Here is a 72,089-nt window from a genome sequence, read left to right on the forward strand (position 1 = left end):
GACTGCATGTTACCTGGTCAACAGATCACCTTCATCAGCGTTGGAGGATAAGATTCCACAAGAGGTATGGACTAGTAAGAAACCCTCTATTTCACATCTGAGGGTATTTGGATGTGATGCATATGTACATGTTCCAAAGGAGAAAAGAACAAAGTTGGATAGTAAATCTGAAAAGTGCATATTTATTGGGTATAAGGATGGTTTAAAGGGTTATAAACTTTGGAACCCAATAACAAGGAAGGTTGTGTACAGCTGAGATGTGGTGTTCAGAGAGGTGAAATATGTTATTAAACATGAAGTCCATCCAAAGGAACCTGAGAAGATAGAGTTTGAACTAAAGGAGGAAGAATCAGACTCTACAGCAGAAGAGGAATTAGAAGATGAAGAGCCACAAACTTCGGGTGTGAGAAGATCAGTTCGAGAAAGAAGGCAGCCAGAAAGGTATAGTCCATCTAATTTCTATTCAAAATTTTCTTCATCTATTACTGATGATGATCCCAGAACTGTGAAGGAAGCAGTAGATTCAGAGGATGGAAAACTCTGGAAAGAGGCCATGGTTGATGAAATGGCATCTTTGCACAAAAATGAGGCTTGGGATCTGGTGGAGTTGTCAGCTGGAAGGAAACCCATTGGCAACAAATGGGTGTTCAAGAAGAAGACAAATGCAAAAGGAAAGGTGGAGAAATACAAAGCTCGGTTGGTAGAAAAAGGTTATTCCCAGTTGTCGGGAATTGATTTTGGTGATATTTTTTCTCCCATTGCCAAGGTAGCTTCTATTAGATTACTTTTATCTGTTGCTGCTGCTTTTGATTTTGAGGTAGAACATATGGATGTGAAGATAAAAATTTTTCATGGGGATCTGGAAGAAGAGATCTACATGAAGCAACCTGAAGGCTTTGCGGTGAAGGGTAAGAAAGAACTGGTATGCAAGTTAAAGAAGTCTTTGTATGGGTTAAAACAATCACCAAGGATGTGGTATCAGAAATTTGATACATTTGTACGGGGACTTGGCTTCACCAGAAGCAAAGCAAATCACTGTGTGTATTTTAAATTAATTGGTGACCGTGTTATTTATCTGGTCTTGTATGTGGATGATATGTTGCTGGTTGGAAATGACAAAGAAATTATCTAGGATTTGAAAACCCAATTGTCATCCAAATTCGACATGAAAGATCTTGGTGCTGCAAACTATATTTTGGGCATGGAAATTAAAAGAGATCGAGCAAAGAGGAAGCTCTGGTTAAACCAGAGGAAGTATGTCGAGACAATACTGCAGAGATTTAATATGCAGGATTGTAAACCAGTGAAGGTTCCTATTCCTGTAGGTGTAAATTTATCTATTGAACAGTGTCCCAAGAAACAAGAAGAGGAAGAGAACATGTCCTATGTTCCATATGCAAGTGCAGTCGGTAGCTTGATGTATGCGATGGTCTGTACTTGACTAGACATTGCACATGCAGTAGGAGTATTGAGCAAGTTTATGTCAAAACTAGGGAAGGAGCATTGGATAGCAGTGAAGCAAGTCTTCAAGTATTTGCGTGGCACTAGTGATTATGGTTTGTGCTACCAAGGAAGACCAAGATTGGACAGAGTGTTGGATATTCGTGGCTTTGTTGATGCAGACTGGGCTAGAGATCTGGATCAGAGAAGATCTACAAGTGGGTATGTGTTTAACCTATTTGGAGGTGCAGTCAGTTGGATGAGTAAGAAACAATCTGTAGTGGCACTATCAACTACAGAGGTAGAATACATGGCAGCCACTCATGCAAGCAAGGAAGCCATTTGGTTGTAGAGATTGTGTTCAAGTATGGGGTTAGTATAGGGAGCTATAAGGATAGACCGTGACAGCCAAAGTGCAATTTTCTTGGCAAAGAACCATGCTTATCATTCAAAGACAAAGCACATTGATGTTTAGTATCACTTTGTGAGGGATATGATAGAAGACAAAAAGGTGTTGCTGGTAAAGGTGGACACTTTGAAGAATACTGCAGATGCATTGATAAAATATGTGAGCTATGAGAAGTTCTCTTGGTGTAGAGAAACAATGGGCATTGCAAGGCTGGATAAATGACTAAGCTCTCCTGTGGCCCCTTGTCGAAAGAAAACAACAAGTGGGAGAATGTTGGGTTGTGTTATATTATTTCCACGACTAGCTACCCTAGTTAACCAAGGGGTTAGAGGGGGGGCAGAGCCCCCCCTTTGTTGCGCCAATTGCGCAATGGGGGTTTAAGGGGGGTGGCTAGCCCCCCTCTACGAGGTCGCCCCGGGGATTTTTTTTTTGACCCTATATTAGGTGCACGGATCTACCTATGGTTTTGTGCATGGTTTTTCGCACATGGTTTTGGGCGCGATGGTTTTCAGTCCTTGGTATTGGATGCTTCGACATGTATATATATGTATTGTAACATTGAAAGGAACATAATGAAAAATCAATCTGGTAGTCCTGGTTTTGGGATGCAGGGGAAAATCTCTATGTATATTTGTTTTATGTGTTATGCTCTCGCTATTGTTTATTTTCTGTGTTTTAGAATTCATATGCAGGTAATTTATGTACGGGGTTGAAATCTACAGCCAATACAGGCACTTACAGTTGACCCAACCTCCACTTCATAGAACAAGGCATCCTAGTAGTAAAGGAAGAAGCAACGGGGTCGGTTGAGTAGCACAGGAGGCCATACCGTGAACAAATTACAGCCTGAGGCAGAGGCAATCACAGGAGGGAAACAAAGACTTTCATTTACTTTTTTGTCTGGTTATTTACTTATTTTTTTCCTGTAACATTCCTTCCTTCCAAGGAGGCATTTAATTCTGTAATATTTTTGGGCCACAGAGACATTCATGACTGATACATCTAGTCGACTTGACAGCTGAAACTAGACCACATATATTTTTGTTGTAATGTATGTTCTTGCTACCCTATCGAGATAAATAGGGTAAAGTAAGACTTAGAAAAGGTTCAGAAATTCTATAGAAAACACTGCATGCTATTTTCAGACTGTATCTCTTTGTAATACATATTTTTTTTTTAGAATATTAAGGAAACAATGGTGATTCCCCCTTCAAGTATTATAGTTGATCCGAATTGGATCCATGAAAAGTATCAAAGTTCTATGACTGTATCAAATCAGGATAGACTTCAAAAACTTGTGAACAAAGAGCTATCAGGAAGACCTCTGATAGTGGCAGTTTGTAGCCAGCAAGGAACAACGAGGACCTCGGCCAAAGTGCGCTGACCGAGGCCCATGGAGACCATGCAGGACGCAAACTAGTAGTAAGGAAGTCCGGATCAGAAAACAGAGGCCATTTCTAATGCGCATCGCTGGGAAAAACCCCTTGAAATGAAAAGGCCCCGAGCACTCGGTCACAAGGGAAGCCGAAAACCGTGGGAAAAGCGCTAAACCGAAAGGCGGGTCCTGCGCTCCAAAATCGATGGAATATAAGAGGCGTGTTGGGCGGTAAGTGGAATTGTCAGGAGAACGAGCGATTCCACACATTGCACGATGTGTGTCCAGCGGATGAGAGAGAAAATCGCTCTCATCATGGGCTAACATCTGAGCAAGTCAATTGTGTGATAAAAGCACACACCGTAGGATCTAGGGGCTCCAGATCTAATGGCGGAGATTGCGCCCGATGGAAAATCGGATTTGGAGGGAGAATTAAGCTGCGGCATATAAAAGTTTGAAGTCCGATTTGACCGCTGAGTTGGCGGATGAATCATTTCAGGGCGTAACCGAAATACTGAACTGTTTGAGGAAGAGCTGGCGCAGTTTGTGAGAGGACAAGTGGCCACTTCCTTGTGAGAAGTTACACAGTGGCAATGACGCAGAGGCAGGGAGCTCCAAGTGAACAGCAGTAGGCAATCTGAAGAGACAGAAGAGGAAGCGAACCGTCAAAGGATGGATTGGCTTTAAGCCATGAATGAATAGACAAAGACAGGAGAGCGAGAGAACGAGAAAGAAAACAATGAAGAAGAAAGCAAGACAGAAGAGACAGAAGCAGAGAACAGAGAGCCGAGCTGACCTAAGGCAGCATCGAGTAGATAGAAGGCTTGAGAGGTTCAAGCAATCCCTGAGAGGATATCTGTCGGGAACTGAGTACCAAATTGGACTCACCCCATCAAGACCAGTTGAGGTTGAGACTTAGTAAGGAAGAGTTTGTGCACTCTAGTGGCTTGGGGAATCCAAGAACCACCCTACTAAGCATTATCTGTTTCAGGAGACTCAAATTGAGCTCCTCATTGTAAAAACTCTGTTTTAAAGACACAATAAAAGAAGGCCACCACTGAAAGCTGGACCGGAGACGTAGCCTAGGAGGATTGGGTGAACTCCTTATTAATTTGTTGTGTCCTTGCATTTGCTTACTGTGTTTCTCTTACTGTTTTCCATTTTCCAATGTCTGTGTATTTTGCAATCTGATCGATCCATTGCCTAAGATAACATAGACACACACCAGCACATGAGTCTGTAATACCTTCATTCATTAATTAATTAACTGAGATCACTCATGAGTGATTTTTAGATCAATAGTACATGTTCTCTTGGTCAAACTCATTTTTATGTTCATGCTTCTTCCCTGAATTCATGTAATTATAGTTGATAGAAATATTTCAAGCTCCCTCACAAATTCATTAGTATTTACATGTTAATGCAAATGCCTGTAACTGTTTCACAGATTCATTTGTCTCAACATTCTTCATGAATATGCCTGTGTGTACTATTGAAATTATATCTTTAATATGAAACACATGAATCATAACTTTCAGCTCCTCCTTCATCCATTATTTCTGCTTGTAACTCAAATAAGTATAGAAATTCTTAATGCCTCAAGCTCTATGTGTTAAGTGCAGAACATTTGAAGCCTTATTCTCTATGTGATGAGTTTCTCCTTCTCTTTGTCCTCTCTCATCGGATCTGAAAAATCTTATTAAGCTGTAAGACCTTGAAACACTCGACCTCTGTTATTTTTATGCTTATTTCTTAGATTTGAACCCGTGAAGAAGTACCAAAAATCCATGTATTATTTCTTTGGATAAATGTACCTATCCATCTCCTATATATATAGGTATCTATAGAACATAAGTGATGTCTCCAGTTTCCTATAAATCATTTGAGACACCAATCTAGATGTGCCCAGGCACTGGTCTTGTAAGCAATCCAAGGTTGTCTATGGGAGCTGCAACTAGAGGGAAGAGAGAGAGAGAGAAAGAGAGAGAGACAGAGACAAAGACTGAGAGAGACTGAGAGATGAGGGGGAGATATAGAGGGAGGCAAGAGAGAAATGGACATAGAGGAAGGAAGAGAGCGAGGATGTGAGTGAGAGGAGAGAGGAAGGGAGAGAAAGAGTGAGGTAAGAAGAAAGAAACAGAGAGAGAAAGGTGGAGAGAGAGAGGGAGAGAGGAGAGTAGGAGGGAAGAGAGATAGAAAAGGGGAGATAGGAAGAGAAGGAGGGGAGAGAGAGAGAGGGAGGAAGAGATAGATAATTATGGAGAAAGAGTGTGTATGTTTTGGGGGTGATATAGAGAGACAAAAGAGAGAGAGAGAGAGGGAGAGATGCACACACACACACATATATATATAGAAGGTGAGGAGAGGGAAGAAGAGAGAGAAAGAGAGAGGGAGAGATAAATAGATATGGGGAGAGAAAACATGTGTGTTTGTGTGGGTGGGGGGTTGAGATAGAGGGAGATATAGATATAGAAAGAAGGAGGTAAGAAGAAAGACATGGAGAGAGAAAGGTGGAGAGAGAGAGGGAGTGATAAGGGAGATGGAGAGAGAGGGAGATAGGAGAGCAAGAGGAAAGAGAGATGGAAGGGGGAGAGAGAGAGAGAAGGGAAGATAGAGAGATAGAGAGAAGAATAGGGAGAGAGAGAGATATATAGATGGAAGGTGAAGAGAGGGAAGAAGAGAGAGATAGAGAGAGGGAGAGATAGATAGATATGGAGAGAGAAAGCATGTGCGTTTGGGGGTGGGGGGGTGTGTGCTTCCAATTATCTTTATCACTGCCCTCTCCAACTTTATATTGTTTTCCAAGCATTCCATGCATTCTTTAGTAATTCTAAGTGTAGTGAGCTTTCATATGCAAGGAAGATGACAACTTTGGATTACTCTTTCAACTACATCCCATAGAATATGACATTCATTAAAAGACTCTTCAATATTCTTCTATAATTTTGTAGACGTTGATTTCTAATTTGCTAAACCTAGAACGCTACATTCAATATCATTATTGTTCAACCTTGTAATATCTATAGGTGCTTGTATTTCTTCTTGTTTCCATCTTCTGATTTTTTCTAGGACCATTCATACTCCTTCCCATTGTACTCTTTAATCTTTCACTTTATTTAAAAAGGCCAAAAATTGTGAATAATAAATCTGTAAATCCTACAATATTTTGTACAATAGCTTTTGATCCACATTTAACTCATCCTACACTTTCATTGCACATGCATTGTACTCAATGAGATTGGTTGTTTCTACTTTGTGATATTTATCTTAGTTCTCTAACATTTTTATTTTCCTTTTAGATTCTTCCAACTCTTCAACCACATAGATTACATTTGATTCAGTTGCCTAGAAGCGAATGATACCTATCAAAACTATTACTATCGAATTTGAGTATGTGCCTTTAATAAAATGGGTCTTGTAGTAACAAGTAATTCTTCATTCGTTGAAATCTCGAGTCTCTCATGAGTCCACCTTATTACCCATCTCTTCTTCCTATAAAAAACAAATGAATCAAGGATAACCATTTGTTCTATGTTTTCCTATGAACCCTGGCATGTGTTTAGCTCCCGCAAAGGAATGTGACCTCCTATTATTGTCTAGATCGTAAGCATTTTTGTTACCTCTAGAGGCACTAACTCTCACATATTTGATATTCCTTCGTAAGTCTAATTTGTCACATTTCTTTGGTCCTCAACTCTCTTTTTGTGCTCTTCTTCATATCTTCTAATAGCCTTTGCAATTGTTATTTCCTTATTCTTTACTGTTTTACCTTCAATTTAATATTTTCTTGTAACCAATATATATACACCAAAAATTGATAGTATCAAACATAAGAGAATTAAAGATATAATAATGAATGAGTGAGGGCATATACACAACTAGGAGTGGATTACATTTGTGAACCTGATGTATCCATGGAGGTATTGGCCCCCTAACAAAATGGTTGATTGGTTGGGGGATGAGTATGTGTGTTTGCTAGGCCTTCCCCATCATTCTCAGTGCAACGTGTTACGTGGGTGCGTGAATGTGATACACAAACAATGAATAATAATAAATTAATAAATAGTCAAATGCATCATATTTGGAATAGTTCCTATGAATTTAAAATCTCCTATCCTCTTGTGCATTATTAATATTAGTTGTAATCTCTAGTTTGTGTCATCATGTAATTCCTAACGTACACTAATAGATTTATGTCAATGTAAATGTCCATAAAGATAGTGGCCCTCCTACAAACATGATGGCTGCTTGGTTGATAGATGGACATGCATGCTTGCTCAACCTCTCCCTCCTCCAATGTGGAATGTGTGTCGCCCTTTCCTTTGTGGGTGGGGGGTTTTTCACTTATGTGTGTGTGATCATAAAACATGAATAAAAATCAATCAAACATGCCATGTTTCACACTTTGATACAATGTGTTTCATGTCTTGAAATAGTTTAAAATTATTAATAAATTTGAGGTCTAGATAAATCTACACTTGAGAATATAAAAGTACTACAACCTACATAATGTAGTATAATTGATTTGACCATTGTAAATTTGATTTTTCTTTATGGAAGGCATCATTGGTGCTATTTCACAAGACAATGAAAATTTTTCTTTGCTTCAATGGAGTCATGAATTTAGGGGTTGAGATTGCATAATTTGAGTGACAAATATATTCAAGTAAATAGAAAAACACTACAACCTACACAACTTTGCCTAAACAATTTAATCCTTTTTAATTGGTGCTATTTCAGAACACTATGACAAATTTTGTTTGTTCAAATGGAATCATAAAGTTAGGAGTTGAGATTGCATAATTTGGTTGAAAATTCTAGTTTCATAAAGAGAAAAACATTATAACCTACACAAAATTTTCGAAAAAATTTAATCATTTTCTATTCAAAGTTTCTTCATAAAAAATATTACCAATATTTTCATCAAAAATTCTTTACAAATGACATTATTAACATTTTTCATGTTCTTTTAGCACTTTATTTTTTTATTGCCAACCTAGATCCATCTAACTTCAAATCTATCATGCGCCGAGAGGGATCAAATCCCTCGAGGTGCAAACCTTCTTTTTGGAGTGAAGAATTTGAGGAAATGTTTGCACCTCGATGGATTTGATCCCTCTCTGCGCATGATAGATCCAGAGTTAGATGGATCTAGGCTGGTTCCAGTTGAGGGCAACAATGACACATTTTTAGATTATCATTATTATGTATTAGTTTGAGATAAACTTCATACTTTGAAATTTACATTATGTTTTCTTTGTTTGACATGTCTACATCATTCTCTTCTTTAATTTTGTTTTTGTTGCTTGCCTTGAATGGTTTGTACGTCTGCGCTTGGCTGCTTTGAGTGGTTTGTGTGTTTATGTGTTTGGATTTGAATGGTAATGTTTGTGAATGTTACAATTGTTGTGATATATTTCCATATGTGTATGTAATTGTCTGTCAGTAATTAGTTGGTTATGAAGAAGGGAGACAATCTTGTCAGTAATTTGCAAGAGGATTGATACTACATATTTATTCCATTTAATTTTAGGTATCACAACTTTTGACAATGTATTACTAAATATATCTTGAAGAGTAGTTTTAATAATTTACTGCATCAAGATTACTCTTGAAATAATTTGTTTCATTGCTAATGTTTGAAATAATTTATTTCCTTCAAAATAATTTGATGATTTTTTTACTCTATAGTTTTTTTTTGCAAAAGTCAAGAAATAATGTAATTTTGGATTTTATTTAATGAGTGGCCAAATTTACAAATTATTTACATTATTTGTTAGTTTTTCCATATTTTCATATCGATTATATGAAAAAGATAGTCGAGATCATAAACCATTCAATTCTTTAACTCAAACTATTGTAGTAAACATCATACCATGTCTCTCTCGTTCTCCAATATTAATATGTTGAATTACTATAACACAAAAATCAATGAACATTGTCAATCATTTTTTTGTGCTTACACTGAAATCAAATGCATATTGTTAATCCAATCACTTTAAGTTAATGTACCATCATACATTGAGTTACAACAAATCAAAAATCATCATCTACACTGAAATCAATGCATCTAATGCACACAATCAAATAAGATTAGAAAACATCTACACTGAAATCAATGCATCTAGTGCAGACAATCAAATAAGATTAGAAATCAACATCTATACTAAAATCAATGCATCTAGTGCAAGCAATCAAATAATATTAGAAATCAACATCTGCACTAAAATCAATGCATCTAGTGCAAACAATCAAATATGATTATAAATGAACATCTACACTAAAATTAATGCATCTAGTGCAAGTGATCCGGATTTAAACGAGAACGCAACAAATTACGGATATAACCATAAATACAAGGATGCAGTAGAAATAACACTTCATTTCATTAATATCAAATACTTAAATATGCTTACAAATAGAATGGAAATAAGACTATCTCGGGCGATGGTAGCTTATCTCTGAGAAGAGATGTGGCGGCTACATGCCTTTGAACTGTGTCACAATGAGGCTCAAAGGCCTATTTCTTATTGAGAAATAATGGAAAACCCTAAACATCCAAAAACCTAACCCTAAGAGATGAAGCGCCAAACTATGGGCCCCATTGGGGTAAATTGGTACATCAACTTCCTGGGGTCGTAACTTTGGCATATGATCTCCGTTTGATGCACACAATACCTCGTTAGAAATATCTATCTGAGGAACACAACTTTTGAATGACCAACAGCAGTCAATGACCCATGTTAGTCCCAGTTTTCCCAAAAAATGTCGTTTAGGGCTTCAAAACGACTCCGGAAGTTTAGGACCCAAAAAACTGCCAAAAATAGTAAATTATGCTACAAATAAGGAAACTGAAAAACTGAAAGAAACAATGGTGGGGGTCCAAGTGGAATAGGCGGGTGGCCACCAATATCCACCTGGATCATTCCTCCCCCCTTAGGAAGCAATGGTCCCCATTGCGTTGAGTTCCTCCATGAGATGAGGAAACTTCTGCTGAACTTGGTCCCTGGTGAGCCACTTGCCCTGGTGAAGGAGTTGGCCTGCTTTGACAACTCGATATAGTTGGATCCTTTGCTATCGGGTGTTCTTGATCTATGTGTCCATGATCCGATCAGTTGTGGCTTGTTCCATGTAATCTGGATTTAACTCTGTAGGTGTGAGTTGTTCTGCAATGTCTAATGTGTCTAACAATGGTGGGAAGTATGGTCGAAGGCGGTCCACATTGAACACTGGGTGCAAGCCAAGGAATGGGGGAATGCTGAGCTCAAATGCATTGTCTCCCACAACCTTGGTAATGGTATAAGGACCATATTGGAGTGGTCTGAGTTTCCAATAGACTCTGGTAAGGCATTCCTTTTGCAAATGCAACCAAACTTTGTCGCCCACTTGAAACTTGTGTGGCACCCGATGTTGATCATGTCGCTACTTGTACTTGGCATTTGATTTCTCCATAATGTCGTGGACCTGTTGGCAGATATGTTGGATGTGCTCAATGAAGTTGTTTGCCTTATCGGCTTCGGACTGGACATGAGCTGAATCTGCCTGAGTAGCTGCAAATGACATGGCCACATCAATGGGACATAGTGGTTGGAATCCAAAGCCCACCTGAAAAGGGTTGTGGCCAGTCGAGCTGTGGAGAGCCCAGTTATAGCTGTGTTGGACATAGGGGAGGCTCTCATCCCATGTGCGTGGATGCTTTGAGTTGTACATGCGTAGAATGTGTATGATCATCCTATTGATGACCTTTATATGGCCATCAGTTTGGGGAAGGGAAGTTGTGGACTTAGTGAGCTTGGTGTCCAACATCGACCAGAGACTGGACCAAAATGTACTGAGGAATTTATTGTCCCAAACTGAGATGATAGACTGTGGGATCCCAAAGTGTACCCACACTCGTTCAAAGAATAGTTTAGCAGTGGCTTCCACTGTGATATTATTCTTGCAGGCCACCATAATGGCCATCTTCGAGAATCTGTCGACGACCACAAAAACACAGTCGTTTCCATGCTTAGTAGAAGGAAGGCCCGACATGTAATCCATGGAGATGGATTACCGAGGTTGACTAGGGGTAGGAAACGAAGTATAGAGGCCTTTCTTCTTGATGGTCGGTTTGGCAATGGTGCAGGCAATGCAGGATCTAATGTACTTCACGACATCATGTCGAAGATTCGGCCAATAGAAATAATTTTGCAGTACTGCCACTGTTTTCTCGACCTCGAAATGCCCAGCGGCTCGACTGTAGTGCGCTTCCCAAATCATCTTGGCACACTCACTTGAAGGAACACAAAGGTGTCCCAGGTGGCATAACAGGGCATCCTGGAGATGAAAATCTGGAACTTGCTGACCCTCCAAGAGCGTCTGGTATGTGTGGCCGAATTCTAGGTTGCTTTTGTAGAGAAGTGGCCAATCAAAAGTCTTGTGGCCACAAGAGTTGAGCACAGTGGTTAACGCCATGATCGGTGGTTGACTGAGACAGTCTGCAACATTATTAGTGCTTCCCTTCTTATACTTGATATTCAAATGGAATTGTTGCAGGTATGTGAACCACTTCTGATGGTGATCATTCTGCAACATCCCTTGCGTCTGTATGAACTACAGGGGAAAGTGGTCTGTGTGGATGACCGTTTCCTTCCCCAAAATTTAATGCTTCCATTGTCAGCAAGCTTGCACAATCGAATACATCTCTTTGTCATAAGTGGGATACTTCCGAACCGTGTCTGAAAGTGTCTCACTGTGATATGCCACTGGATGCCCCTATTGAGTAAGGACTGCCCCAATAACATAATCTGAGGCATTTGTCTCGATCTCAAATGGTTGTTGCAAGTGTGGTAATATGAGCACTGGTGCAGCCCAGAGGCGATGTTTCAACTCTGCAAATGCCTTCTGTTGAGATTCAAACCAAAAGAATTTTGCTTTTTCTCTTCCCTTGGTGACTTGACTCAAGGGCCAAGTGATATGAGAGAATCCCAACACGAACCTGCAGTAGAAATTGGAAAGAACTAGAAAGATGTGGAGCTTTGTCAGAGTGGTTGGGGCTGGCCAATCCCAAATGACTTGGATCTTTGTTGGATCCACATGCACCCCTCGTTCATCAATAATGTATCCCAGATACTAAACCTGGGTCATGCCAAAAGTGCATTTCTCCAAATTGGCACACAACTTGTGTTGTCGCAGTGTTTGGAGAACCTGTCGGATGTGGTGGAAGTACTCTTCCCAACTCTGGCTGAAGATTAGGATGTCGTCCAATTATAACACTACAAATGAGTTGGTGAATGGCCACAAGATGTCATCCATCAACCTCATGAAGTTTTCAGGAGTATTCATCAACCCGAAAGGCATAACCAACCATTCAAAAAGGCCCTCCTTGGCTTTGAAGGCAGTCTTCCACACATCAGAGGGTTCAATTGGTACCTGGTGATATCCAGACTTCAAGTCGATCTTGCTGAAATATTTTACCCCCTTGAGTTGGTCCAGAAGGTCATCAATCTGTGGGATCGGGTACCTATTCCAAATAGTGATCTTGTTCAGTGCCCAATATTCAATACATAGTCTCCAAGTCCCATCCTTCTTCTATACTAACACAATCGGGCTTCCACAGGGCGATAAAATCGGCCGAATGTGACCTTTCTGTAGCAGCTCCTGAATCTACCTCTTGATTTCGTCTTTCTCCATTACAGAGCGCCGATAGATTGGTCCATTGGGCAATGACACACCTGGGGTCAGATGGATGGAGTGCTTGAACTGACAATGCAGAGGAACCCCTGCGGGGGAGGTGAAGATATCCTCGTGCTCCTCCATGACCTTGTCCATCTGTTGTTGTCATGTGAAGGGGCCCTGTCTGGAGGTCTTGGCCACCGCCTTCTTCTTTCATGAGGGCGTATCATCAGGAAAACAAATTTCCCTATTTTGGAAATGAGCTTACTACATTGTTTTGCAGTAACCAAAGAGATGGCGGTAGGCAGTGCTATCTCCAGTATCCTGTACAACATATTTCCCAAAGTAACAATAAAAGCACGAGGCTTTGACTCATACACATCATGTCACTTCCACAAGTATGGTTGGAATAATAATACATCACAAACATCAAGGGGAGCAACATCACATAATACCTCATCCGTGAAGGGCTTGATGCTGTATGGAAGCGACACTGCTGGCTCACGTGAAGATCCCATCCTTGGTGAAGCCACCCGATGGTGTATGGTTGTGGGTGTGTTGTGGTCGGTAAGCTCAGTCGCTTCACGACCTCTGTTGGAATGAGGTTCTTTTGGCTCCCGCTATCGACAATGAACTGTAGCGGGGAACCCTTTACCCACATCTGGGAGTGGAAGAGGCACTCCTCCTCCTCTGGATCTTCAAGTTCCTCCTTCTGGATCTTCATGGTGGAAACGGTGGCGTTGGGCTTCGCATCGATAATCTACTTCCCTTTTTGATTCCCCTTGTCAGGTTTTGACTCAGAGTCGGAACATGCATCTGATTCCGAAGCCTTTAGCTCGACCACCAGTGACTGCTTGGCCTAACGCTCACTTGTGTTGTGAGTAGAGCTCTTATGGAACTCACACTACTTGTTGTGTCCTTCCTTGGCTTCATGGTGTTGTTCTTTGCTTGCGGCCTCCTCGAGCAATATTTTGATAGGATCTCCTGCCCCCTCATCTTTCTTTTCTTCCCCCATGGGCGGTCGTTGGGGTTTGCTAGGCTGATCTTGCAAAGGTTCAACCAGATCGAGCCCTAGCTCCTTATATCCCGACCTCATTGGGGACATGCAAAGAAAAATAGAGAAAGAGAAGACCGCTCTGATACTGCTGATCCGGATTTAAACATGAACACAATAAATTACAGATATAACCACAATTACAAAGATGCAGTAGAAATAACACTTCATTTCATTAATATCAAATACTGAAATATGCTTACAAACATAATGGAAATAAGACTAGCTCGGGCGATGGTAGCTTATCTCTGAGAAGAGATGTGGCGGCTACATGCCACTAAACTGTGTTACAATGATGCTCAAAGGCCTATTTATTACTGAGAAACAATGGAAAACCCTAAACATCCAAAAACCTAATCCTAGGAGATGAAGTGCCAAACTATGGGCCCCGTTTGGGTAAATTGGTACATTAACTTCCCGAGGTCGTAACTTTGGCATATGATCTCCATTTGACGCACACAATGCCTTGTTAGAAAGATATATTCAAGGACTACAACTTTGCAATGACCAACATAGTACAACACCCATGTTGGTCATAGTTTTCCCAAAAAACATCGTTTAGGTCCACAAAATGACTCCGGAAGTTTAGGACCCAAAAAACTGTCAAAAACAATAAATTGTGCTACAAATAAGGAAACTGAAAATTTGAAAAAAACAATGGTGGAGGTCTAAGTGGAATAGGAAGGTGGCCACCAATATCCACCTAGATCAACAAGAAATCAAATAGGATTAGAAATCAACATATACACTAAAATTAATGCATCTAATGCAAGCAATCAGATAGGATTAGAAATTACCATCTACGCTGAAATCAATGCATCTAATGCAAACAATCAAATAGGATTAGAAATCGCCATCTACACTGAAATCAATGCATCTAGTGTAAGAAATCAAATACAATTTGAAATCACCATCTACACTGAAATCAATGCATATAGTACAAGAAATCAAATAGAATTATAAATCACTATCTACACTAAAATCAATCTATTTAGCGCAAGAAATCAAATAGAATTAGAAAAATATACATTGAAATCAATGCATCTAGTGCAAGCAATCAAATAGGATTAGAAATCAACATCTACACTGAAATCATGCATCTAGTGTATGAAATCAACATCTATGCTGAAATCAATGCATCTAGTGCAAACAATCAAACAGGATTAGAAATCACCATCTACCATGAATTCAATGCATTTAATGCAAGAAATATTCTTCCCTCTTTCCCCCCTCCATCTATATTTGTATTTCCCTCCATCTCACCCCCAAACATACACACTCTCTCTCCATCTCTTCCTCTCTCTCTCTATCTCTCTCTCTCTCTTTCTCTCTCTTGCTCCACTTTTCTCTCTGTACATCTTTATTCTTTCCTCCCTCTCTCCCCTTCCAAATCCATCTCTTCTTCCTCCCCCTCTCCCCTTCCAAATCCATCTCTTCTTCCTCCCTCTCTCCTCTTCTCTCTCTCCCCTCCTCCTCTCTCAAGTCCTCTCTCCCCCCCATCTCTCTCTCTCTCTCTCTCTCTCTGCCTTCCAACCTTGTCACTATCTCCCTCCCTCTCTCCTTCTCTCTCTCCCCCCTCCATCTTTGTGTCCCCCCCCCCTCTCTCTCTCTTACCCTTTTTTTCCCTCTCTCACTCCTCTCCTTCTCTCTCTTTTCATTTCTCCTCTCCCCTCTCCTTCATTTTATCTCCTTCAATGAAAGCAATCAAATAGGATTAGAAATCACCATCTACACTGAAATCAGTGCATCTAGTCTAAGAATTATTTTCCCTCTCTTCCCCCCTCCATCTATATCTATATCTCCCTCCATCTCTCCTTTATCTCTCTATCTCACCCCCCCAAACAAACATGATTTCTCTCTCCATATCTATCTATCTCTCCCTCTCTTTATCTCTCTCTTCTTCCCTCTCTTCACCTTCCATCTATATATCTATCTCTCTCTGTCTCCCTTTTGTCTATCCATATAAGCCCCAAAATATACACACTCTTTCTCCATATTTATCTATCTCTTCCTCCCTATTCCTCTCCTGCTCTCTCTCTCTCTCGCTTCTCTCCCTCTCCCCCACTTCTATCTCTCTTCCATTTTTCTCTTCTCTCCCCATCTTTCTCCATCTCCCTTATTACTCCCTCTCTCTCTCCACCTTTATCTCCTTGTGTCTTTCTTCTTACCTCCCTCTTTCTATATCTATATGTCCCTCCATCTCTCCTTCTTTGTCTCTCTATCTCACCCCCTCGCAAACACACATGTTTTCTCTCTCCATCTCCCCATCTCTCTCTTCTTCCCTCTTCACTTTCCATCTATATATCTATCTCTCTCTGTCTTTCGCTTGTCTCTTTATATCACCCCCAAAACATACACACCATTTCTCCATATTTATCTTTCTCTCCCTCCCTCTTCGTCTCCCTCTGTCTCTCTCTCTCTCTTCCCCTTCTTTCCCTCTCCCCCCCTTATATCTATCTTCCATTCTGCTCTCCTCTTTCCCTCTCTCCCTCCATCTACCTTATAACTCCCTCTCTCTCTCTCCACCTTTCTCTCTTTGTGACTTTCTTTTTACCTCCCTCCTTCTCTCCCTTCCTCTCTCCTTCTCTCTCTCACATCCTCACTCTCTTCCTTCCTCTCTCTCCCTTTCTCTCCTGCCTCCCTCTATCTCTCCCCCTCATCTCTCTGTCTCTTCGCCCTCCAACTCTGTCACTATCTCTCCTTCTCTCCCCCTCTTCTCTCTATCTCTCCTTATTTATCTCTCCATCTCACCCCCACACATATACACTCTCTCCATCTCTCCCTTGTCACTCCCCCTCTCTCTCTCCACTTTTCTCTCTCTATTTGATTCTTCTTCCCTCCCTCTCTTTCCTTCCAATTCCATTTCTCTATCCCTCCCTCTCTCCTCCTCTCTCTCAAGTCCTCTCTCATCCTTCATCTCTCTCCCTTCCTCTCACGCGCTCTCTCTCTCCACCTCTATCACTCTATGTCTTTGTTCTTCCTTCCTATATATATCTAAAGTTAATATATATTATAATATAAAAATTTAATATTGTATTAATATTAAGTTAATAAATTATAATATTAATACTATAATATATTAATATCTATATCTATATTATAATATATTAATATCTATATTAGATTTAATGATATTTTCTTACATGACATGATAACAAAATTTTCAAATATTACAAAAAATTTATTTGTCTTTGAATATTTTAATATATCTATATGATATGATTTTCCTTTTAAAAATTCATTTTACAAATATTTAACTAAAATATTTTAGAGCAAGATTTTCTTGCTAAATTAACATTTTTAGTTGTTTTTAAGAAATGGTATTGATTTTTTTTTTTTGTAACCTTAGGTGGGACCTTCTCATTTTCGAGTTTTTACATGTCCCTTATTCACCCCATTCCCAGGGAGGGTAGCACAAGAATCGAACCCAAGATCTCCGGTCTCACCACTTGAGCTACTCCATGCGGACAAGAAATGGTATTGATTTTAGTAGAGTAAAGATGTTTAAAATTATACCTAATTTGGAATTTCAATGTGGTAAATTTTTTTGTTGAAGATAAATTTATGATCCATTCAATTTCAAAGTATATGATAAAATATAACTATTAAACGAATTATACTTTTAAAAGTTATATTTTATTAAATACGTTGAATTTGAATAACTATATAAAACATTTAAATTTATTATTCTTATTTTTATATTTTTTATTTTGGCCAACATAAACAAAATTTCAACTTTGATGAGAGATGGATGCCCTTACACATCATACTGGAAAGACCCTCTCAGCAATAGAGTACTAGAAATAAAACAAAACATCAAGTACTAGAAATAAAAACAAAACATCGTCATTATATTTTAGTTGATAAATAGAATGAATAAATTAAAGAATAATAGGAAAGTGATCACAAAGATTAGGAATTTCAAATTTGAAACACTCGGTTTCTCCAACTGCACTGTAAGTTTTGATGATTTTAACAAAGAACATTAACGGGCGGGCATATTTTCTAGGTAATCACAACCCTTGGTAAATTCCAATCCTACTCACAACTCTTGGTCATTTCCAAATCGCGGAGTCTAAAGAATTCACAGATTAGCATGGAAAATAATGGAAATTCCTGGAAGATTATGACAAAATCCGGCAGAAATTTTGAAAAATTGACTTCCTGCTGTCAAATTTCAGGATTTGAATGTCAAAAAATTTTTAATGGTGCTGAATCCATTTCTGCCATAAAAAAACCATATTCAAACACTCAAACATTATAATTTTTTTTTTTCAATTAATTAGAGCTAAGAACGAGGCCTTTCCAAATTTCAAGATTGAGAGGCGATGAATAACAAACGAGCTACCTATCTTAACATTCGGATCTCACCAAAATTACCGTTAAGTTTTTACGGTGGTTTTTGTATCAACCATAAGCAGCCTTCGGATCTCTCTGCACGCCTTCGGGGCTGGCAGAGGAAAGGTTAATCCCTATGGAGATCGGTGCAGTTCCAAGCCTTACTATATGGGATTCCCTTATGGGGTAGAGGTTTTCCATTGCACACCGTGTCAAGAGCCTGTTCTGTCGGGTCATTACCCTTGAGGTAACACATGCTCTTCGGATGGTTGAACATTGGATACCTTCTTCGCATTGACAGAGTTCACATATACTACACTATTATATGGACGGTTACATATTGCACTTTATGGAAGCCTGGGGATCTGCATAATGAGAAAATGCTTATATGGTATTGGTTTTTTTTAGCTGTTAGGTGTTTGAGTGTATAACTGGATTCAGCCCTGCAAGACACCTGAGACATTTGTGCAGAATTGACACATCAGATTTATATTTCCAACTAAGTTTTAAGAAAAATATTCCAGAAAAACCTCTTAATCCTTGAACAGTTAGAATACTGCAGGTTCTTTGCTCTTGCAGGAACAATGAAATTTGCAGGGGCCTTAAAGATAGTGTGTATTTAACTAGAGTAATATAGCCACTCAAACATTGATCTGTAGATTTTATAATGAATAGGTTTGTTACTTAACATTGATCTGTAGATTTTATAATGAATAGGTTTGTTTCTTGCTTGCCAGAACCATTAATAGTTTGATTTTGCTAACTCTTCGCTGAATACATGCCCTCAATTTATCCTCGTTGAACTCTCCACAGTAATTAATTATTTCTTATCCTGATTGAATTCTCCACAGTAATTGATTTTGTAGCACGATTTCTTGATGAATGATATCGTGTCAAAGGCCATTGGGTGATCCTGGTTATATCCTGGCAGGAGATCATCTTGATACAATTTCAGTTTACAATATGCAATTCAAACTAGTCAACTAATTAGTGCTTTACTGAAATTATTTGTGGTAGTACTTTTTGATTAAGGATATCATGTCAAGGCCAGGAGATGACCCTGATTGTATCCAGATAAAATCATTTTATGAAGATCTGATTTATCATTTGACCCTTTTGGTAGAATTTCAGTCTTTAATATGCAATTCCAACTATTCAATTGCTTAGTTTTTACTTAAATGGTTTTCCTTAAATTTTGAGAGGTTTTGTTTAAAATTGGATTACAAAACACTTAGATGTATTAAGGTTGACGTGACACACCTGGAAAACTTGGTTAGGAGACGCCATGGTTTCCGATTATTATCACAGCTAACCTTAGATTTAATTTAAGATTTTGGATGTTTGCTCTATGGTATCGTGGTGAAAATTTAGCTAAATTGGTTCTACATAGGAGCTAGTATTCTGCATTATGTGTGCATGCTAATTTTGGTGTTGGTGAAAATTTACCTAAATTTGTTCTACATAGAAGCGGGTATTCTGCATCATGTGCGCGCGCTAATTTTGGATTTTCTGTTTTTAATTAGTTAGTATTTTCACTGGTTACATTGTTTTTAGAGCTTTGCAGTTTGACGAAAGGATAATGGAATCTGTAGTATAGTACCTCATGAGACCTTTGAAATTAAAACAATCCATACTACTTTGGATTGCTTTCTAGTGAGTGGATATCAAACTATTTGCACATCGAACTTGGCAGATAGATAGTATTATTTTTTATGCATGTTTAGAAACTACTATACATGTATGGTTTTGTAATCGGATAACAACTGATCTCCTTTCCATCCAGATCCAGAATGTTGCGACCTTAAGGAATTACATCTCCTCAAGTTTAATAGCCTCCCCCAGCTCTGCAACTACTTCACTGATACTCGGCCTGCAAAACGATTCAGCCTTAACACATCTGATGGCTACATTGGCAACACGTGTGATGGACATTATGTTGTATTTTTCACTCAACTTTTTGTCAATAATCCCTTCTATTTTTCCAGGAATTGCGTCCATCTCCACAAAAGGTGTAGCCTGTAAATAGAAACATCAATATTATCATTAGTTTTTATGCATCACAAAACAGCTTTAATACTGTTAAAGAATAATGATCAGTTTCCTCACCCATTGAATGATGTTTAGTTTGTCTAAAGATAGCTTTGCATCTATAGGTTGTCTACCGCATATGATCTCTAACAAAACTACTCCAAAACTATATACGTCACTCTTCTCCGTCAACCTTTGAGTGCTAAAATACCTGTTAAACAGAAGCGCAAGAAAATCTAAGCTATGAATGGCAAGAAAAATGAAAGAGTGAGATTCTAAAACAAATACAATTCCTTCACCATCACTAATATCACTAATATTATAAAGAGAGTACAAGTTATGTGTGTGATATACTCTGGATCAAGGTATCCTGCAGTTCCTTTCACCATAGTGGTAACATGAGAAGGCTCCCCATCCTCCTCATCAATCCATATCTTTGAAAGACCAAAGTCACCAAGTTTTCCTTTTAAATTGCCGTCTAGAAGAATGTTCGCTGTTTTCACATCCCTGTGAATAATTTTGGGGGAGCAAGCTACGTGCATGTATTCCAATCCTTTGAATAGAAATGGAGATATTGTTATGCATTAATAGAATGGAGATCTTATTATGCATTAATTGCCTTTAAGAGATAAAAATATATATCTACATAAGACATCTACCGGTGTTTAAATTTTTATAAAGTACATCACAGAAAAGGGGACATGAAAAAACTACCCTGTGCTGCATCTAAAGCTATTTTCACCCTCGTTTTCCAATTTAATTCCGAAGCTGCGTTAGGACCTGGGAAATGAAAATAAGAGCTAAATGAGAATCGTTACCTTTGGACACCATCATATTTACGAGAAAGTTATATATTTACCATAAAGGCGATCCCTTAAGGACCCTCCGGACATGTGCTCGTAGATAATCATAAGTTCTTTGGATTCATTACAATAACCCAGTAAAGTCACTAAGTTCTCGTGATAAACTCTGGAAAGAACATCAATCTGTTCATCAAATGAACGCAGAGTCATAAATTTTGCTCTACATGGTTAGTTGGGAATATGTTTAAAGACACTACAAGATTGCAGCTAGACATTGAAGTGTGATACTATGTCCAAATGGAAAAATAGAATCTCAGAATTACCTCATTTAAGAACTGGTGAACTCCTTGCTTGGAGAACAAGGAGAGAACTTTTACGGCAATAGCCTTTCCTTCCGGCAATTTACCAAAGAACACAGAGCCAAAGCCCCCTTTGCCGATTTTCGCACTAAATTTTTGTGTGGCAGTCATCATCTGATCGAGAGTGAAGGCACAGGACTTTCCTGAATTTGGTACCATATTCGTTGCATCAATCCATTCGTTGGGGATAAAGTGCACAACATTTTCCACCCCATTGCTTTCAGTTGCTTTCTTTTTCCTATACAGAACAATACCCGCTATCAACAATAGTCCGATGATTGGAACTCCACTGAGTGTTATTCCGAGGGCAAGTTGTTCCCTCAATTTCTTGTTTCTAGGATTCGGAGGTTTATGTTCCATCGAATCAAGAATAGATAGGTAGGGGTTTCCAGAGTATCTGGTACAGATGAAAGAAAGAGATTTTCAGTCAGATTAATTAGAATTTCAACTGGATTAATAGTAATTGTCAATGGCATTCAAAATGTTGGATGTGTATAATATAAAATAGATACTCGATTACCTGAGTGTCAATGAAGGGTTATGCAGAAGTTGCGGAGGAATTTCACCGCTGAAATTGTTATTCTCTACAAACCTGTAATATTCAGATAAAGATTAAAAATCGATATAAAGTAGAATTTGCCTAAGAAAATAGAAGGGAAAAGAAGCCTTACAACTCTTTAAGGTTTTTAAGTTCAGATAGCCAGTCCGGAAGACTACCGTTGAGGTTGTTGTTTTGTAAATGTCTGCTTCACAAAGAAAATGATTGATAACTAATCTTTAGTAAAAATGCTTGGGGAAAGTCTGCACAAGTGGCACTGCGAAAAATTTATATCGACAACCAACTTACAATGTCTCCAACTTGGTTAAATTCGAAAAGTCTGGCAAAGATCCCGTGAGCTTATTATTGTCGAGTGACCTGGTTAAATGGGTCATTGACAATCTTTTTTATATGCTTACGCAGTCTAATTTTATTTAAAAATAAAAACAAAGAACTGTCTCTTCTTAACAACCACCAGCGTGAGATAGATTATATCAAATGGACTTGAGATTTATAAATGACCGTTTCATCAGAGATTGTGTATTCACTATTCAGGATATCCACTGTATTTCTTTCTAACTCACAAATTGAAGTGCATAAATCTCAGTTGAGTTCTGTATATTCTGGTTAATATACAGGATAATATTTTACCCAAGAGACGTTATAAATGGATAATAGTTTTTCGAAATAATGTTATCTAACTCATATTATAATGTTATTTTTTTTTAAAGGGCCTGATAAATTAAAGATTCACTTAAAGGTGAATTAAAGATTAAAATTAATTAATTAATATATATATATATATATATTAAATTATAATGTTATTTTTTTTTAAAGGGCCTGATAAATTAAAGATTCACTTAAAGGTGAATTAAAGATTAAAATTAATTAATTAATATATATATATATATATATATTAAATTTTAAATTATATTTATTTTATTTATTAGTTAATTATTATTATTATTATTTTAAATACATTACTTTCAAATAATTCGAATTTTAAGATGTAAATATTTTAAAAGCGAAAAAATTATTTAAAACATTAACATCAATAATAGGCTTTTGTTTTAGATTAAATTGGGTTGTAAAATATTTAATCGTGGTTATGTGTTTAAGTTCTTTTTAATTGCTATTGAAACATAGGTAAATAAATATTATTTTTATTATAATTTTGTTTTAGAAATAATTAAATCAACGTTTCCAATATGACTAATTTTATTTATTTTTATAAACGGAAGAATATTTTTTTTAATATGTAAATCTATTTTTTTTAATATTTAACAATACTTTTATAAAATTAACTCCTTTAATATTTATAGTTTTTTAAATAAATATTTCATAATTTTTATATTAAAATTAAAAATAATGTTAATACAGAATTATAAAACGATACTTACATTTTAACAATAGGACATTCGGATATTCTTGAAATATTACGATCTTACCATTCCATATAAAAGCAAAGAACGGTAGAAAACACAAAATTGAAACTTACATTTCGGAAATTCTTATTACAGAAGCGCTGTTATCGCAGCGAATCCCATTCCACTCGATCAGAAAGCAAGGATCAGAAATCCAATTTCTCATGTCAAACATTTCTTTGATAGCTTCGAGAGCTTCAATTATAGTTTAACAGCTATTTTGTTAGGTATTCAATTATTGCACTTCACTGTAACCATATAAAACGAGTCAATGTAAACGCAATAACACATTTACTATTTTTACCCTCGAAACAAAATGGTTAAGAACGTTGTGCACATCATAAATTTTGAATATTAGAAGTTTAGTGAGGGCACTTACTATCTTGGAGATTCGTGGCGGGTTGGGTATCAAACACGGTGTAGTACTCAAAAGCGTTGATTATTGGAGGTAAGGTGGAGTAAGTGGGTGTCATTAGGGCGAATTTGAAGTCATCTGTTTGATTGGATGGGATTGTAAGCTCCAGAGCAAAATAATTTCGTTGTTGAAATAATAATTTCAACTGAAGTTTTATTTGCGATGCGATCTATCGCAAATCGCAAATCGCAAACTCACCATGTCACCCTCCGTTATGTGCTGTGTTTTCTGGCGATTACGATGGTGCGATGCGATCCGATCGCATATCGCAGATCGCATCATATGTGTGTGCCCCAATTTTGTGTTCCGACCAAATGAGATTCTGCGATGCGATTTAAATGAAGTCAATGGTTAAAGTACAGGCCAGCAGCAAAATAAATTTGACGTGAAGTAAAAGGTTCTTTACTGTCAGTAAATGTCAGTAAAACAGTAAATGGAATTTACTATGGGTTGGTAAGTTTTGGTGAAATTTTTAATTTTGTTCCAGCGGGAGTATGGGCACAAGTAAAGGCTGGTAAAAACATTTAATTTTTATTATTTCTTTTAAGGAAGCATGGTCAGTGAAAACATGAAGTAATTTCCTTTTGGTTGTCATATATATGTAATGTTTTTTTTTGTGTTGATGAGTAAAAAAAAAAGAAGGGAGACGCAGCAGCGCCCATGTAATTCAATTGTAATGCACAGCAGTGCAGTGAGTTTTGTTATTGTTGTTGAAATGTGAAATGCAACAACATGTGAATGTAATGAAAATTTACACACAGCAGTGTAAATCCTTGCAGTGAGAAGAGAGAGTAAATTTCTTTTTGTATGGAACTGGAAGTTCCTTGTGAATCCCTCTGAGAGAGAGGAAGACCAATCTTTTGTAACAGCAGTTTTTATTATTTGAATAGAAATTTGTGGTGTGTGTGTAAACTCTGTCTGCTGCAAATAAATTAATTTTAAGTTTCCGCTGTGTTAAAGATCCTGTGGAGGTAACAGAGCATTGTTCTCTATTCTGTAGTTTGTTTGTTTTTGGGATTTTGACAGAAAAATCCCCAACAGTGGTATCGGAGCTAGTTCAGGCTCATTGAAGGGTTCAAAGAAGCTGAAGGAAGGATTCTTACTGCAGCAGCTTCTCCAGCAAACAGAAGTCTCAGGCAAAAGAATCCAAGGTATTTTTTTTATCAGTGATTTTTAATACATAGTCAAGTATTGCAAGAATGGCCAGCACAAGTAATAGCATGGGTATGCAGCTCCCATTATTTGATGGTAAAAACTATGATTATTGGGCAATAACAATGAAAGCTTTGTTTGCTTCCCAAGATTTATGGGAAATAGTTGAAGATGGTTTTAGAGAACCAGCAGATGAAAATGAGTTCAATGCATTAACTCAGGGAGAGAAGGATATGTTAAAGAGCCACAAGAAGAAGGACTCAAAAGCCCTCTTCTTCTTGTATCAGGCAGTGCATGGAAGCGTATTTCCAAGGTTAGCAGCAGCCAAGACATCCAAAGATGCATGGCAAACTCTCAAGACAGCCTATCAAGGAATGGAGATAGTGAAGACAACAAAACTACAGTTGCTGAGGAAAGATTTTGAGAACCTGTCCATGAAGGAGTCAGACAATATTGACTCATTCTTCACTCAAGTAATTGGCCTGGTCACACAAATAAGATCTCATGGAGAGATACTTGAAGAAAGGAGGATTGTGGAGAAACTATTGAGGTGCCTACCCTCAAGGTTCCATGTGATTGTCACCACCATAGAAGAGACAAAGGATCTCTCAAACTTTTCAGTTGATGAGCTTCATGCATCACTGATCACACATGAGCAGAGGTTGAGTAGAAATGAAAACTCATCTCTAGAGCAAGCCTTCAAGACCCAGATGTCCTTTGGAAGAGGAAGAGGAAACAAGAGAGGAAGAGGCAGAAGCCAAAACAGAGGTGGAAGGAACAGTCTAGCAAATGCTCAAGGAAGAGATAGCAATCCAAATCAGAACCAAGGACAAGGCAGCAACCAACAAAGTGGACAACATCATCCTCAAGGACAAAGGTATGAAAAACCCAATGCCCAATGTTATTACTGTAAAAAATATGGCATTATGCCAGTGAATGTAGGAAGAAGCAGCATGATGTGAATAATAGATCTAATGTAAATATTACTAGAGAAAATGTCAGTCAAGATAATGCGCTGTTAGCTTGTAACATGGTTGAAACAAACAATGAAGATATATGGTTTCTAGACTTCGGTTGCAGCAACCATATGACAGGAAACATAGCTTTGTTTTCTGCTTTAGATCAAAGTGTGAAGTCACAAGTCACACTTGGGACTGATAGCAAAATTTCTGTTATGGGTAAAGGAGAAGTTAAAATATTTACAAAGCAAGGTGAAAAGAAAACCATAGCAGATGTCTATTATGTTCCTGGAATGAGATGTAACCTCTTGAGTATTGGACAGCTTGTTCAAAAGGGTTACAATGTTTTCTTTGTGAATGATGTATGCACCATCATGGATATTCCACCCAGCAAGCGATGCATTGTTGAAGTGAAGATGACAAGGAACAGAATGTTCCCTCTCAGAATAAGAGCAGATTTGAAAAACAAAGATGCAATGGCAGCAGTTACCCAAGAGGCTTTCCAAAGCCAACCAAAAGATGAAAATTGGTTGTGGCACTTGAGATTTGGACATCTCAACTTTGGAGGTCTTAACTTGTTGAGCAAAAAGGGAATGGTAAAGGGATTACCATTGATAGAGAAACCGGACAGCTTTTGTGAAGGCTGCATATTGGGAAAACAACACAGAGAAAGTTTTCCATCAGGGAAAAGCATAAGGGCAAAGGCACCCTTAGAAATTGTCCACTCAGATTTATGTGGACCAATGCAAAACCCATCTTTAGCAGGCAGCCAGTATTTTCTAACATTCATTGATGATTTTACAAGAAAGACTTGGGTTTATTTCTTGAAGAACAAATCGGAAGTGTTTGAAAAATTCCGAAATTTCAAAGCACTTGTGGAAAATCAAAGTGGGCTGCGCATCAAAGTTTTGAGGACAGACAAAGGAGGTGAGTATATCTCCAAAGGATTTTTATGTTTTTGTAGAGAAAATGGAATACATAAGCAATTCACAGCGAGGTACACCCCACAGCAAAATGGAGTTGCTGAAAGGAAGAACAGGACCATTATGGATATGGCGAGGAGCATGTTGAAGGCAAAGCATTTGCCAAATGATTATTGGGCTGAAGCCGTAAATTGTGCAGTATATATTTTGAATAGGTGTCCTACAAAAGCTGTGATGAACAAAGTGCCGGAAGAAGCATGGAGTGGGAGAAAGCAAGGAGTCACCCACATGAAAGTTTTTGGATGTGTGGCCTATGCACACATTCCTGATCAGCTAAGGAGGAAGTTGGACAGCAAAGGGGAGAAATGTATCTTCATTGGATACAGTGAGGAATCCAAAGCTTACAGGCTGTATATCCCATCCACCAAGAAGTTCTTTGTGAGCAGAGATGTTCAATTTATTGAGGAGGAAGCTTGGGATGGAAGCATAGAGAAAACAGTTAATGTTAAAAACTGTTTGTCTCATGATGAAGATGATGAGGAGGTGGCTGAAATACATCCCCAAACAGCAGCGCCAACACAAGAACAGCAAGGAACACCCTTGAGGAGAAATGAGAGTGCTTCTCCAAGCACACCACAAGGAGGAAATTCAAGTGCATCTTCAAGCACTTGCACACCAAGTGAAAGAGGTAAGAAGTTCAGAAACTTGAGTGATATTTATAATGAAGGAATGAATTCCTTATTTGCCTTGTATTGTCATGTTGATGATCATATTCATTTCGAAGATGCTATTAAAGATAAGAAATGGATAGAAGCTATGGATGAGGAAATGAATGCCATAGAAAGAAACAAGACATGGGATTTGGTTGAGCTACCAAAAGGTAAAGAAGTCATTGGAGTTAAATGGGTCTATAAGACCAAGTGCAATGTTGAAGGCAAAATTGAAAGACACAAGGAAAGGCTGGTTGTCAAGGGATACAAGCAGCAATATGGGAGAGACTATGAGGAGACTTTCGCACCGGTTGCAAGAATGGAAACCGTGAGAGCAGTGTTATCCATAGCAGCACAAAACAAATGGAAAGTTTACCAAATGGATGTGAAGTAGGCATTCCTAAATGGAGTGTTAAAGGAAGAGGTTTATATTGAGCAGCCTCTAGGCTATGAGAAGAAAGGCCAAGAGCACAAAGTTTGCAAATTGAAGAAAGCTCTTTATGGGCTGAAGCAAGCGCCAAGAGCATGGTACATCAGGATAGATTCATATCTATTGGATAATGAATTCGACAAGTGTGAAGGAGAACCCACCGTCTACATCAAAGAAAAAGATGGTAAAATTTTAATTGTTGTCTTGTATGTTGATGATGTAATTTTTACAGGTAATGATGACTACCTCATTGAAAACTTCAAATCAGTCATGAAAGAGGAATTTGAGATGACTGACATGGGTTTGCTGAGATACTTCTTAGGAATAGAAGTAGATCAAAATGAAAATGGAATTTTTATCTCTCAAGCAAGATATGTAAATGAAGTGTTGAGCAGGTTTAATATGCAAGAGTGCAAAGCAGCAATCACTCCCACAGTAATGGGATTAAAACTCAGCAAAGAGGACAGCAGCAAGGATTTTGATCCTAGCTTGTACAAGAGCATAGTTGGCAGCCTTATGTATTTAACTGCAACTAGGCCTGACATAATGTTTGCTGTTAGTTTGATTTCCAGATTCATGGAGAGGCCAAAAGAAGCACATTGGCAGGCAGCAAAAAGAATTCTGAGGTATGTCAAAGGCACAAAAAGATTTGGCATTTTATATACTTTTTCAGAAAATTTAGATTTGGTTGGCTACACCGATAGCGATTGGGCTGGAAGTGTGGATGATCGGAAAAGCACATCCGGTTATCTTTTTCACATGGGTTCAGGAGCAATTTCATGGGCTTCCAAGAAACAGCCCATTGTGGCGTTGTCTACAGCAGAAGCAGAGTACGTGGCAGCTACAGCAGCAGCATGTCAAGCAGTTTGGATGAGAAGAATGTTGAGGAGCTTAGGCCAAGAGCAGGCAAAAGCAACAGTGATTTTCTGTGACAATAGCTCAGCTATTGCGTTGTCCAAGAATTCTGTGTTTCACAAACGAACGAAACACATTGATACAAGGTTTCACTACATCAGAGAATTGGTGAACAATGGAGAAATTGTTCTACAACATTGCAGGACTCAGGAACAGGTAGCAGACATCCTGACAAAGCCACTGGATCAGAAGAGCTTTGAATTTTTGAGGAAATGTCTGGGTATGATTGATAACCCAGCAGTTGAAATTAAAGGGGAGTGTTGAAATAATAATTTCAACTGAAGCTTTATTTGCGATGCGATCTATCGCAAATCGCAAACTCACCATGTCACCCTCCGTTATGTGCTGTGTTTTCTGGCGATTGCGATGGTGCGATGCGATCCGATCGCATATCGCAGATCGCATCATATGTGTGTGCCCCAATTTTGTGTTCCGACCAAATGGGATTCTGCGATGCGATTTAAATGAAGTCAATGGTTAAAGTACAGGCCAGCAGCAAAATAAATTTGACGTGAAGTAAAAGGTTCTTTACCGTCAGTAAATGTCAGTAAAACAGTAAATGGAATTTACTGTGGGTTGGTAAGTTTTGGTGAAATTTTTAATTTTGTTCCAGCGGGAGTATGGGCATAAGTAAAGGCTAGTAAAAACATTTAATTTTTATTATTTCTTTTACGGAAGCATGGTAAGTGAAAACGTGAAGTAATTTCCTTTTGGTTGTCATATATATGTAATGTTTTTTTTTGTGTTGATGAGTAAAAATAAAAGAAGGGAGACGCAGCAGCGCCCATGTAATTCAATTGTAATGCACAGCAGTGCAGTGAGTTTTTGTTGTTGTTGAAATGTGAAATGCAGCAGCATGTGAATGTAATGAAAATTTACACACAGCAGTGTAAATCCTTGCAGTGAGAAGACAGAGTAAATTTCCTTTTGTATGGAACTGGAAGTTCCTTGTGAATCCCTCTGAGAGAGAGGAAGACCAATCTTTTGTAACAACAGTTTTTATTATTTGAATAGAAATTTGTGGTGTGTGTGTAAACTCTGTCTGCTGCAAATAAATTAATTTTAAGTTTCCGCTGTGTTAAAGATCCTGTGGAGGTAACAGAGCATTGTTCTATGTTCTGTAGTTTGTTTGTTTTTGGGATTTTGACAGAAAAATCCCCAACATTCGTGGCACAGTAATGGTGTCAGACCATTTTTCACCATTTATCGTGATGTAAATAGATCTGGAATGAGAGATATCTAGCATCTGGACCTCTGCAAAATACAAAATTAGTAATGATCTTTTCCCTCCTTCTGGGAATGGTCCTAGAGAGAATTGAGTCGGTTCTGAGCTGCTTAAAAGCCACGTTGTTTGCATGACAACAGTTGGAGGAACGTTTCTAGTATTGTTTATTGATATCACCTCGTTAAAACCTACAAGTTTCGGCTCGACCAAATTTAAATTATATGAAGGGACACCTGGTATCCATATGCGATCAAAGTTGTCGTAAGGATACCTGCGCAATGAACCATACAAAGACATTAAATTCAAGCCATACGAAAAAACATTGCAACCAGCCGTACTGCATTCAAATTGGCTCTCGCATATAAATGTTCTCTTGAGCAGATGATATGGATGGCATAAAGATATATATCTTCTGCTATAAATTTAGTGCTCTAAACTCATTACAATGAATGTGAATACCACTGGGCAGAGAATTATGAGGGGTAAATATATAAAGTTCAAAATGTTCACCTAATTTTCGAATTTCTTCCACCAAAATCAGTTCTCCATATGGTTTTCAATATTGTTCCTGGCTTAGGTTGTCCATACATGCCATTTTGGAGCTTCCTCAATTCGATAGCAGAGATAAAAGGATCATCGAACTCCAAAGTTCTGACCAAGCAAATGTATAGCACTGTGCTAGAACTAGCCAGTATCCTTTCAGCATAACCTGTTTCTAGGTTGACTGTTACGTTTCTCATATACAACGTACCGTTTGTTTCAATAGAGAAAGCAAAACTTTGCGTTGTTTGGAGTGCACTGTAATTTCTAATAATGAACCAGAATGGCGAGAACGATAACCTTATGAGGTAAGGTACGTGAGGTTCCACAGGCAAATGATAGCAAGACTTATTGAGAGGGTTTGGAAATAAGCGTAGACCAGTCACGTAAGAACCATGGGATTCTTCAGTGACATTCCTTATTAAAGTGTCATTCCCTATGTTTGCTCTCTGACCGAGGTGGTCAATGTAATTATCATCAGTGACCCATCTTATATTGTTTATGTCACTGTAATTTGTTCTACTTCCACAATCAATACTCAGAAATCCTGTTATACGTCAGTACATTAATCAGTAAAACAATATCTTATTAACCGAATAGCAAAACAAATAAACAATGAGCCCAATAATAATACAATGTATTCAAATGAAATTACTCCGTGACCTGGTTGAGCAGTAGTTGCAGCCACGAAACACAGAAGCACGCCTAGTGGTGCTGTCCAACCGCCCCATTTACCATAGCGAATTTTATCCATCGTCTCACGTACTGTCATAGAAAGGTGCTTTGCAGTTAATCACACACAGAGCAGTTATATGTGCAAGAAGGATCCCCACGATTTTGCGAAACCTTGCACCCTTGCTTATCGAAGTTTTTTTCCGTTTATTTAATGGTGACAGAAGTCGGCCTGGTGGGAGGAAGCTGTGGGAAAGTTTCTTGCAATTGCGCTCATGAGCTCCGAAGTGATTGGCGAAATATTTGAGGTGTCCGTTCCCATGACTGTTAGATGGCGACCCCACTCTGACTTGAAAGTCGTCGATGGCGTTGGATTATTTTCACTCATTTTGCTTGATGCGTAACGACAATTTTTCTTGCGTACTGTTCAAAGCGAGAGTCTCAATATTTCCCTTGACTTCTTATAAAGCGCCCTGCCTCGGGACCTAGGCCGACTTGAGAGTCGTCAATGGCGCGCGATAAGCGTCATTCATTATTCCACCCTTTTTTCTTGACATGCAATCTGATGAGCAGAGTTGACCAATTTTCCACAAGGTTTCCAAAATGGGCCCGCCCTCTCCCTCTGCCTGTTAGATCAACAACGAATACACTGGAGCCCCCGCGTTGACGTCGTCGATAGCGTGTGGTGAGGATCATTTGTATCCTGATCTTCAAAATTAAACAAAGTATCCCCAAGTAACCGGGTCTTTGAATTTACCGACATAATCAAAATTGCAAACCCGGCAATCAGGCATGTTCAATTCGCGTCACTAAGTCTCCAGACCACTCACCTAAAAATAAGGCGATAAAAGTGCTCCCTATGGAACGTCCTGGTCGATCCGTCCTATAAAGTGTGGATTGTTGAATATAAGTATCATTAATTTAAAATTATTTAATTTCAACTATATACTAAACATTAAAAATTAATATACATAAAGTTGATGTTATATCTGACCATAGTTGATGCTTAGCACACCTCTTATGCAAAAATTGCTCCGTGCATTGCTTATGCAATAATTAGCAATTGCACTAAAAATTCAATTGTTTAGGCCTTCCCGTGTGGATTTTGCTGGTTATTCATGAATTATTACTATAAACATTGTAATCGAGATTGATGAGATGGGTGTTCTTGCTTTCTGTTTGCAATTTGTGTGTGATTAAGTCAATTGTAATCTATTGATGTAGAGTATTTGAGTAGGTTTGACCTTCTGAAAATAGTGAGTAGAGTAGAGTAACATGTTGGAAGTTCTGGTTATCAATATGCTTCATGTCCAATTTTGTTTCCTTTTATTGTCTGATTAGGTGGTGTGGCTGATCGAATTGGAGTGACAATGAAGAACTATATCACAACTATCCAAATAGTGGTTTGTTTGATTGTTATGTTGGGAATAATGGGAGGTAGCCATGGTAGTGAGAATGGAGGCATTGTAGTTATGGCAACTAAACTAACATCCACATTGAACACAACCCCAACACCAACACCAACACTGGCACCGGTCCGTTGTGTCACTCAACAATCCCCATTATAATTAGATAAGTTAACTTAGCCATAATGGGGACCCTTTAAAATTTTTAGTATAGAGTCTTTTAATAATTAAATAAAATAAGATTCCTAAAAAAACCAAAAAAATATGTTATCCACACTTAGGCTTTAAATCTATTTGAATTCAAATGATTAAAGCAAAAATTTAATAGGACCTTTCACATCTCGCATATCAGCAATCACATAGGTTAGAGCAAAGTAGGCGTTTAAGCAAAAAACACGATGTGATTTGCCCAAGACTCAATGAATTAACGATAGGTCATATATAACTTTAATAAAGAAAAACCCTCTATGCATACAAAGCTCAGAATTGGTCCCTCCAGCCAGCCACGTCACCATCGCAAATAGAACAATGAATAAGTTATATCGACATTTTACATTTGTTACCACAACTCCAACCTCCCGATAAAACTTTCTCCGATATCACTAGCAATACTCCATCGTAGTTTCCTCGTCGCAATACTCATATTACATCACAAAACATAAGACGAGTCTTTCCAAGGGAACTTCCAATGCAATAATTCTCACTACAAGACTTTGCCGCATATCTAAAAGGTTAGTCCATCGCATATTGACAAAAGAAAGATTTAGTGAATTACATAATATGCGTGACATAGAAACTTGCAATGCGAAATAAGCCAACAGAGCACTGACTTGTACAAAGAACACGTGAACCCATGATTTTTCATTTATGATTAGTTATAATGGTATTGATGGTTCTCGGTAATGTAAATGATTTGACTGATCATATTTAGTGTTTCGAGATTTTGTGTTAATTTCCTATTCTCATGTTATTTCGCCATTCTCTCCTTAAGTTTCTAATTCTAAATTTTGCTCCTTATTCTCTGCGTTCTCTCTGTTGCAGGCTAGTCCCAATAAACCGAACTTAGGCGAAATGTCGAGAGTCGCTAAGAAGAACAAGAAACCAACGGTGCCGCCACAACTGGCTCCACCTACTGCATAGGTTACGGAGATGTCTCCATTGTTCTCTGATACAACATGCACTACATACTCCAGGTGTTCTTCTTGGGAAGCAATATATAAACTATTTGGAGAAGAAGAACCCAGAGTAGTTATGAGACAAATCACAACGCCAGAGGACTCTACATCGACTTCGAAAACCACCTAGGCAAACGTCACCAATTTCCATCTCCATCGAATTGTGGCTCGGCCAAACATTATGCCATACACTGATTTGGTCAAATGGATTATTGACGATGTGAACATCACATATAGAACCTTCATAACCATGAGGACATGGATGCTAATTGGGTCATTTAAAGCTGAAGATTTAAGAAGGATTTAACATTTGCCGGAGCCACAGAAAATCTATAATGCATTGTTTCTTCAAAAGTTTTCCACAGAAAATTAAGTTCAGTCAAACCCGATAAGGCAGTTGATAGAAATATTTCAAGCTCCCTCACAAATTCATTAGTATTTACATGTTAATGCAAATGCCTATAACTGTTTCACAGATTCATTTGTCTCAACATTCTTCATGAATATGCCTGTGTGTACTATTGAAATTATATCTTTAATATCAAACACATGAATCATAACTTTTAGCTCCTCCTTCATCCATTATTTCTGCTTGTAACTCAAATAAGTATAGAAATTCTTAATGCCTCAAGTTCTATGTGTTAAGTGCAGAACATTTGAAGGCTTATTGAGTTTCTCCTTCTCTTTGTCCTCTCTCATCGGATCTGAAAAATCTTATTAAGCTGTAAGACCTTGAAACACTCGACCTCTGTTATTTTTATGCTTATTTCTTAGATTTTAACACGTGAAGAAGTACCAAAAATCCATGTATTATTTCTTTGGATAAATGTACCTATCCATCTCCTATATATATAGGTATCTATAGAACATAAGTGATGTCTCCAGTTTCCTATAAATCATTTGAGACACCAATCTAGATGTGCCCAGGCACTGGTCTTGTAAGCAATCCAAGGTTGTCTATGGGAGCTGCAACTAGAGGGAAGAGAGAGAGAGAGAGACTGAGAGAGACTGAGAGATGAGGGGGAGATATAGAGGGAGGCAAGAGAGAAATGGACATAGAGGAAGGAAGAGAGCGAGGATGTGAGTGAGAGGAGAGAGAAAGAGTGAGGTAAGAAGAAAGAAACAGAGAGAGAAAGGTGGAGAGAGAGAGGGAGAGAGGAGAGTAGGAGGGAAGAGAGATAGAAAAGGGGAGATAGGAAGAGAAGGAGGGGAGAGAGAGAGAGGGAGGAAGAGATAGATAATTATGGAGAAAGAGTGTGTATGTTTTGGGGGTGATATAGAGAGACAAAAGAGAGAGAGAGAGAGGGAGAGATGCACACACACACACATATATATATAGAAGGTGAGGAGAGGGAAGAAGAGAGAGAAAGAGAGAGGCAGAGATAAACAGATATGGGGAGAGAAAACATGTGTGTTTGCGTGGGTGGGGGGTTGAGATAGAGGGAGATATAGATATAGAAAGAAGGAGGTAAGAAGAAAGACATGGAGAGAGAAAGGTGGAGAGAGAGAGGGAGTGATAAGGGAGATGGAGAGAGAGGGAGATAGGAGAGCAAGAGGGAAGAGAGATGGAAGGGGGGAGAGAGGGAGAGAAGGGGAAGATAGAGAGATAGAGAGGGAGAGGAATAGGGAGGGAGAGATAGATAAATATGGAGAAAGAGTATGTATGTTTTGGGGCTAATATAGAGAGTCAAAATAGAGACAAAGAGAGATAGATATATAGATGGAAGGTGAAGAGAGGGAAGAAGAGAGAGAGATAGAGAGAGGGAGAGATAGATAGATATGGAGAGAGAAAGCATGTGCGTTTGGGGGTGGGGGGTGTGTGCTTCCAATTTTCTTTATCACTACCCTCTCCAACTTTATATTGTTTTCCAAGCATTCCATGCATTCTTTAGTAATTCTAAGTGTAGTGAGCTTTCATATGCAAGGAAGATGACAACTTTGGATTACTCTTTCAACTACATCCCATAGAATATGACATTCATTAAAAGACTCTTCAATATTCTTCTATGATTTTGTAGACGTTGATTTCTAATTTGCTAAACCTAGAATGCTACATTCAATATCATTATTGTTCAACCTTGTAATATCTATAGGTGCTTGTATTTCTTCTTGTTTCCATCTTCTGATTTTTTCTAGGACCATTCATACTCCTTCCCATTGTACTCTTTAATCTTTCACTTTATTTAAAAAGGCCAAAAATTGTGAATAATAAATATGTAAATCCTACAATATTTTGTACAATAGCTTTTGATCCACATTTAACTCATCCTACACTTTCATTGCACATGCATTGTACTCAATGAGATTGGTTGTTTCTACTTTGTGATATTTATCTTAGTTCTCTAACATTTTTATTTTCCTTTTAGATTCTTCCAACTCTTCAACCACATAGATTACATTTGATTCAGTTGCCTAGAAGCGAATGATACCTATCAAAACTATTACTATCGAATTTGAGTATGTGCCTTTAATAAAATGGGTCTTGTAGTAACAAGTAATTCTTCATTCGTTGAAATATCGAGTCTCTCATGAGTCCGCCTTATTACCCATCTCTTCTTCCTATAAAGAACAAATGAATCAAGGATAACCATTTGTTCTATGTTTTCCTATGAACCCTGGCATGTGTTTAGCTCCCGCAAAGGAATGTGACCTCCTATTATTGTCTAGATCGTAAGCATTTTTGTTACCTCTAGAGGCACTAACTCTCACATATTTGATATTCCTTCGTAAGTCTAATTTGTCACATTTCTTTGGTCCTCAACTCTCTTTTTGTGCTCTTCTTCATATCTTCTAATAGCCTTTGCAATTGTTATTTCCTTATTCTTTATTGTTTTACCTTCAATTTAATATTTTCTTGTAACCAATATATATACACCAAAAATTGATAGTATCAAACATAAGAGAATTAAAGATATAATAATGAATGAGTGAGGGCATATACACAACTAGGAGTGGATTACATTTCTGAACCTGATGTATCCATGGAGGTATTGTCCCCCTAACAAAATGGTTGATTGGTTGGGGGATGAGTATGTGTGTTTGCTAGGCCTTCCCCATCATTCTCAGTGCAACGTGTTACGTGGGTGCGTGAATGTGATACACAAACAATGAATAATAATAAATTAATAAATAGTCAAATGCATCATATTTGGAATATTTCCTATGAATTTAAAATCTCCTATCCTCTTGTGCATTATTAATATTAGTTGTAATCTCTAGTTTGTGTCATCATGTAATTCCTAACGTACACTAATAGATTTATGTCAATGTAAATGTCCATAAAGATAGTGGCCCTCCTACAAACATGATGGCTGCTTGGTTGATAGATGGACATGCACGCTTGCTCAACCTCTCCCTCCTCCAATGTGGAATGTGTGTCGCCCTTTCCTTTGTGGGTGGGGGGTTTTTCACTTATGTGTGTGTGATCATAAAACATGAATAAAAATCAATCAAACATGCCATGTTTCACACTTTGATACAATGTGTTTCATGTCTTGAAATAGTTTAAAATTATTAATAAATTTGAGGTCTAGATAAATCTACACTTGAGAATATAAAAGTACTACAACCTACATAATGTAGTATAATTGATTTGACCATTGTAAATTTGATTTTTCTTTATGAAAGGCATCATTGGTGCTATTTCACAAGACAATGAAAATTTTTCTTTGCTTCAATGGAGTCGTGAATTTAGGGGTTGAGATTGCATAATTTGAGTGAAAAATATATTCAAGTAAATATAAAAACACTACAACCTACACAACTTTGCCTAAACAATTTAATCCTTTTTAATTGGTGCTATTTCAGAACAATATGACAAATTTTGTTTGTTCAAATGGAATCATAAAGTTAGGAGTTGAGATTGCATAATTTGGTTGAAAATTCTAGTTTCATAAAGAGAAAAACATTATAACCTACACAAAATTTTCGAAAAAAATTAATCATTTTCTATTCAAAGTTTCTTCATAAAAAATATTACCAATATTTTTCATCAAAAATTCTTTACAAATGACATTATTAACATTTTTCATGTTCTTTTAGCACTTTATTTTTTTATTGCCAACCTAGATCCATATAACTTCAAATCTATCATGCGCCGAGAGGGATCAAATCCCTCGAGGTGCAAATCTTCTTTTTGGAGTGAAGAATTTGAGGAAATGTTTGCACCTCGATGGATTTGATCCCTCTCTGCGCATGATAGATCCGGAGTTAGATGGATCTAGGCTGGTTCCAGTTGAGGGTAACAATGACACATTTTTAGATTATCATTATTATGTATTAGTTTGAGATAAACTTCATACTTTGAAATTTACATTATGTTTTCTTTGTTTGACATGTCTATATCATTCTCTTCTTTAATTTTGTTTTTGTTGCTTGCCTTGAATGGTTTGTACGTCTGCGCTTGGATGCTTTGAGTGGTTTGTGTGTTTATGTGTTTGGATTTGAATGGTAATGTTTGTGAATGTTACAATTGTTGTGTTATATTTCTATATGTGTATGTAATTGTCTGTCAGTAATTAGTTGGTTATGAAGAAGGGAGACAATCTTGTCAGTAATTTGCAAGAGGATTGATACTACATATTTATTCCATTTAATTTTAGGTATCACAACTTTTGACAATGTATTACTAAATACATCTTGAAGAGTAGTTTTAATAATTTACTGCATCAAGATTACTCTTGAAATAATTTGTTTCATTGCTAATGTTTGAAATAATTTATTTCCTTCAAAATAACTTGATGATTTTCTTACTCTATAGTTTTTTTTTGCAAAAGTCAAGAACTAATGTAATTTTGGATTTTATTTAATGAGTGGCCAAATTTACAAATTATTTACATTATTTGTTAGTTTTTCCATATTTTCATATCAATTATATGAAAAAGATAGTTGAGATCATAAACCATTCAATTCTTTAACTCAAACTATTGTAGTAAACATCATACCATGTCTCTCTCATTCTCCAATATTAATATGTTGAATTACTATAACACAAAAATCAATGAACATTGTCAATCATTTTTTTGTGCTTACACTAAAATCAAATGCATATTGTTAATCCAATCACTTTAAGTTAATGTACCATCATACATTGAGTTACAACAAATCAAAAATCATCATCTACACTGAAATCAATGCATCTAATGCACACAATCAAATAAGATTAGAAAACATCTACACTGAAATCAATGCATCTAGTGCAGACAATCAAATAAGATTAGAAATCAGCATCTATACTAAAATCAATGCATCTAGTGCAAGAAATCAAATAATATTAGAAATCAACATCTGCACTAAAATCAATGCATCTAGTGCAAACAATCAAATATGGTTATAAATGAACATCTACACTAAAATTAATGCATCTAGTGCAAGTGATCCGGATTTAAACGAGAACGCAACAAATTACGGATATAACCATAAATACAAGGATGCAGTAGAAATAACACTTCATTTCATTAATATCAAATACTTAAATATGCTTACAAATAGAATGGAAATAAGACTATCTCGGGCGATGGTAACTTATCTCTGAGAAGAGATGTGGCGGCTACATGCCTTTGAACTGTGTCACAATGAGGCTCAAAGGCCTATTTCTTATTGAGAAATAATGGAAAACCCTAAATATCCAAAAACCTAAACCTAAGAGATGAAGCGCCAAACTATGGGCCCCATTGGGGTAAATTGGTACATCAACTTCCTGGGGTCGTAACTTTGGCATATGATCTCCGTTTGATGCACACAATACCTCGTTAGAAATATCTATCTGAGGAACACAACTTTTGAATGACCAACATCAGTCAATGACCCATGTTAGTCCCAGTTTTCCCAAAAAACGTCGTTTAGGGCTTCAAAACGACTCCGGAAGTTTAGGACCTAAAAAACTGCCAAAAATAGTAAATTACGCTACAAATAAGGAAGCTGAAAAACTAAAAGAAACAATGGTGGGGGTCCAAGTGGAATAGGCGGGTGGCCACCAATATCCACCTGGATCATTCCTCCCCCCTTAGGAAGCAATGGTCCCCATTGCGTTGAGTTCCTCCATGAGATGAGGAAGCTTCTGCTAAACTTGGTCCCTGGTGAGCCACTTGCCCTGGTGAAGGAGTTGGCCTGCTTTGACAACTCGATATAGTTGGATCCTTTGCTATCGGGTGTTCTTGATCTATGTATCCATGATCTGATCAGTTCTAGCTTGTTCCATGTAATCTGGATTTAACTCTGTAGGTGTGAGTTGTTCTGCAATGTCTAATGTGTCTAACAATGGTGGGAAGTATGGTCGAAGGCGGTCCACATTGAACACTGGGTGCAAGCCAAGGAATGGGGGAATGTTGAGCTCAAATGCATTGTCTCCCACAACCTTGGTAATGGTATAAGGACCATATTGTAGTGGTCTGAGTTTCCAATAGACTCTGGTAAGGTATTCCTTTTGCAAATGCAACTAAACTTTGTCGCCCACTTGAAACTTGTGTGGCACCCGATGTTGATCATGTCGCTACTTGTACCTAGCATTTGATTTCTCCATAATGTCGTGGACCTGTTGGCAGATATGTTGGATGTGCTCAATGAAGTTGTTTGCCTTATCGGCTTCGGACTGGACATGAGCTGAATCTGCCTGAGTAGCTGCAAATGACATGGCCACATCAATGGGACATAGTGGTTGGAATCCAAAGCCCACCTGAAAAGGGTTGTGGCCAGTCGAGCTGTGGAGAGCCCAGTTATAGCTGTGCTGGACATAGGGGAGGCTCTCATCCCATGTGCGTGGATGCTTTGAGTTGTACATGCGTAGAATGTGTATGATCATCCTATTGATGATCTTTATATGGCCATCAGTTTGGGGAAGGGAAGTTGTGGACTTAGTGAGCTTGGTGTCCAACATCGACCAGAGACTGGACCAAAATGTACTGAGGAATTTATTGTCCCAAACTGAGATGATAGACTGTGGGATCCCAAAGTGTACCCACACTCGTTCAAAGAATAGTTTAGCAGTGGCTTCCGCTGTGATATTATTCTTGCAGGCCACCATAATGGCCATCTTCGAGAATCTGTCAACGACCACAAAAACACAGTCGTTTCCATGCTTAGTAGAAGGAAGGCCCGACATGTAATCCATGGAGATGGATTACCGAGGTTGACTAGGGGTAGGAAACTAAGTATAGAGGCCTTTCTTCTTGATGGTCGGTTTGGCAATGGTGCAGGCAATGCAGGATCTAATGTACTTCACAACATCATGTTGAAGATTCGGCCAATAGAAATAATTTTGCAGTACTGCCACTGTTTTCTCGACCTCGAAATGCCCAGCGGCCCGATTGTAGTGCGCTTCCCAAATCATCTTGGCACACTCACTTGAAGGAACACAAAGGTGTCCCAGGTGGCATAACAGGGCATCCTAGAGATGAAAATCTGGAACTTGCTGACCCTCCAAGAGCGTCTGGTATGTGTGGCCGAATTCTAGGTTGCTTTTGTAGAGAAGTGGCCAATCAAAAGTCTTGTGGCCACAAGAGTTGAGCACAGTGGTTAACGCCATGATCGGTGGTTGACTGAGGCAGTCTGCAACATTATTAGTGCTTCCCTTCTTATACTTGATATTCAAATGGAATTGTTGCAGGTATGTGAACCACTTCTGATGGTGATCATTCTGCAACATCCCTTGCGTCTGTATGAACTACAGGGGAAAGTGGTATGTGTGGATGACCGTTTCCTTCCCCAAAATTTAATGCTTCCATTGTCAGCAAGCTTGCACAATCGAATACATCTCTTTGTCATAAGTGGGATACTTCTGAACCGTGTCTGAAAGTGTCTCACTGTGATATGCCACTGGATGCCCCTATTGAGTAAGGACTGCCCCAATAACATAATCTGAGGCATTTGTCTCGATCTCAAATGGTTGTTGCAAGTGTGGTAATATGAGCACTGGTGCAGCCCAGAGGCGATGTTTCAACTCTGCAAATACCTTCTGTTGAGATTCAAACCAAAAGAATTTTGCTTTTGCTCTTCCCTTGGTGACTTGACTCAAGGGCCAAGTGATATGAGAGAATCCCAACACGAACCTGCAGTAGAAATTGGAAAGAACTAGAAAGATGTGGAGCTTTGTCAGAGTGGTTGGGGCTGGCCAATCCCAAATGACTTGGATCTTTGTTGGATCCACATGCACCCCTCGTTCATCAATAATGTATCCCAGATACTAAACCTGGGTCATGCCAAAAGTGCATTTCTCCAAATTGGCACACAACTTGTGTTGTCGCAGTGTTTGGAGAACCTGTCGGATGTGGTGGAAGTACTCTTCCCAACTCTGGCTGAAGATTAGGATGTCATCCAATTATAACACTACAAATGAGTTGGTGAATGGCTGCAAGATGTCATCCATCAACCTCATGAAGTTTTCAGGAGTATTCATCAACCCGAAAGGCATAACCAACCATTCAAAAAGGCCCTCCTTGGCTTTGAAGGCAGTCTTCCACACATCAGAGGGTTCAATTGGTACCTGGTGATATCCAGACTTCAAGTCGATCTTGCTGAAATATTTTACCCCCTTGAGTTGGTCCAGAAGGTCATCAATCTGTGGGATCGGGTACCTATTCCAAATAGTGATCTTGTTCAGTGCCCAATATTCAATACATAGTCTCCAAGTCCCATCCTTCTTCTATACTAACACAATCGTGCTTCCACAGGGTGATAAAATCGGCCGAATGTGACATTTCTGTAGCAGCTCCTGAATCTACCTCTTGATTTCGTCTTTCTCCATTACAGAGCGCCGATAGATTGGTCCATTGGGCAATGACACACCTGGGGTCAGATGGATGGAGTGCTTGAACTCACAATGCAGAGGAACCCCTGCGGGGGAGGTGAAGATATCCTCGTGCTCCTCCACGACCTTGTCCATCTGTTGTTGTCATGTGAAGGGGCCCTGTCTGGAGGTCTTGGCCACTGCCTTCTTCTTTCATGAGGGCGTATCATCATGAAAACAAATTTCCCTATTTTGGAAATGAGCTTACTACATTGTTTTGCAGTAACCAAAGAGATGGCGGTAGGCAGTGCTATCTCTAGTATCATGTACAACATATTTCCCAAAGTAACAATAAAAGCACGAGGCCTTGACTCATACACATCATGTCACTTCTACAAGTATGGTTTGAATAATAATACATCACAAACATCAAGGGGAGCAACATCACATGATACCTCATCCGTGAAGGGCTTGATGCTGTATGGAAGCGACACTGCTGACTCATGTGAAGATCCCATCCTTGGTGAAGCCACCTGATGGTGTATGGTTGTGGGTGTGCTGTGGTCGGTAAGCTCAGTCGCTTCACGACCTCTGTTGGAATGAGGTTCTTTTGGCTCTCGCTATCGACAATGAACTATAGCGGGGAACCCTTTACCCACATCTGGGAGTGGAAGAGGCACTCCTCCTCCTCTGGATCTTCAAGTTCCTCCTTCTGGATCTTCATGGTGGAAACAGTGGCGTTGGGCTTCGCATCGATAATCTACTTCCCTTTTTGATTCCCCTTGTCAGGTTTTGACTCAGAGTCGGAACATGCATCTAATTTCGAAGCCTTTAGCTAGACCACCATTGACTGCTTGGCCTAACGCTCACTTTTGTTGTGGTAGAGCTCTTATGGAACTCACACTACTTGTTGTGTCCTTCCTTGGCTTCATGGTGTTGTTCTTTGCTTGCGGCCTCCTCGAGCAATATTTTGATACGATCTCCTGCCCCCTCGTCTTTCTTTTCTTCCCCCATGGGCGGTTGTTGGGGTTTTCTAGGCTGATCTTGCAAAGGTTCAACCAGATCGAGCCCTAGCTCCTTATATCCCGACCTCATTGGGGACATGCAAAGAAAAATAGAGAAAGAGAAGACCGCTCTGATACTGCTGATCCGGATTTAAACATGAACACAATAAATTACAGATATAACCACAATTCCAAAGATGCAGTAGAAATAACACTTCATTTCATTAATATCAAATACTGAAATATGCTTACAAACATAATGGAAATAAGACTAGCTCGGGCGATGGTAGCTTATCTCTGAAAAGAGATGTGGCGGCTACATGCCACTAAACTGTGTTACAATGATGCTCAAAGGCCTGTTTATTACTGAGAAACAATGGAAAACCCTAAACATCCAAAAACCTAATCCTAGGAGATGAAGTGCCAAACTATGGGCCCCGTTTGGGTAAATTGGTACATTAACTTCCCGAGGTCGTAACTTTGGCATACGATCTCCATTTGACGCACACAATGCCTTGTTAGAAAGATATATTCAAGGACTACAACTTTGCAATGACCAACATAGTACAACACCCATCTTGGTCATAGTTTTCCCAAAAAACATCGTTTAGGTCCACAAAATGACTCCGGAAGTTTAGGACCCGAAAAACTGTCAAAAACAATAAATTGTGCTACAAATAAGGAAACTGAAAATTTGAAAAAAACAATGGTGGAGGTCTAAGTGGAATAGGCAGGTGGCCACCAATAACCACCTAGATCAACAAGAAATCAAATAGGATTAGAAATCAACATATACACTAAAATTAATGCATCTAATGCAAGCAATCAGATAGGATTAGAAATTACCATCTACGCTGAAATCAATGCATCTAATGCAGACAATCAAATAGGATTAGAAATCGCCATCTACACTGAAATCAATGCATCTAGTGTAAGAAATCAAATACAATTTGAAATCACCATCTACACTGAAATCAATGCATATAGTACAAGAAATCAAATAGAATTATAAATTACTATCTACACTAAAATCAATCTATTTAGCGCAAGAAATCAAATAGAATTAGAAAAATATACATTGAAATCAATGCATCTAGTGCAAGCAATCAAATAGGATTAGAAATCAACATCTACACTGAAATCATGCATCTAGTGTATGAAATCAACATCTATGCTGAAATCAATGCATCTAGTGCAAACAATCAAACAGGATTAGAAATCACCATCTACCATGAATTCAATGCAAGAAATATTCTTCCCTCTTTCCCCCCTCCATCTATATTTGTATTTCCCTCCATCTCACCCCCAAACATACACACTCTCTCTCCATCTCTTCCTTCTCTCTCTATCTCTCTCTCTCTCTCTCTCTCTTGCTCCACTTTTCTCTCTGTACATCTTTATTCTTTCCTCCCTCTCTCCCCTTCCAAATCCATCTCTTCTTCCTCCCCCTCTCCCCTTCCAAATCCATCTCTTCTTCCTCCCTCTCTCCTCTTCTCTCTCTCCCCTCCTCCTCTCTCAAGTCCTCTCTCCCCCCCATCTCTCTATCTCTCTCTCTGCCTTCCAACCTTGTCACTATCTCCCTCCCTCTCTCTCTCTCTTACCCTTTTTTTCCCTCTCTCACTCCTCTCCTTCTCTCTCTTTTCATTTCTCCTCTCCCCTCTCCTTCATTTTATCTCCTTCAATGAAAGCAATCAAATAGGATTAGAAATCACCATCTACACTGAAATCGGTGCATCTAGTCTAAGAATTATTTTCTCTCTCTCCCCCCTCCATCTATATCTATATCCCCCTCCATCTCTCCTTTATCTCTCTATCTCACCCCCCCAAACAAACATGATTTCTCTCTCCATATCTATCTATCTCTCCCTCTCTTTATCTCTCTCTTCTTCCCTCTCTTCACCTTCCATCTATATATCTATCTCTCTCTGTCTCCCTTTTGTCTATCCATATAAGCCCCAAAATATACACACTCTTTCTCCATATTTATCTATCTCTTCCTCCCTATTCCTCTCCCGCTCTCTCTCTCTCCCTTCTCTCCCTCTTCCCCACTTCTATCTCTCTTCCATTTTTCTCTTCTCTCCCCCTCTTTCTCCATCTCCCTTATTACTCCCTCTCTCTCTCCAACTTTATCTCCTCGTGTCTTTCTTCTTACCTCCCTCTTTCTATATCTATATGTCCCTCCATCTCTCCTTCTTTGTCTCTCTATCTCACCCCCTCGCAAACACACATGTTTTCTCTCTCCATCTCCCCATCTCTCTCTTCTTCCCTCTTCACTTTCCATCTATATATCTATCTCTCTTTGTCTTTCGTTTGTCTCTTTATATCACCCCCAAAACATACACACCATTTCTCCATATTTATCTTTCTCTCCCTCCCTCTTTGTCTCCCTCTGTCTCTCTCTCTCTCTCTCTTCCCCTTCTTTCCCTCTCCCCCCCTTATATCTATCTTCCATTATGCTCTCCTCTTTCCCTCTCTCCCTCCATCTACCTTATAACTCCCTCTCTCTCTCTCCACCTTTCTCTCTTTGTGACTTTCTTTTTACCTCCCTCCTTCTCTCCCTTCCTCTCTCCTTCTCTCTCTCACATCCTCACTCTCTTCCTTCCTCTCTCTCCCTTTCTCTCCTGCCTCCCTCTATCTCTCCCCCTCATCTCTCTGTCTCTGTCTCTCTGTCTCTTCGCCCTCCAACTCTGTCACTATCTCTCCTTCTCTCCCCCTCTTCTCTCTATCTGTCCTTATTTATCTCTCCATCTCACCCCCACACATATACACTCTCTCCATCTCTCCCTTGTCACTCCCCCTCTCTCTCTCCACTTTTCTCTCTCTATCTGATTCTTCTTCCCTCCCTCTCTTTCCTTCCAATTCCATTTCTCTATCCCTCCCTCTCTCCTCCTCTCTCTCAAGTCCTCTCTCATCCTTCATCTCTCTCCCTTCCTCTCACGCGCTCTCTCTCTCCACCTCTATCACTCTATGTCTTTGTTCTTCCTTCCTATATATATCTAGAGTTAATATATATTATAATATAAGAAATTTAATATTGTATTAATCTTAAGTTATTAAATTATAATATTAATATTATAATATATTAATATTAATATCAATATATAATATATTAATATTAATATCTATATTATAATATATTAATATTAATATTAGAATTACCCGGATGCGGGTGATTTTATGAGATGTTAATGCTCATGCGAGCGACGCCGGCATCTGGCATCACTGCGGAGCAAGTTGGCGATTTCTGGCAGCGCATTTAATTTCATTAATGAGGCGTTGGGTTCACGGCATGCGGAGTAAGTTCTTCAAGATGGTGAGCACAAGCTGCGATTCAATTGCTCTGACCTCGACATTCTCTCTGGCTCATTCAAGCAGAGACATTCCCGGCCGGATTGGTTCTCAGAATTTAGATGCAGGGCTGAGCACTTGGAAGCCACCATGGCTCCATAGGTGCACGCATCTGGCCAGCTTCAGACATTTGGTCTCGACTCATCTGGCTCGCATCTGGTATGGTCAGTCTGTTTTCTTTTGGTTTATTTTTGGAATAGGTCTCGTTACGGTTTCTATGGAAGTTATCTGGGCAAAGTATGGGTTACAGTCCGTCAGTAATGGGATTTTTTTAGTGGTTCTGATTTCTATCTATGCGAAGCTTTCACTGGGCGTCTTTTACTCCGATTACTGCTATTTCTTGCTTCTTTTAGATTGGGGCGGGTGGGCTTTCTTTCTCCTTCAACCCTTTCGCCCTCTCAGTTTATTAATCCCCGCTGCAATGGCCCCCCGGCGTCGTGGAATTTCCCGGAGGGGTAGTAGTTCAGGAGTTCGTGGAGGTGTTAGGGGTAGGGGGGGACCTGTTCCTCGTCGCATTTCCCCGCTTGCTTCTGTCTCGCCGGCCTCACCATCTTCCGACCACTCTGGCCCGTCCCTGAACAATTCTTTCCACTCTTCACGATTCAAGTTTAAAAGCAAGCTAAACAAGCCCACTATCTCTGCTATCATCACAGTCATCTTCTCAGAGGAAGAAGATGATTTCTCAGGCTCTGATGAACAATCCAAGGACAGGTCTCTCTCTCATAATTCTAGTGACTCTCAGGGAAGCATGGTGGGTGATATCCTCAATGTCCCAGAGGCACAGCAGGCTGAAGGACAGCGAGAGGATTTGCAACATCAGCAAACCTCTTCTCATGAGGAAATCATTCCTTGTGCACCGGCGCATTTCTCAGGCAATACACTGCATCTTGTGCTTCCTCCGGGCTGCAACAATATGGAAGTAGAGGACAATGTGATGGTCGAATGGGTCAGCTCTCCTTGCAAAGGCAACGAAGAAGATGCAAATTTGCCACTTCAGGCATAACTCTCTCTGTCTCAGCAAGAAATCTCAGGACTGCGGTTTCTTTTTTTTATCCTATTTCTCAGTGGGTATATTCTCCGGTATTTTCAGTATGGTCTTCTATAGTCTCCCAGTTTATGAGTCTGGCTTTCCAGCTTTTTGTAACAGCTGCATAGTGATAGGGTGGCGGGAAACAAAGTATAGATCCTATCTAGCTCTAATGTGTTTTGGGCTCTTAGTTTTCATTTATGTAAACAGACGGTTAAAAGCTGAATGCAGTAGTTCTTTTGACAGAGGGCAGGCTACAGCCCCCTCAGAGGTTCAAACCTCTCTGTAAATATTTTTCCTCTTTTATTTATATATAATAGAATAGTCTTTACTCAGAAAAAAAAAAAAAAAAAAAAATATATATATATATATATATATATATATATATATATATATTAATATTAGAATTAGATTTAATGATATTTTTTTACATGACATGATAACAAAATTTTCAAATATTACAAAAAAATTATTTGTCTTTAAATATTTTAATATATCCATATGATATGATTTTCCTTTTAAAAATTCATTTTACAAATATTTAATTAAAATATTTTAGAGCAAGATTTTCGTGCTAAATTAACATTTTTAGTTGTTTTTAAGAAATGGTATTGATTTTAGTAGAGTAAAGATGTTTAAAATTGTACCTAATTTGGAATTTCAATGTGGTAAATTTTTTTGTTGAAGGTAAATTTATGATCCATTCAAATTCAAAGTATATGATAAAATATAACTATTAAATGAATTATACTTTTAAAAGTTATATTTTATTAAATACGTTGAATTTGAATAACTATATAAAACATTTAAATTCATTATTCTTATTTTTAGATGTTTTATTTTGGCCAACATAAACAAAATTTCAACTTTGATGAGGGACGGATGCCCTTACACATCATACTGGAAAGACCCTCAATAGAGTACTAGAAATAAAACAAAACATCAAGTACTAGAAATAAAAACAAAACATCGTCATTATATTTTAGTTGATAAATAGAATGAATAAATTAAAGAATAATAGGAAAGTGATCACGGAATTTCAAATTTGAAACACTCGGTTTCTCCAACTGCAGTGTAAGTTTTGATGATTTTAACAAAGAACATTAACGGGCGGGCATATTTTCTAGGTAATCACAACCCTTGGTAAATTCCAATCCTACTCACAACCCTTGGTCATTTCCAAATCGCGGAGTTTAAAGAATTCACAGATTAGCATGGAAAATAATGGAAATTCCTGGAAGATTATGACAAAATCCGGCAGAAATTTTGAAAAATTGACTCCCTGCTGTCAAATTTCAGGATTTGAATGCCAAAAAGATTTTGATGGTGCTGAATCCATTTCTGCCATAAAAAAAACCATATTCAAACATTCAAACATTATAATTTTTTTTTTTTTTAATTAATTAGAGCAAGAACGAGGCCTTTCCAAATTTCAAGATTGAGAGGCGATGAATAACAAACGAGCTACCTATTTTAACATTCGGATCTCACCAAAATTACCGTTAAGATTTTTCGGTGGTTTTTGTATCAACCATAAGCAGCCTTCGGATCTCTCTGCACGCCTTCGGGGCTGGCAGAGGAAAGGTTAATCCCTATGGAGATCGGTGCAGTTCCAAGCCTTACTATATGGGATTCCCTTATGGGGTAGAGGTTTTCCATTGCACACCGTGTCAAGAGCCTGTTCTATCGGGTCATTACCCTTGAGGTAACACATGCTCTTCGGATGGTTGAACATTGGATCCCTTCTTCGCATTGACAGAGTTCACATATACTACACTATTGTATGGACGGTTACATATTGCACTTTAGGGAAGCCTAGGGATCTGCATAATGAGAAAATGCTTATATGGTATTGGTTTTTTTTAGCTGTTAGGTGTTTGAGTGTATAACTGGATTCAGCCCTGCAAGACACCTGAGACATTTGTGTAGAATTGACACATCATATTTATATTTCCAACTAAGTTTCAAGAAAAATATTCCAGAAAAACCTCTTAATCCTTGAACAGTTAGAATACTGCAGGTTCTTTGCCCTTGCAGGAACAATGAAATTTGCAGGGGCCTTAAAGATAGTGTGTATTTAACTAGAGTAATATAGCCACTCAAACATTGATCTGTAGATTTTATAATGAATAGGTTTGTTACTTAACATTGATCTGTAGATTTTATAATGAATAGGTTTGTTTCTTGCTTGTCAGAACCATTAATAGTTTGATTTTGCTAACTCTTCGCTGAATACATGCCCTCAATTTATCCTCGTTGAACTCTCCACAGTAATTAATTATTTCTTATCCTCATTGAATTCTCCACAGTAATTGATTTTGTGGCACGATTTCTTGATGAATGATATCGTGTCAAAGGCCATTGGGTGATCCTGGTTGTATCCGGGCAGGAGATCATCTTGATACAATTTCAGTTTACAATATGCAATTCAAACTAGTCAACTAATTAGTGCTTTACTGAAATTATTTGTGGTAGTACTTTTTGATTAAGGATATCATGTCAAGGCCAGGAGATGACCCTGATTGTATCCAGATAAAATCATTTTATGAAGATCTGATTTATCATTTGACCCTTTTGGTAGAATTTCAGTCTTTAATATGCAATTCCAACTATTCAATTGCTTAGTTTTTACTTAAATGGTTTTCCTTAAATTTTGAGAGGTTTTGTTTAAAATTGGATTACAAAACACTTAGATGTATTAAGGTTGACGTGACACACCTGGAAAACTTGGTTAGGAGACGCCATGGTTTCCGATTATTATCACAGCTAACCTTAGATTTAATTTAAGATTTTGGAGGTTTGCTCTATGGTATCGTGGTGAAAATTTAGCTAAATTGGTTCTACATAGGAGCTAGTATTCTGCATTATGCGTGCATGCTAATTTTGGTGTTGGTGAAAATTTACCTAAATTTGTTCTACATAGAAGCGGGTATTCTGCATCATGTGCGCGCGCTAATTTTGGATTTTCTGTTTTTAATTAGTTAGTAGTTTCACTGGTTGCATTGTTTTTAGAGATTTGCAGTTTGACGAAAGGATAATGGAATCTGTAGTATAGTACCTCATGAGACCTTTGAAATTAAAACAATCCATACTACTTTGGATTGCTTTCTAGTGAGTGGATATCAAACTATTTGCACATCGAACTTGGCAGATAGATAGTATTATTTTTTATGCATGTTTGGAAACTACTATACATGTATGGTTTTGTAATCGGATAACAACTGATCTCCTTTCCATCCAGATCCAGAATGTTGCGACCTTAAGGAATTACATCTCCTCAAGTTTAATAGCCTCCCCCAGCTCTGCAATTACTTCACTGATACTCGGCCTGCAAAACGATTCAGCCTTAACACATCTGATGGCTATATTGGCAACACGTGTGATGGACATTATGTTGTATTTTTCACTCAACTTTTTGTCAATAATCCCTTCTATTTTTCCAGGAATTGCGTCCATCTCCACAAAAGGTGTAGCCTGTAAATAGAAACATCAATATTATCATTAGTTTTTATGCATCACAAAACAGCTTTAATACTGTTAAAGAATAATGATCAGTTTCCTCACCCATTGAATGATGTTTAGTTTGTCTAAAGATAGCTTTGCATCTATAGGTTGTCTACCGCATATGATCTCTAACAAAACTACTCCAAAACTATATACGTCACTCTTCTCCGTCAACCTTTGAGTGCTAAAATACCTGTTAAACAGAAGCGCAAGAAAATCTAAGCTATGAATGGCAAGAAAAATGAAAGAGTGAGATTCTAAAAGAAATACAATTCCTTCACCATCACTAATATCACTAATATTATAAAGAGAGTACAAGTTATGTGTGTGATATACTCTGGATCAAGGTATCCTGCAGTTCCTTTCACCATAGTGCTAACATGAGAAGGCTCCCCATCCTCCTCATCAATCCATATCTTTGAAAGACCAAAGTCACCAAGTTTTCCTTTTAAATTGCCGTCTAGAAGAATGTTCGCTGTTTTCACATCCCTGTGAATAATTTTGGGGGAGCAAGCTACGTGCATGTATTCCAATCCTTTGAATAGAAATGGAGATATTGTTATGCATTAATAGAATGGAGATCTTATTATGCATTAATTGCCTTTAAGAGATAAAAATATATATCTACATAAGACATCTACCGGTGTTTAAATTCTTATAAAGTACATCACGGAAAAGGGGACATGAAAAAACTACCCTGTGCTGCATCTAAAGCTATTTTCACCCTCGTTTTCCAATTTAATTCCGAAGCTGCGTTAGGACCTGAGAAATGAAAATAAGAGCTAAATGAGAATCGTTACCTTTGGACACCATCATATTTACGAGAAAGTTATATATTTACCATAAAGGCGATCCCTTAAGGACCCTCCGGACATGTGCTCGTAGATAATCATAAGTTCTTTGGATTCATTACAATAACCCAGTAAAGTCACTAAGTTCTCGTGATAAACTCTGGAAAGAACATCAATCTGTTCATCAAATGAACGCAGAGTCATAAATTTTGCTCTACATGGTTAGTTGGGAATATGTTTAAAGACACTACAAGATTGCAGCTAGACATTGAAGTGTGATACTATGTCCAAATGGAAAAATAGAATCTCAGAATTACCTCATTTAAGAACTGGTGAACTCCTTGCTTGGAGAACAAGGAGAGAACTTTTACGGCAATAGCCTTTCCTTCCGGCAATTTACCAAAGAACACAGAGCCAAAGCCCCCTTTGCCGATTTTCGCACTAAATTTTTGTGTGGCAGTCATCATCTGATCGAGAGTGAAGGCACAGGACTTTCCTGAATTTGGTACCATATTCGTTGCATCAATCCATTCGTTGGGGATAAAGTGCACAACATTTTCCACCCCATTGCTTTCAGTTGCTTTCTTTTTCCTATACAGAACAATACCCGCTATCAACAATAGTCCGATGATTGGAACTCCACTGAGTGTTATTCCGAGGGCAAGTTGTTCCCTCAATTTCTTGTTTCTAGGATTCGGAGGTTTATGTTCCATTGAATCAAGAATAGATAGGTGGGGGTTTCCAGAGTATCTGGTACAGATGAAAGAAAGAGATTTTCAGTCAGATTAATTAGAATTTCAACTGGATTAATAGTAATTGTCAATGGCATTCAAAATGTTGGATGTATATACTATAAAATAGATACTCGATTACCTGAGTGTCAATGAAGGGTTATGCAGAAGTTGCGGAGGAATTTCACCGCTGAAATTTTTATTCTCTACAAACCTGTAATATTCAGATAAAGATTAAAAATCGATATAAAGTAGAATTTGCCTAAGAAAATAGAAGGGAAAAGAAGCCTTACAACTCTTTAAGGTTTTTAAGTTCAGATAGCCAGTCCGGAAGACTACCGTTGAGGTTGTTGTTTTGTAAATGTCTGCTTCACAAAGAAAATGATTGATAACTAATCTTTAGTAAAAATGCTTGGGGAAAGTCTGCACAAGTGGCACTGCGAAAAATTTATATCGACAACCAACTTACAATGTCTCCAACTTGGTTAAATTCGAAAAGTCTGGCAAAGATCCCGTGAGCTTATTATTGTCGAGTGACCTGGTTAAATGGGTCATTGACAATCTTTTTTATATACTTACCAGTCTAATTTTATTTAAAAATAAAAACAAAGAACTGAAAAACAATACAATAAAATTAAATTTAAAGATACAACTGTCTTTTCTTAACAACCACCAGCGTGAGATAGATTATATCAAATGGACTTGAGATTTATAAATGACCGTTTCATCAGAGATTGTGTATTCACTATTCAGGATATCCACTGTATTTCTTTCTAACTCACAAATTGAAGTGCATAAATCTCAGTTGAGTTCTGCATATTCTGGTAAATATACAGGATAATATTTTACCCAAGAGACGTTATAATTGGATAATAGTTTTTCGAAATAATGTTATCTAACTCATATTATAATGTTATTTTTTTTTAAAGGGCCTGATAAATTAAAGATTCACTTAAACGTGAATTAAAGATTAAAATTAATTAATTAATATATATATATTTAAAATTAAATTAAATTTTATTTATTAGTTAATTATTATTATTATTATTTTAAATATGTTACTTTCAAGTAATTCGAATTTTAAGATGTGAATATTTTAAAAGCGAAAAAATTATTTAAAACATTAACATAAATAATAGGCTTAAAAATTATTTAAAACATTAACATAAATAATAGGCTTTTGTTTTAGATTAAATTGGGTTGTAAAATATTTAATCGTGGTTATGAGTTTAAGTTCTTTTTAATTGCTATAGGTAAATAAATATTATTTTTATTATAATTTTGTTTTAGAAATAATTAAATCAACGTTTCCAATATGAATAATTTTATTTATTTTTATAAACAGAAGAATACTTTTTTTTATATGTAAATCTATTTTTTTTAATATTTAACAATACTTTTATAAAATTAACTCCTTTAATATTTATAATTTTCTTAATAAATATTTCATAATTTTTATATTAAAATTAAAAATAATGTTAATACAGAATTATAAAACGATACTTACATTTTAACTAACGCAGTCAGTTGTCCAATTTGCTCAGGAATCAATCCATTCAGATTCATCGTAGACAAATTACTGGCAACAATACGACATTCGGATATTCTTGAAATATTACGATCTTACCATTCCATATAAAAGCAAAGAACGGTAGAAACCACAAAATTGAAACTTACATTTCGGAAATTCTTATTACAGAAGCGCTGTTATCGCAGCGAATCCCATTCCACTCGATCAGAAAGCAAGGATCAGAAATCCAATTTCTCATGTCAAACATTTCTTTGATAGCTTCGAGAGCTTCAACTGTAGTTTAACAACTATTTTGTTAGGTATTCAATTATTGCACTTCACTATAACCATATAAAACGAGTCAATGTAAACGCATGACAGACAACAATTGGAAATGTGCAATAAAAACGTTGTGCAAATCATAAATTTTGAATATTAGAAGTTTAGTGAGGGCACTTACTATCTTGGAGATTTGTGGCGGGTTGGGTATCAAACACGGTGTAGTACTCGAAAGCGTTGATTATTGGAGGTAAGGTGGAGTAAGTGGGCGTCATTAGGGCGAATTTGAAGTCATCTGTTTGATTGGATGGGATTGTAAGCTCCAGAGCAGAATAATTTCGTGGCACAGTAATGGTGTCAGGCCATTTTTCACCATTTATCGTGATGTAAATAGATCTGGAATGAGAGATATCTAGCATCTGGACCTCTGCAAAATACAAAATTAGTAATGATCTTTTCCCTCCTTCTGGGAATGGTCCTAGAGAGAATTGAGCCGGTTCTGAGCTGCTTAAAAGCCACGCTGTTTGCATGACAACAGTTGGAGGAAGGTTTTAAGTATTGTTTATTGATATCACCTCGTTAAAACTTACAAGCTTCGGCTCGACCAAATTTAAATTATATGAAGGGACACCTGGTATCCATATGCGATCAAAGTTGTCGTAAGGATACCTGCACAATGAACCATACAAAGACATTAAATTCAAGCCATACGAAAAAACATTGCAACGAGCCGTACTGCATTCAAATTGGCTCTCGCATATAAACGTTCTCTTGAGCAGATGATATGGATGGCATAAAGATATATATCTTCTGCTATAAATTTAGTGCTATAAACTCATTACAATGAATGTGAATACCACAGGGCAGAGAATTATGAGGGGTAAATATATAAAGTTCAAAATGTTCACCTAATCTTCGAATTTCTTCCACCAAAATCAGTTCTCCATATGTTTTTCAATATTGTTCCTGGCTTAGGCTGTCCATACATGCCATTTTGGAGCTTCCTCAGTTCGAGAGCAGAGATAAAAGGATCATCGAACTCCAAGGTTCTGACCAAGCAAATGTATAGCACTGTGCCAGAACTAGCCAATATCCTTTCAGCATAACTTCTTCTAGGTTGACTAGTGTTACGTTTCTCATATACAACGTACCTTTTGTTTCAATAGAGAAAGCGAAGCTTAGCGTTGTTTGGAGCATAGTTACCAAATTCGAATTCGAATTCGAATTCGATTCGATACGGAAAAAATTCGACACTATAAAATTCAATACGGACAAAATTCGACATTATAAGTCTTACAAATACTTAAATTCTTTTTTTTAATATTGGATTTATCTTTTTTTTTTCTATTTTTTTATAAGTCTTATCCATTGTAAACTGAATTTTGTTATTTTATAAATTTTTTATAATATAGAAGTTACTGTTTTGCTATTTTTTTTTTTTTATAAAAGTTGTCAATTTGGAAGCTTATCATTTTATATCTTTTATAATAATGAATTTTTCCATATTATAATTTTTTGTAATATAGAAGTTACTGTTTTTCTATTTTTTTTATATAAAAATTGTGGAATTGGAATCTTACCATTTTATATGTTTTATAATTTTTTATAATATTTTTTTTTTTTTTTTATAAGAGTTATTCATTTAACACGATATAGAAATTAGATTTTTATCTCGGTCTATGGTGACATTCAGTTTTGATGTTCTATTTCCAGGGCAAGCCCGAGAACTATGTTATCGACCTTCCATTTTTACAGAATTATAGCTGTTTGATTTTTCGATTGAATTTTTTTAGGGTAGCTTAATTCTATTTTTTCTAATAAAGCTGATCATTAATACAAATTTTTTTCTTAATATGTTAGATGCATTTTATAAGTAACTATGTTATCGACCTTCCAGTTTTACAGAATTATAGCTGTTTGATTTTTCGATTGAATTTTTTTAGGGTAGCTTAATTCTATTTTTTCTAATAAAGCTGATCATTAATACAAATTTTTTTCTTAATATGTTAGATGCATTTTATAAGTGGCATGTTTTTTTATCCAATGGAAAATTTCCTTATGTGGATCTTGGAAAATTTCGTTCTGTGGATCTTGCTATTTTGGACTATTATGCCTATGGTGCCTGCCTTCTAATTTTCTTTGTGTGTTCGCCGAGTAAGATCAGGGAATATTACTCAATTGAACGGTCATGGAGTCACTCAACAACGACTTCTCCTTTACGATCTCATTACCCTCTTTCCGCTGCCGCTGATAGTGGTTGATGCCAGGGGCGTCGATCAACCCTTTTTTTTGACATGGAGTCTGCGGACTCATTCCAATGCCGGTAGATATAAGAGAAAGTGATCTTTGTGAATAATTCAGTCATAATAGAGATTGCTCCCACCAGTTGGACAGAGAGGGACTGGAGAGAATTGCTCAAACATTAACCATCTTAATAATGATGTTTCAATCCCCATATAGAAAACTGCTCTACCATTAACAATCTTATTGTTAATAATGAAGTTTGAATATCCATATATGGCAATGCGATACATATAGATCTGTTGAGCAAATAATAATATTCCCCACGATTAACCGTCTTAATAATGAAGTTTGAATCCCCATATATGCCAATTCGATGCATATGGATATGTTGAGCAAATAATAATAGTCCCCAAAGTCTCAGTAGTTCGGCTCGGCTCAGGTGTTGGCTCTAACACCAACACCACCATTCTAATGTAGAAAACGTACCGAACTAGAATTGACGTATTAATTCGCAAATCGAATCGAACCGGCGAATTTTCGAATTTTTTTCTGCAGTACGGCCGAACTTGGTAACTATGGTTTGGAGTGCACTGTTCTTTCGAAAAATGAGCGGCCACAATGGCGAAAACGATAACCTTATGAGGTAAGGTAGGTGAGGTTCCACAGGGAAACGATAGCAAGACTTATTGAGAGGATTTGGAAATAAGCGTAGACCAGTCACGTAAGAACCATGGGATTCTTCAGTGACATTCCCTATTAAAGTGGCATTCCCTATGTTTGCTCTCTGACCGAGGTGGTCTGTGTAATTGTCATCAGTGACCCATCTTATATTGTTTATGTCACTGTAATTTGTTCTACTTCCACAATCAATACTCAGAAATCCTGTTATACGTCGGTACATTAATCAGTAAAACAATATCTTATTAACCGAATAGCAAAACAAAGAAACAATGAGCCCAATAATAATACGATGTATTCAAATGAAATTACTCCGTGACCTGGTTGAGCAGTAGTTGCAGCCATGAAACACAGAAGCACGCCTAGTGGTGCTGTCCAACCGCCCCATTTACCATAGCGAATTTTATCCATCGTCTCACGTACTGTCATAGAAAGGTGCTTTGCAGTTAATCACACACAGAGCAGTTATATGTGCAAGAAGGATCCCCACGATTTTGCGAAACCTTGCACCCTTTCTTATCGAAGTTTTTTTCCGTTTATTTAACGGTGACAGAAGTCGGCCTGGTGGGAGGCAGCTGTGGGAAAGTTTCTTGCAATTGCGCTCATGAGCTCCGAAGTGATCGGCGAAATATTTGAGGTGTCCGTTCCCATGACTGTTAGATGGCGACCCCACTCTGACTTGAAAATCGTCGATGGCGTTGGATTATTTTCACTCATTTTGCTTGATGCGTAACGACAATTTTTTCCAAGGGATTGCGTACGGTTCAAAGCGAGAGTCTCAATATTTCCCTTGACTTCTTATAAAGCGCCCTGCCTCGGGACCCAGGCCGACTTGAGAGTCGTCAATGGCGCGCGATAAGCGTCATTCATTATTCCACCCTTTTTCCTTGACATGCAATCTGATGAGCAGAGTTGACCAATTTTCCACAAGGTTTCCAAAATGGGCCCGCCCTCTCCCTCTGCCTGTTAGATCAACGACGAATACACTGAAGCCCCCGCGCTCACGTCGTCGATAGCGTGTGGTGAGGATCATTTGTATCCTGATCTTCAAAATTAAACAAAGTATCCCCAAGTAACCGGGTCTTTGAATTTACCCACATAATCAAAATTGCAAACCTGGCAATCAGGCATGTTCAATTAGCGTCACTAAGTCTCCAGAACTAAAAATAAGGCGATAGAAGTGCTCCCTATGGAACGTCCTGGTCGATCCGTCCTGTAAAGTGTGGATTGTTGAATATAAGTATCATTAATTTAAAATTATTTAATTTCAACTATATACTAAACATTAAAAATTAATATACATAAAGATTGATGTTATATCTAACCAGAGTTGATGCTTAGCACACCTCTTATGCAAAAATTGCTCCGTGCATTGCTTATGCAATAATTAGCAATTGCACTAAAAATTCAATTGTTTAGGCCTTCTCGTGTGGATTTTGCTTGTTATTCATGAATTATTACTATAAACATTGTAATCGAGATTGATGAGATGGGTGCTCTTGCTTTTTGTTTGCAATTTGTGTGATTAAGATAATTGTAATCTATTGATGTAGAGTATTTGAGTAGGTTTCACCTTCTGAAAATAGTGAGTAGAGTAGAGTAACATGTTGGAAGTTCTGGTTATCAATATGCTTCATGTCCAATTCTGTTTCCTTTTATTGTCTGATTAGGTGGTGTCGCTGATCGAATTGGAGTGACAACGAAGAACTATATCACAACTATCCAAATAGTGCTTTGTTTGATTGTTATGTTGGGAATAATGGGAGGTAGCCATGGTAATGAGAATGGAGGCATTGTAGTTATGGCAACTAAACTAACATCCACATTGAACACAACCCCAACACCAACACCAACACTGGCACCGGTCCGTTGTGTCACTCAACAATCCCCAGATAAGTTAACTTAGCCATAATAGGGACCCTTTAAAAATTTTAGTATAGAGTCTTTTAATAATTAAATAAAATAAGATTCATAAAAAAACCAAAAAAATATGTTATCCACACTTAGGCTTTAAATCTATTTGAATTCAAATGATTAAAGCAAAAAGTTAATAGGACCTTTCACATCTCGCATATCAGCAATCACATAGGTTAGAGCAAAGTAGGCGTTTAAGCAAAAACACGATGTGATTTGCCCAAGACTCAATGAATTAATGATAGGTCATATATAACTTTAATAAAGAAAAACCCTCTATGCGTACAAAGCTCAGAATCGGTCCCTCCAGCCAGCCACGTCACCATCGCAAATAGAACAATGAATAAGTTATATCGACATTTTACATTTGTTACCACAACTCCGACCTCTCGATAAAACTTTCTCCGATATCACTAGCAATACTCCATCGCAGTTTCCTCGTTGCAATACTCATATTACATCACAAAACATAAGACGAGTCTTTCCAAGGGAACTTCCAATGCAATAATTCTCACTACAAGCCTTTGCCGCATATCTAAAAGGTTAGTTCATTGCATATTGACAAAAGGAAGGTTTAGTGAATTAGATAATATGCGTGACATAGAAACTTGCAATGTGAAATAAGCCAACAGAGCGCTGACCTGTACAAAGAACATGTGAACCCATGATTTTTCATTTATGATTAGTTATGATGGTATTGATGGTTCTCGGTAATGTAAATGATTTGACTGATCATATTTAGTGTTTCGAGATTTTGTGTTAATTTCCTATTCTCATGCTATTTCGCCATTCTCTCCTTAAGTTTCTAATTCTAAATTTTGCTCCTTATTCTCCGCGTTCTCTCTGTTGCAGGCTAGTTCCAATAAACCGAACTCAGGCAAAATGTTGAGAGTCGCTAAGAAGAACAAGAAAACAACGATGCCGCCACAACTGACTCCACCTACTGCATAGGTTATGGAGATGTATCCATTGTTCTCTGATACAACATGCACTACAAACTCCAGGTGTTCTTCTTGGGAAGCAATATATAAACTATTTGGAGAAGAAGAACCCAAAGTAGTTACGAGACAAATCACAACGCTAGATGACTCTACATCGACTTCGAAAACCACCTAGGTAGACGTCACCAATTTCCATCTCCATCGAATTGTGGCTCAGCCAAACATTATGCCATACATTGATTTGGTCAAATGGATTATTGATGATGTGAACATCACATATAGAACCTTCATAACCATGAGGACACGGACACTAATTGGGTCATTTAAAGCTGAAGATTTAAGAAGGATTTAACATCTGCCGGAGCCATAGAAAATATATAATGCATAGTTTCTTCAGAAGTTTTCCACAGAAAATTAAGTTTAGTTAGACCCGATAAGGCAGTGGAGGCGCGAGCCGAGCAAGCACATACATGAAGACAAGGGTATGTATTCTCTAGCCTCCCTTGCTGGTCCTCATTGTCACATTGCTGCTATGATGTGTAGATTGTTCGGGCAACCTAATACACAAAAGTTCACAATAGAATGGGTTCCCCTAATGGAAGTTGCCTTGGAAGCCTATATTATGGATTGGGCCACTATCCTATCTCACAATCTAGTCTCCCAGATCCTAGCCTACCAAAGCAAGCACAAAATTACTACGAGGACCGTGCCACCTTTCTACATGAGTGCTTATATTATGGATGCAGTGTGTTTCACCTCTGACTTTCCATCTATGGGATGGAAATGGACCCTTGAAGACCCTACCTCGATCCATATTTACCATAAAATCCTCTGGGAGTCCAATTACTAGCCCCATTTTTATAAAATCTGCCATGGAATGATGTTACCCTTGTACCAAGTCATTTTTTATAAAATACCTCCTAGGTTTTCAAGAGAAGCTCTGGATGACCTTACACCTATAGGAAAATGGTTTGGAGAGGAATTATTCACCCGTGTTAGGATTTATGGAAGCCTAGCCACCACTCATGTCCTCCCTCTCTATGTACTTGACAAGCTCCTCCACCTCCACCTCATAAAAATCATGTGGAGGAGAGTCACTATATACAACCACATGGACCAATAATTGAGGTAAACTTTTTTACTACTAAGATATCAACATTTTTTTTAAAGTTACATGTATGCATGCTAATAATTTATAGATTAATTATAATTTGTCTTTTCCATTGTGTACATAGGACCAATTCCAGATTGGTGTTGAAGTCGTAGTTGTGTGTATGGCTGAATGTGATTTTGGGTATGGAGGCATTGACGATGCGAGTCCATATACGCAGGACCCAACCTTTGAGCCACGGATAGGGGAGTACCGAACCCAGATTGATTAAACCCCCATCCCACCTAACTTCCATGTTAGGTCCCTATACTACTAGTGTAGACCATTATTGTTATTAGTGCAACCCCTTTATTGTATTGTTATGCCCATGTAGTCCCCATATTGTTATTATTGTGCCCCATAGAAGCCCACTATTTTTATTATTATGCCCTTACATTATTATTGTTAGGTCGGCTCTAGTTATATTATGACCCCTTAGACTCCTATATGTAGAAAGGAGGTCTTTCTTGGAAAAGTCACCACACCTCTATAGAATCTGTAATTTCCACCCTGGGGATCTTAGTTACTGGTTTGTAACATTTACCAATCACCTGCGGGTTTTGGTGTAAAGACAAACCTCCACATGGTATCAGAGCTTGGACCGAGGTTCGATTCCCCCGAGCTGCATTTGAGGGGGGTGTTGGAAGAATCACCACACCTCTATGGAATCCATAATTTCCACCCTAGGGATCCTAGTTACTGGTTTGGAATGTTTACCAACACCTGCAGGTTTTGGTGTAATGACAAACCTCCACATGGTATCAGAGCTTGGACCCATGTTCGATTCCCCCGAGTTGCGTTTGAGGGGGGGTGTTGGAAAAATCACCGCATCTCTATATAATCCGTAATTTCCACCCTGGGGATCTTAGTTGCTGGTTTGTAACGTTTACCAACCACCTGCGGGTTTTGGTGTAATGGCAAACCTCCACAGTCTTGTCATTTGTATCATCCAAGAATTGTTCATTTGTGTAATGTAAATGAGGTTTCCCACTTGAATAGGTTTATTTTGAAGTCGTTGATCTATCTCTTCTTCTATTTTGTGAGCTAGTTTCATAACATTTGGTATCAGAACTTTGGATTCTAAGGTTTCACTGCTTCATACAAGTCATCGTGGAATTTTTGCTATAACCTTTTTTCTACGAAGCTTCAGAAACTGAAATTAAAACCCATTTGAGCCAAAATCGTACTGAACCTTTTATACGAATTTCAGATCTTGTGTCACTATATGTTCGGAGATATGATCCAAGTAAGTTAGGGTTTTTGCAGGCTCCTAAATTCTGTCTCAAACAAGTGATCTTGGGCAAATCAACATAACTTTCTCTCTGAGCATCAGATTGAAATTTCGTAAAAAGTGACAGAATGAGGGCAGACAATAGTTTGTTGTGTATCGTTTTTAGGGCCGAAGGTTGAAACAGTGACACGTGGAACTTCGTACAAGTTCTCTCTACTGAACCGGTCTATAATCGGTCATCGTAGGAGATTTAGCATAAATCCTTCTTGGAGAATCCAATATCGATCATACTTATGGGGTTGGAAAGAGGACTCAAAGAGCTACCACAGGACAAAATTTTAGAGCCTGAAGATCCGAAATTACATAGTTACAATTGTTTCAATATCGAGCTCCTAAAAGCACGAAAAAGAATGACTCGAATCAAGAAAATAGAAACACAAAGTAAGAAAAATTGGATCGATGATTTGAAGAATGTGATCGAAGCTGAGATAAATCATTTTATCTATGTCATGGAAGCTAAGATCGATGGTATAGAATCAAAATCAAAAGGAAACATGGAATATTAGAAGAAAGACAAGGAAGGTTTGAAGGAAAGTTGTACAAAGTTGCTACAACAAAGGCTTCCTAATGATGAAAAGGTGGATATGAGGAAGTTTGATGGAAAGGATCTAGTAACTTGGATACTACATATGGAGCAATATTTTTATCTACATGATGTGAAAACCACACCAAAATGTACGTATTGCATCTTTATATTTAGAACTGAATTAGTTTGTATAGTATATAGGGCTTTGTTATCATAAACCACTTATCCGCTGGTCAATTTTCATGGAGGAAATGATAGCACATTATGAGGATACAAAGAAAAACACCTTCTTTAGCCAAAAGATAAATCTCAAACAAAAGGGTTCAATGGCAAAGCACATTGAGGACTTCCAAAAATTGAATATAAGGGTAAATGATATTCTAGAGAAGCATAAGATTGAAGTCTTCATAGGAACTTTAAAGGATAACATCCAACATAAGGTTTGACTTTGGGAACCTAATTCATTGGAGAAGGCATTCAGGTTGCCAAGAAAAATTGAAAGAAAAATTATGGCAACAAGGAAGCACACCACTCATAACTATAAAGATGGAAGTGTTGTTGTTCTTAGCCTCCCACAACCTACAAGGTTGACACCACAACGATTGGAAGAAAAAAGAGCAAAAGGAATTTGTTACAGATGTGATAGCAAATACGCTAAAGGTCATAAGTGTGATGAGAAGAAATTATTTTACATAGATTGTGAAGAGGAGGAAGAAAAGGATCAAGAAACGTCAAAAGAAGAGGATATACACTAGGAACCAACCCGAGAGAAAGAAGAAATGAATTAAACCATATCTTGTAATGCATTGGCAGGAATTACCACTCCTCACACTCTCAAGATAGAAGGACATATCAAGAAGAAAAAGGTTCAAACAGTGAAAGATCACATCGAGCATCAACAACAATCTCCCTAACTTTTAAAGGATAACCTCACTTTGGCGTAGAATCAAATGAAACAACAGGTAGATCAACATCGCATCGAAAGAATTTTTGATGTAGGCGACTAGGTATTTTTACAACTACAACCATACAAACAAATGTCCCTCAAGCAAGCTAAGAAGGATGATAAATTATTACGAAACTATTATGGTCCTTACAAGGTGTTACAAAATATTGGTGCTACGACATACAAATTGGAGCTTCATACATCTTCCCCAGTGCACCCCGTTTTTCATGTTTCATTCTTAAAGAAGGTTATAGGTGACAAGCTCCCATTTCAAACAATATTTCCAAAACTTGACGAGGAAGAAAAAATCATATTAGAACCTAAAGTAGCCACAGAAATAAGAACCTGACAGCTACGAAATCGATCAATTTCAGAGTATCTCATCAAGTGGAAGAACTTAACCGTTGAAGATTCTGCATGGGAGGATGAGAATTTTATAAGAAGCATCCAGAACTACTCAAGTGTTGAGGACAACACTTTTTGAAGGACAGGGGCATGTTAGGTCCCTATACTACTAGTGTAGCCCCTTATTGTTATTAGTGCAACTACCTTATTCTATTGTTGTGCCCATGTAGTCCCCATAATGTTATTATTGTGCCCCATGGAAGCCCACTATTGTTATTATTGTGACCTCACATTATTATTTTTATGTCGGCTCTGATTATATTGTGACCCCATAGACTCCTATATATAGAAAGGAGCTCTTGTCGTTTGTATAATCCAAGAATTGTTCATTTTTGTAATGTAAAGGAGGTTGCCCCCTCGAATAGGCTTATTTTGAAGTCATTGATTTATCTCTTCTTCTATTTTGTGAGTTGGTTTCATAACATTCCATTTGCACTCAACTGAGCCACAGGTTGGGGAGCACCAAACCTAGATTGATCATACACCCTATCCCACTTGACTTCCTTTGCACTCGACTAAACCCCAAGCAGGGGACTAATTAAATACACATTTCGAAATAATTTATTTCCAAATTGTTTATTTTGTAAAAGTAATTTTCTAATTAATTTGAATTTCAATGCGTTATATTGCAGTACCAGATTATGGAAGTTTACTTTGTGCATCGAAACCCACTTAATAGTTCTAGAAGTGATACTTTCTAGAGTGGATCATAGATAATTTGTATACTTTCAGGCCCATTTCATAGGGCACATTCACATGTGATACAAAATTTGTATAATTTCATACATGGAAAGTTTTTGGATGCATGAATATTATTTCAGTTTATGGATGCTTACTATTTCAGTTTATGGATGTTCATGTAATGTAATTTTCGTATATTTTCATATGGACAGTTTATTGATACATTCATTATTTTACTTTATGTTTATTAATCTTGTTTATGGATGCTGATTAAATTTCATTTTATGGATTTATTAATTATTTTGCTAGTTTTAAAAAAAATATATCTATAGTATATTTTTTATTAAAAAATATAACAATTTTGATTTCTAGTTTCATAGACTAAAAAAATAAGTACGATTTTAGACTATGATGCAAGTCACTTTAATACTTAAAATGGACTAAAGTATATAATGATTCAACTAAAAAATACAAATAGGATTGAAATGAGTTTTAAATTCAATTTTAAAAGATGTCTTCAACCAGTAAACAACAAATAAATTTTATTCAATCTTATTCCTTTTGAGGTCATCTACATGAGTTTAGTCATAACATGATATAAGTCATATGTATTGGAATTTGATATACAAAAAAATAATTAATGATATGTTTCTATATAATTTTATGAACATTTCCTAAATTTATTTTGTAATGCTCTCCTCCCACATTTACCCAAGTTACTAGCCTACCGGGGTAAACATGTGACAAAGAGTTACTAGATATGATTCAACCTCCTGGATCACCTTAGGGAAGTGGAATCGACAAAACAAAACCCTTACTGAGTTCCTTATTAGGTGTTATAAGACCCCCAAGGGATAAACCACCCTTCTAGGTGCCCAGACCCTGAATTAAAACTCTTTTTCAGTGGCCTGATCTCCTAGATGTAGGCACAACACTACCTTATTTCGACTGAAACCCTCCAGTCACACGCATGCTTCCTGATGATGATGATGATGATGGTTAACGTCCACTCAGACCAAATTAGTCTATCGGACCTACAATTTTCTTAATTTTTACTTGTCTGGCTCCTCGTCTTTCTTGGCGAGATTGGTGTTGTAGCTTTCTTTCTTTTCTCTACGGTCTTCCAACTTCCTTTGTCTTGCATCTCCTTCATTTCTTCTGGTTCTTGGGACATTGGTGCCTTAGCTTCGCGATCTATTGTGTTCGTTCTTTTGAAAATAGTTGGAGAAGAAGTTTGGTTTAGGAGATCTGCTTTGCTGTTAAATGAAGATTTATTTTCGGTGGTATTCAAATCCTCATAACTGTTGATTTGTTGGAGCGGGCTTTCTCCTTGCTTGTTTTGAGAGTTGTTTCCTTCTTCCTTGATTTCTTGTGACTCATTTTCTCTAGAATATTCTTCTTCTTTGATGACAGTGTAGTGTTCTTTTTGTGCTCCTTCCCACCATGTAGATCTGTGGTGGTTTTTTCTAGCAAAATTTTTCTCAGAGGCTTTTGGGCAATTTTTGGCTAGATGCCTCGTCTTAAAGCACGATCGACATCTGAAGAGGACACTTTCATAATCAAGCTTCTGGTTCCACACATAGTCTTTACTTGTTAGGTTTATTTCAGCTGGGAATCCGGCGCTGAAATCCATTTCCACACAGATGAGAGCATAGGGAGTGACTACAGTCCTTTTCACCCAATTCTGTGTCTGCGACCCCAAAATTTAAGCCACTTTTTCAGGCTAGCATCCAGACCTCTGCCTAAAACTTAATGACACTTTCTAGAACCATGAATGACCCAAGGAAAAATCCTTCCATACATATCTTAGACAAGAACATGACCTAACAAGGCCTATCCATGACAAACATTACGTCAAACATATCATGAACATGTAATGTGTAGGTCATCGATACACATCTAAACATAGGGACCTCATACTTATCTTATATTTTTCAAGGTGTGATGCCCTCTCATAGTAGCTACATTATCATCTATTAGGTCATACATTAATTATACATTCATCATTCATTCATTCATTAATCAAAACATTGTAAGAGTCATGACTAAGATCTGTCATAAAATAATGCTTATAACCTAAACATATGACTAGCAAGTAGCAATAATAGAACAACCATTAAAGTCTCATAATAAAAAGTACATATACACATAAGTCACAAGAGAAAAATAGTTCTTATTAACATATGCAAAAGCCAACCAAGCCAGGGACTTCCACGTACCACCCAGCCATAGATTAGGATGATCCAAATATTTATTTCAGTTGATCACCCCTGTGCCATATTATAAGCATGAATGTGGTACTCACAACAAAACCAACCAAGTTTCCCCGGGCTTTACTACAATCCCCACTAGATCACTAGGCCCTAAACAAGCATGGATGCCTCTAGATCTCTCCACCTACACCGTGAGGAATTTTCCTATACTGTAGTCTCTAGGTTTTACTGTATATGACGGCATTCACCAGTTGAAGATTCCTAGGACAAATCAAGAATCCACCCTCCAAGCTTTATCGTATATCCCTCCATTAACCGGTCGAGGACTCCTAGGCCCGATCGAGGGCACACACCTCTAGGCTTTACCATATATCCCGCCATTCATCGGTCGAGGATTCCTAGGCCCACCAAGGAACTCAAAATATGACTTTACCACAATCCCACTTGGATTCCTATGCCTTGTGTTCTTTCTTTCAGAGACCACCTAACTCAGTTTTGAAACCATCCAGCAATCCATCTCAACCAAATATAAGAGAACCCATCACATCACAACTATCCGAAAATGGAAAGGCAAGGCTGAAGAACACTATCACACTTGGAAAAACCCATGCCAATGACAGCAAGAGAACCAAATACACACATGCATGTACCATTCATGCCAAATATAGCAAGGAAATCACACATGCAAATCGACACCTGCAAATAATCTCACTGTAGCTGTTAGATGTTGCTCTTCCTTGCTTGATCTTTGCTTTCCTTTTCCTTCTTGGTCCTTCCTTTTCTTTCCTTGATCCAATGCTAGAGTCCTCCAAGAATGTTGTAAGTGTCCAAGAGTAAGAGAGAGAGAGAGAGAGAATAGAAAGAGAGAGCTCCAAAATTGAACTGACAAAAAGGTACCAACTCATCCTCAGAAGTCTTTTTTATTAATGAGGTCTCTATATTCTTCAATTTTCCATTATTTTCCTTCAACTTCCTCCTTGCATGCAACTTGTGACCTTTTACCATCCTTTTCTCCTAATTTCCTTTATTTTCATAAATAAAATGCCAATTAATGCCACTTTTCCTTTCCAAAGCCTTTGTTATCTGAAATGGAGCAGATTAGTAATGTTGTGCTAATTCCCCATTTAGAATAAAACCCAAGATGTTTATCATTTTCTTATCAAGTGCTTAAGGATTCACCATGTTTGCTTAATTAACTAATTTCCATGAGAGTTTCTTATGTAAATGTTATAAACAATTTAACATAAAACATATGCTGAGCAGCAACAAAACAACACCAAAGAACATCAAAATACAACACACAACACAAATATTTGATGAGGAGTTCACCCCTCCTGGGCTACGTCTCCTTGGTCCAGCTTCCAATGCTTGGGCCTCTCTATTATGCTCAAAATTACAACAAAAGTGTGTTTACAATGCTCAAATGCCTTTGAAACCTATCTCAATAAGTTCAAAATACTAAAAAATGGCGATCTAGCCTCTTTTTGCATCCAATTTGAATAAGAACTCAAGAATTTATGACTTCTCCTAGTTCTCCCACTATTTATTCCACAAATTTCTCCAAAATCGACATAATCCTACAAATTTGCTCCAAAATCCGCTAATTGAGTGCAAATTTAGTCACGTCGTGGGCCATAACATGTCGGCTATATTGAAAATCGCAATCGGCGAGGTTTGGCAGGTTGAAGGTATTGTTAACACGACGGAATGTTGCGATAAAGATATCACGGACACGATGTGAGTATAAACTGTGACTCATAACATCTTGCGTCTGGGAACTTATCGCTCATCACAATCGGCAATCAATGCAGGAACATAATCGGAGGTATCAACAGACCCAACGACATATAAACTGCAACACATAAACGTATCACGTCTGGGCAGTCTATCACAATCGGAAATTTATCTCTCATCGCATTTCGCTATCGGTGGATAATATTTGTATCATATATATATCAGTGGATATTGGGTGCGATATGCAACTGTGTTGGGGGCCGATTCTATAACTCCTCCTTTCTTGTGATTGTGATATATGATATCGCAAATCGCAATCGACATTGCCTGGGGACTGATTCTTAACCCGATCCACCTACAACCTGTGATATGTGATACGCAAGGGCCAATGGCAGCCTGCAACTTAGCGCCTCCTCATACGTTGGGACCTTCTCCGCGTCATCCAATCCTACCATGTCACAATTCAAACTTGAACTTTGACTTGCTCTAACTTTTGCATATGAGCTCGAATTTGAGTGTCGTTCACACCGTTGGATTCAGAATGATGAGCTCTTCGATATGAAGTTGAGTTTAACAAGATTCTGACACTTTGATTTTTGAGCATAAACTTGAGCACCTGATCACTTCTCCCCACTGGAAGCCTTTTGGACCCCAAAAGATTATATTCAGTTATTGAACAGATGAGCATATTGTTTCGTCACCTTCCCCTCTTCAATCCATTTGGCCTTTGATGGATTTGTACCTTTGAGACCCACTCAAAGATAATCAAAATTTCCCCTCTTTGATCACCTCGTTCTTCTGTCAAGTATGGTGTCTTGTTAAAGCTCATCAAGAAATTATGGAGAAAAATCTTCAATTGATGGAATCTGTACACTTTCTCCTTGATCTTCAATTAAAGGAGGCTCATACAATCTCAATTTTTCAACATTAGCAACGAAATAAATTTGCATATATGAAGGCAAATTAAGCTTGAAAGCATTATTACCAATATTTTCCAGAATTTTAAATGGACCATAATGGACTGGTTTCATATTTTTACCTTCACCTCGAAGCCTTTCCTTGCTAATGTAAAGCCAAACTTCATAACCTACTTGAAACTGATGATCCACACGATGCTTATCATGCCTTGCCTTATACTTGCCTTGTCTCTTTTCTAGTTGTTCTTGAATTGTTTGGTGAATCAACTGAATTTGCTCAATGAATTCTTTGATCTGTCTATGTCGCTATGTCCATCTACAGCTACATCTTTCTCAAAGATGAAATCCAAAGATGTTTTAGGCAAATAACCAAGGCATGCCTCAAAAGGAAAAGTTAGAGTAAAAGAATGTTTTTCTCAGTTGTAAGCATCTTGAATATAATGTAACTGTTCATCCCACAACTTAGGATGTTTGTTGCAATATCCTCTTAGCAAATGAATAATTGTCCTGTTAACCACATCATTTTGACCATATGTTTGCGGATGGAAGGTTGTACTTTTCTTCAACTTGTTGTCCATCAAGTTCCATAAATTTGACCAAAAATTCCCAACAAATCGGGAATCACGATCACTTACAATAGAAGTAGGTAATCCAAAATGAACCCATACATTTCGAAAGAAAAGTTGAGTTGTTTGTTCAACTGTAATTTGTTTTTTACAAGGCATTAATATGCACATCTTGCTGAACCTGTCCACAACTACGTACAAATATTCATGACCTTTTCTTGATAAAGGAAGACCTCCTACAAAATCCATAGAAACACTCTCCCATGGGCGTGAAGGTGTTGTAAGTGGTGTGTACAATATTAGTTTCCTATTACTAGACTTATTGACTACACACAATGAACAAACTCTGATAAAACGTGACACACTTTCAAGAATACAAGGCCAGTAAAAATAACTCTGAAGATTTGTCATTGTTTTACTTACACCGAAATGTCCAACAATAAGAGAAGTGTGTGCTTCCCTTGTGACATTTACTCTCTCTCCTTGTGGAACACAAAGTTTTCCCAAATGATACAATAGATTATCATGTACATGGTAGTCTAATTCCTTAACTTGGTGGCCTTGACTCAAGTTTGAATATACCTTTTGAAATTCAACATCATGTGTGTATTGTTCAACATAACTTTCAGGCAAAACATAATTATTCTTGAGTAAATGGCTACATGAATAATCGGTCTAGAAAGCATATCAACAACTCTATTATAATTACCTTTCTTGTACCTGATTACCAAGTGGAATTGTTGTAAGAATCCCATCCAACAAAAGTGCCTTGATTGCTGCAATTTTGTTTGAGATTGCAGATGTTGCAAAGGTTGATGATTGTGAATAATGGTTTCTTTTCCCACCAAGTAATGCTTCCATTTCTTCACACTTTGCACCAATGCGTAAAGCTCTTTATCATATGTAGGATAGTTAATAACAACACCATTAAAAATATCAGAATGAAATGAAATGGGCTTACCATGCTACAAAATAACTACACCCATGGTGTAGTCACTGACATCTATTTGTATTTCAAATGGT

The 72,089-nt window shown here is 37.7% G+C and overlaps 2 protein-coding genes across 2 annotated transcripts; both read right to left on the reverse strand.

Moving 5' to 3' along the window:
• Positions 1–20,079: 20,079 nt before the first annotated feature.
• On the reverse strand, positions 20,080–31,445 carry LOC149159398 (putative LRR receptor-like serine/threonine-protein kinase At5g48740). Its single transcript, XM_089434291.1, has 10 exons — positions 31,355–31,445; positions 30,662–31,238; positions 30,090–30,422; positions 21,981–22,052; positions 21,425–21,857; positions 21,158–21,284; positions 21,013–21,078; positions 20,653–20,851; positions 20,377–20,509; positions 20,080–20,286 (listed from the first exon to the last, which is right to left on the reverse strand). Exons 1-10 carry the CDS (start codon positions 31,443–31,445, stop codon positions 20,080–20,082), a joined length of 2,238 nt encoding a protein of 745 aa, XP_089290417.1.
• Positions 31,446–51,312: 19,867 nt separating this feature from the next.
• LOC149159399 (putative LRR receptor-like serine/threonine-protein kinase At1g67720) lies at positions 51,313–58,193 on the reverse strand. The gene is made up of 15 exons (XM_089434292.1): positions 58,103–58,193; positions 57,740–57,986; positions 55,451–55,529; positions 55,042–55,279; positions 54,749–54,875; positions 54,579–54,650; positions 53,541–53,609; positions 53,365–53,436; positions 53,214–53,285; positions 52,658–53,090; positions 52,391–52,517; positions 52,246–52,311; positions 51,886–52,084; positions 51,610–51,742; positions 51,313–51,519 (listed from the first exon to the last, which is right to left on the reverse strand). Exons 1-15 carry the CDS (start codon positions 58,191–58,193, stop codon positions 51,313–51,315), a joined length of 2,232 nt encoding a protein of 743 aa, XP_089290418.1.
• Positions 58,194–72,089: the final 13,896 nt, after the last annotated feature.

Source organism: Pinus tabuliformis, chromosome 5_2, assembly GCF_031772625.1.
Source record: "Pinus tabuliformis cultivar Carrire ecotype Pingquan chromosome 5_2, CPIR1, whole genome shotgun sequence".
NCBI classification, from domain to species: Eukaryota; Viridiplantae; Streptophyta; class Pinopsida; order Pinales; family Pinaceae; genus Pinus; species Pinus tabuliformis.

Coding starts and splice junctions, on each gene's coding strand:
- LOC149159398 (XM_089434291.1), bottom strand. CDS start 31,445: ATGGATAAAATTCGCTATGGTAAATGGGGCGGTTGGACAGCACCACTA. Junction 21,285..21,424: donor TTCACCAGTTCTTAAATGAG/GTAATTCTGAGA, acceptor TTTGATGAACAG/ATTGATGTTCTTTCCAGAGT. Junction 21,079..21,157: donor CTTAAGGGATCGCCTTTATG/GTAAATATATAA, acceptor TTCATTTCCCAG/GTCCTAACGCAGCTTCGGAA.
- LOC149159399 (XM_089434292.1), bottom strand. CDS start 58,193: ATGGATAAAATTCGCTATGGTAAATGGGGCGGTTGGACAGCACCACTA. Junction 53,437..53,540: donor TTAACCAAGTTGGAGACATT/GTAAGTTGGTTG, acceptor TTTGTGAAGCAG/ACATTTACAAAACAACAACC. Junction 53,091..53,213: donor AACCCTTCATTGACACTCAG/GTAATCGAGTAT, acceptor CATCTGTACCAG/ATACTCTGGAAACCCCCACC.